At 46.0% G+C, this 72,089-nt stretch overlaps 1 long non-coding RNA gene across 1 annotated transcript; it reads right to left on the reverse strand.

Annotated features, from left to right (window-relative positions):
• Positions 1-20,463: 20,463 nt before the first annotated feature.
• On the reverse strand, positions 20,464-40,799 carry LOC129533819 (uncharacterized). Its single transcript, XR_008680191.2, has 3 exons — positions 40,661-40,799; positions 20,611-20,865; positions 20,464-20,514 (listed from the first exon to the last, which is right to left on the reverse strand). It is a non-coding gene; the product is annotated as an uncharacterized lncRNA (long non-coding RNA).
• Positions 40,800-72,089: the final 31,290 nt, after the last annotated feature.

The following is a 72,089-nucleotide window of genomic DNA, read 5'->3' on the forward strand; positions in this document are numbered from 1 at the left end:
TCTCAAAGTACTATCAGGTGAGATGACATACAATAAAGGACTGTGCAGACCTCAAAGGGCTGTGCGTAAGGATCATAAAGCTTGGAGGAGAGGCTTGGTCCAGACATTCACCTCATTTCTTCCTGGGCTTTAGCCTGAGCTTGCTTCCCCTAATCTCTCCATTTCTATAAAAACAGCTGCTCCTTTTGGCCTTCCCCATGGGACACTAACCAGAGCAGACCAACCACAGCATGGGAAGCCTCACTAACATGCTCCATGGTAGTTTATTTGGATTCAAGAGCTATGAAATGAGACATAATGATGGATCAGCTTGAAGAAGGACAGGGAGATAAGGGTCTCTTCCATATCCTGTTTTCCTGGGAATTTGGAGGCAAGGGGCCGGGGCTTCTGTCTGGCTGGAATGGTATGGATCCTGCCCTCTTGCTCCTTTGCGAAGTAGAGGAGCCCCTCAAGAGCATCCATCCCATCTGCTCAGGAAAAGCTGAGCACCCTAAGACAGGAGAATGTGGGAAGTCCCATAGGATCTCTTCCTTAGGGAAAGGCCAGGGAGGGGAATGGGAGTGGGAGAGAGAGACAGAGGTTGGCAGAGTAGGACAGGTCCCCTTGCCCTGGGCCTGGAGTGGGATAGCCATCTTCAGGAAACCCAGCCATCTGAGGCCCAAGTCAGGACAAGATTCTCAGGGCAGGAACACTCAAAGTGGGGAAGGGAGAGAAGCTGACCCTCTGGCTCTCTTGCTTCTCACACTTCCCAAATCACAGCCAATGTCCTTGGCACACCAGCCTCCCCTGGAGTGAAACCCCTTGGGTCCCAGGGGGAGCAGACACCATTTGGCCTGCACATCTTAGGATAATTTTTTTAAATTTAAAATTATTCCTTTCCTTTTTAATGTCCAGGACACCAAAGTAGCAGGTTGAGTTCTGCTTTAAGAGGAAATTTTCTGCATAATCTGGGCCCTAAGACTCTTCTTGGAAAGCCAGAAAGGCTCAGTAATGGGAGCCAAACAGGGGAAGGGGAGGGATGTGTGGTCCACATAGAATTTACACTTTTCTTTGATATTTTCCCCAATTTTTGGAAGCTCAGATGCACCAAATTTGAGTAATTATCATCTTTGTTATACTCTCCTCATTGGGCCATGTTTGGTCCTATTTTTCTTTCATTCATCCATTTGCACATGATAACAACGCAATAAGTGCCCCCAACTCACCTCCTAACATAAAAGGAGAGTCCTTGACAATGATTGACACTTAATTGTGTGGCTTCCTCCTGCCTGTCCCATCTCCCTGCCTTTCCCCACCCAAGGTAACCATCATTCTGAATCCTGCCTTTTCTTAGCTTTCTTTTTAATGCACATATTTTATTGTATCTAAATATTTTCCAGTTGCCTTGAATTTTTGCTAATCCCCAGCCGCTGCCCCTTTTGGGGTACTTGTCGTTACAGAATGCAGGAAATGAGATATGGGTTGCTTCATTATTTTTAGCTGCAATAAAACTTGTTACTGAAAGCACCTTGGGCTCCAGTGTTCTCTGAAGGGGAGGGCCTAGAATGGGAGGGAAATTCCTCATCTGAAGAGGCCAGCTAGCATCCAGAGAAGCCACTATTTAGGAAGCAGTGGGAAGGTTGTGCTTTGCTGGGCAGTGTTTAGAAGGTGGGCTCATTGAGTACGCCCCTCCTTCAAGCCCTCACTTAATCCAGCCTTGTCTGCAGCCTGGAGCCTCGCAAAACTAGCATATCCTCCCTAGATTGCTCAACCCTGGCAGAGCTGTTCCCCAGAAACCCTGGGTCTGGGAGGCCCAAATTTCTTCTCAGTATTCCCAGCCAATTTCTGCCCTCTTGAGGGTGCAGAGAAGGTGCTGATCAGGGGATTGGGGCTGCTGCCTAAGATGTGATTACTGGGATAGAAGGGTGGCCCTGATGGTGTGTCCTGGGCCAGCGTGGCACAGACTTCCACTCCCGCTGCCTCGCTGCCAGCGTGCCAGCCCCAGGACCTCCATGGTGCTCATCTTGGATCCCCCCTTTGTGGCTTCTCAGACCAAGAACCAATTTTATCCATGAGTGAGCCTGTATAATCCTTTTCCGGTCTTGTCCACTGCCTGGGGAGGCTCCAGTGGGGGTGGGGATGGAAGCTGCTTGGACTGCAGAGGGTGGAGGGACAGGTCTGGCCTCAGTGGCGGGACAGCTGCCACTTCCTGCTGGAGGTATCCAATCCTCTCCTGGCTGGCCGGCTCATGTCCCGCATGTTTTCTGCGAGGAAACGGAGGCATTCATCAGCCCGAGTGAGGTCACTTTCAAGCCACTATCAGAATCTCCTTCCCGATTACATTTTTGCCCTTAATGGATTTGGGGTGGAGACCTGGTGAGGAGCACCTTCCCTGTGCACCCCCTCTCTCCCAGGATGAGTGTTGGGGCAGGGGAGAGGCACTCTGCCCAGAGCTTGGGATGCTACAGTGGGCCCAGAAAGCTGAAGACCCTCTGAGCTCTCTAAAGCAGTCCCAACCAATCCAAATGCCATTATTTGTTACCAATTACAATCAGAGTCCCTGGAGACAGCCCCACCCTACACTTATTGATGGGGAAACTAAGACCCAGAAAGGGACAGTCACTCAGTTAAGCTTTCCCCAAACTGGTCTTCTGGCAGGACACACCTAGCTGTCACCCCTGCCTCCTGTCTTACCAGCTGCTGTCACTCGCTTTGGGCCCTGCAGCCTTGTACACATTTCCTCTGTGGGGGATAAGCCTTCCTAGACAAATCTGTTATCCTGGAGGGCCCCACATCGCACAGGATAAGCACAGGGGTTGGCATTGATGGGTTGGGGTTCAATGCCTACCTCTGCCTCTTATTTACTATGTGACCTGGAGTGCATGATCCAACCTCTCCAAGTCTGTCTCTTTATCTAGAGAAAAACAAAGGTGCTGATAATAAAGTCTATCTTTCAGGCATGTTGTGAAGCTTGAATGAGATGTGACAACAGACCAACACAGTGTGTGGCACATGCTAAACAGTCAAGAAATCCTAGTGGTCATGATTGTCACTGAGCCGGGGTGGGCTCCTATTCATCCTTCACAACCCTGCCAAGGCATTGCCTCCTCAGTGAAGCCTTCTGTGATGACCCCACACACAGACCTGAAGACTCTTGGGACCCTCACTGCTGCAGCTTCATTTTGGGCATGAATCACTTTCTATTACCGTTAATTTACATGTTTATTGTCTCTGCTGGAATGTGACCTTCCAAGTGAAGAGATATCTGTGTCATTCTCTGGTGGTGGGGCCAGAGCCGAGCAGAGGTGTCTCAGTGGTAGGCATCGAGTGGGGTCACTTTGGCTTGTTCATATCCCACCTCCCCAAGCCGGGGCTCCTCTCTTGTCCTTCTCTAAGTCCAATAAGCAGGCCCATTCTTCAGGGACTCTGTCTGCATTTGGTGGCCTTGGCTGCCCTCTCCTGACCACAGAGGGCAGAACGGCACCTGGGGTGAGGGTGAGGGTGAGGTTGGGGCTGGGGCAGAGAGGCAGGGAATTTGGGGGCATTAGCAGGAGGGCAATGGCCAAGCGAGGGTTCTACATTCTTCTGTGTCTTGGGTCTCAGACCCTCTGAGCCCACAGGGGTAACCAGCAGAAGACTGTGTCGTAGGGGTGGGGAGGAGGCTCTGGAAGGGCTTATCATCCTGTGAAAAGCCAGCCTTGCATGGCTCACAGGGGACCAACTCTAAAGATGATGCCAGCCCAGCTCACCCCGAAGCCGACCTCCCTAGCAGGCAGCCTCTGAGAATGACCCCTGGGCCACATGGTATCACACACAGGTACCAGGGCTGGCTCACCAGCTCACTGCCTCACGATTATCTCCTGCCTTCCTTAGGGAGTGTGACAGATTGAAAGAAGATGGTTCCGGCTAAGAGAGCCCTATAATTATCAACTGCGGATTATTTTAATTAAAATGCTTTGCATCCTCAGTTCTTAATTTCTAAAATGATTATAAATGTTATTATTAAAGAAAAATCCTTGAAGTGAGATCCATAAATCTCCGCCTGTGCTGAGATGACAGGGCGAGCTGGTGCAGCAGAGGAGACCCAGCCTGGAGCTGCGACTCCAGGGAAAGGGAGGGAGGAAGAGAGGAGAAGGGAGGGGAGTGAGGTTGGGAGAAAGAAAAGGGAGGAAGGGTGAACTTAGGGGGTTCCACGTGCACCCCTCCCACTCCACCTTCTAGCATTTGGGACTGAGAAATCAGAGCAGATCTGGGTTTGGAACTTGCCTCTGCTGTTTGCTGTGTGTTTGGGCGTGTCAAGAAACCTCTCTGAGCTCGGAGTGTCTCATCTTTAGAATGAAAATAATTGCTAATTGCTGTCTGGTAGAACTATTTTGAGGCATGTCAATAACATGCATAAAGCACTTGTCATAGAGTAGCTACACTGTAGCAATTGTGATTAGCTCCACCCCCACGCTCAGGAGGGTTCTTGCCAGTCCTCTGTTGCTTTATAGCTCCATCCTTTGGCTGTCACAGGCTCATGACAGGTGTCTATCCCTCCCACTCCAGAGTGCTGAGGAGGGGATCGCAGAGGCATGATTGCTGCCAGCCCCAGTCTGGCACCAAGGGTGGCACCCTTAGGTTCCAGCAGCCTCCCGTCACAGTAGGTAGGGCCGGAGGAGAAGAGGCCAGCACTGTCACTTGAAACACAAGGAATTGCAGGCCCAGACAGGAAACTGTCTAGCCCAAGGTCATCCAGCAAATTGCTGGCAGGTCGTTTTACCCATTTTAGCAGATGGCTAAAGCCTGCCTCTTGTATTTATTTTAAGCCTATCTTTTTAATGACTGAGAACCAGGAGATGACGCCAATGGTGACATTGATGAGGCAGAGAAGGAAAGGGGATGTCAGCATGGAGGTGGAGTAACCCAGCGCTGGCCTGGGGGTCAGGACACCTGGACTCTGCCCTGAGCTCTCTCCAGTCCCGGCTGCTCTGTGACCTTGGGCTGATCCCTTCTCTTCCCGGACCTTTGTTCCCTCCTCAATGAAATGGGGATGGTAATCACTGCCCCGCTGACCTCTCAGGCTGGTGTTGAGGATTGGCTGAGATGATGGATCTGAAAGTGCTTTGTAAGCAGGAAAGCGTGAAGCAAATGTAGGAGATTATTAACATTAATATTAATGAACTCGCTCATGGTTGGCTACTGGCCACAGAAAAGAGAATGTTGGGAGTCTGGGGAAGATGAACTTTTCCAAGCCTCAGTAGGGTTTGCAGAGGAGTCGGGGATGACAATTCTCTGCATGATCATTTCTTAAACTCCTGTAGATACAAGTACTTGAGGAAAAATCTCTTGAGATTTTCAGCCAGGGAAACTGATAATGGGTGCAGAGTGTACTAGGAGCAGGTATAGGAGGGGCCTCTCTCCCCCTGGCAGGGGCAGTGACAGAGAACACTCACTTTCTTATCTAAAGACTGATCTCTGGGCTCAGGAGGCATCTAGGATTGAGGGCTGGGCTGCCTTCTGTGGACCCCACTGAAGGTAGTGGGGTTTCCTTCTCTATTCACATCCCCTCTACTTTCCTTAGAAGACTAACTCATCCTTCTTTGGGAAAATTGCCAGGTGGAAGAGATGAGGACAAAGGCTGGCTCTCGTTCCCTCTCCCTCCTCCTCCTCTCCCCATACACCCCCAAGTGATTGAGCCTTGCTTCTATAGCTGTAGCTGTGCATAGAGTTCATTTGCATCCTGGGTCATCCATCCATCCATCTGTCCATCTGTCCATCCATCCATGCATCCATCCCTCCATCCATCTGTCCATCCATTCATCCATCCAACCATATGTTCAGTAAGGTTTTGTTAAAGTCTAAGATATGCCAGGACCTGGACCCATAGGTGAATGAGACCCCGTCCCTGTGGTTAGGGCTCAAAGGCTGCTGCAGGATCCAGATGACGGACCTGCAAACAAACCACTATACTACCTGCCAAGATTTGGTGCTATGGGAACATACTGGAGCCTGGGGATGAGGGGAGAGTTGTAGGAGAGATTTCCTGGGGGAAGTTGTGTCTAAGCTGAACCTCAAGGGAGGATGTGCATGCTCATGCCCCCATTACATAGCTCACATGGAAAATTCCAGTTTCTTGTCTCATAGAAGAAGGAGGCGTAGATCCGTGAGGCTTGGAGGGACTCTGCTTCTGGAGAGAGTCCCAAGGAGATGCAGTACCTGATGATATAGAGCCTTCCACAGCTTCTGCCCGTAGAGCTTGGGAGTCAGAATCCCAAGAGGGACTTTGAACACCAGCTCTGCCTCAAACAGACTGTGCCCTCAGGCCTCCTCCCTAAAGATGGGAGCAGATCACGAGGATGTAAGAGCTGCTTGTGAATAGCACTTCAGAAAGGGTAAAACACATTGTCATTCCTTATCATTGTGCTGTTCAGCTGCTGGAGGTGTTTTGGTATACCCAGCAGGACTGAGGCTTGGAGAGCTCTGCTGGAGTTTCTTCCAATATTTGTTTAATTTGTACCAATCACGAGGTTTAAGAATGTGAAGATCTACAAGATGTCTTTGCATTATATGTGCAGTGTGTGTGTGTGTGTTTGCGTGTGTGTGAGAGAGAGAGAAGAGAGAGAGAGAGAATGAGGCCTGAATGCTCACTTAGGACTACAAGGAGCTCTGTGTGTGTGAAGTTCCCAGTGCACATATGCAGACTGGTGTGCACATACCCACACACTTCCTTCTGTCCCGCAGCATCACCACACCCTTGATCATTCATGTTACCCCATCCCCTGACTGCCCTGGAGTAGCCCCAACTCACACTCACTTTGTTTCCAGGTATCTATCTCATTGGCACCTCAGAGCTAACATCCTGTTCCATGTAGTACAAACTTAAATGCAGACTTAGCAAATTACCCATCTATGCAAATGGCCCTATTCTAAGTAGACTCTGATGAGTGCTAGAATAAGGAGCCCAAATTCTGCACAGTGTGAGGGAGAGAATATTCTGGGGGGATTCTGGAGGGAGAGAGCATTTTAGCTGATTGCTGAAGGATGTTGGGTTTTTGCATGAGCAAAAATAAAGAGGCAGGATCGGGTATGGTGAGCGTTGGGAATGGCAGTACTGAGAGCGGGTGGAGGGGTTGTGCGGTGAGGGCTGTTGACTGTCGGTTGGGTGCCAGCTGGTGCCAGGTGCTGTGATGGTCATTCCATAAGGCCAGCAGCACCCAGAGAGTGGCTGGCTTTGGCTGCCAAGTGGAGCCATTGTGATGGGGAGTGTGCCTGAGCCTGGTGCCGAGGCCAGGGGAAAGCAGACCTGGGCCTCAGGGTGGTGGATCTGCAGCCGTGTGCTCAGCGGGCCTGGGGAGGCTGGGGGCAGTGAAGCCTATTAGGAGGGGGCTGGGTCAGCTCAGGAGAAAGGCAGTGGGGAGGGCCGTGGGGACAGAATAAAAAGAGAAAGGGAGCATGGCGCGGTGGCTCACGCCTGTAATCCCAGCACTTTTGGGAGGCCGAGGCGGGCGGATCACAAGCTCAGGAGATCGAGACCATCCTGGCTAACATGGTGAAACCCTGTCTCTACTACAAATACAAAAAATTAGCCGGGCGTGGTGGCGGGCGCCTGTAGTCCCAGCTACTCGGGACACTGAGGCAGGAGAATGGCGTGAACCCGGGAGGCAGAGCTTGCAGTGAGCCGAGATCGCGCCACTGCACTCCAGCTTGGGTGACAGAGTGAGACTCTGTCTCAAAAAAAAAAAAAAAAGAAAAAAGAAAGGAGGAGAATAATGGCGTAGGAGCCCAGACATGCGACTTCACACCCTAACACTAGGAAGATGCTTCTAAGGAACACATGAGGGAAGACAGCTCAATGGGGTGGGGAGATGGCAAGCCTGGCATTTGGACACTTGAGCCCACTCCAGTCCTCCCCTTTCCCTGCAGAGAGGGGTGAATGAATGAGAAGCAACACTCACGGAGCACCTCTTGTGTGCTGCACCTACTGTGTGCCACACCCAGGGTACAGGGCTCTGAATCTGGTATTCAATACCCTCCTCCCAACAAGCCTGCCAGGCAGCTGCTATCGATCCATTTCACAGATAAGACAACAGAGCCTTAAGGAAGAGGGTAACTGGCCAGAATCACAGGAGGAGGATCAGGTCTGACTGCACAGCCAGTGTTGGTTTCAACTCTCCTCCCTTTCTCCAGCTTGACCACCCTCCTCTCCCCTCCAACTCCAGTTACAGGCCCGCCCAGCCCATCTCCTCAAGGCACTCCTGTGAGCTGAGAAGGACAAGCGCATCCTTTCTGGCTTCTACCCTCAAAGAACTCAGCACTTTGCAGTTGATTACTCCACAGCCCTTTGATTTGTGAGAGAAACTGGCGGCAGGGCTGTCCCTGGCCACCAGCAGAATTAGAGGTCTGGCTTCAGGGGAGCAAAGCTCCTTCCACCTCTCTCCTTCTCTTATTTTCCTTTCCCACCTCCTCTTCTGGCTTGTTTTGAAGCTTATTTTTAACAAGGGATTTGAAACTTCAGATGCAGCAAGGCTCTGGGACAATAGGAGATGTAGGTTTGATGCTGAGTGGCTGAAAGAGGGGCAGCCTGGAAGCAGATGGAGGTTAATGCTAATGTCGCTCAGCACCTACTCAGTGCAGCCATCCGGCTCAGTGCCTGCAGCTGTTTTCTATTCCCCAACGCTCTTTGAGGGAGACTGTCCATTTTACAAGTGGGGAAACAAAGGCACACAGAGTTTGGAAAGGCCCCAGGTCACACAGCAAGGAATGGGGGGTACTCCAGAGCCCAGGTCTTTGCCACTACCTGGACTGGGATGTCGGAAGTTAAAAGGGACTTCCCAGCCCTGTCCCCCTGTGAGATCACAGCATGGGAGCTCTGCCGTCCCCACTCCCAGACACATTTCTGGATGCTTAGAGATGTGTCTCCCAAGCCCAAGCTCACCCTTCTGGTGGCCCAGAGAAGGTTCCTTTCCTCCTTTGCTGTCCTTATCCTGAGTAACACGGGATTTTAAAATGGGAAAGACAATGTCCTAGCTCTGTGTGGCTCCTGTGTGACCAGGAGAAGAAAACCCTAGTCTAGGAACTTCCAGGGTCCTCACTCTGGTCCAATCTGGGGCTATGAGAAGGCTTTCCAAGGAGGTGACCACTAGTTTCCTTTACTCCTGCAGGAGCAGCCCTGTGAGTGGACAGTGTGGCGCAGTGAAGGGAGCCTGTCTTTGGTGTCTAACTGATCAGGTGGCCATCCTCCTGCTACACACAGGAGAAAATCCAGAGCTTCCACTAGGGCTGGCCAGGCCCTGTCTGATCTGGGTCTAACCACCACCTCAACCTTTTTCTTGCTCTGGGCACCAGCACACTGACCCCAGACACCAAATCCTTTCCCTTCTCAGGGCCTCTGACATGCTGTTTCCTCTTCCTGGAATGCCCTTGCCCTCTTCTTGTCTGCTTGGTTCCTTTTCATCCTTTGGGCCTCAGAGAGGCTGCATAGCCCTGACCCACCTATCTGTGCCCACCACCCCCATTATTTAATTTAATCCAAAGCACTTGTAACTGACTTTGTCAGTGCTGTGAGGACAGGAATAAGGCCTTCCCTGTACATCTTTGCATCCAAGTGCCTACTGTTAGCCTGAGCCCAGCCTAGACCACAGTAAGTACCAATTAACAAATAATTGCAATTAACAGCTCTGGAATCTCAGTTTCTGCATTTGTAAAGTGGGCATAGTAACATCTACTTTCTAAGGATGGTGAGAAGGTGAAATAAATACTAGTCACGATTCATATTAATTCTGGTCAAGTCCAATTAAGCGTTGCTGATGCACTTACATATCTTAGAAACTTGCAGTGAGGAAACTGAGACTCTAGGAGGTGGCTTAAGACTGGCTCCTAGGAAAGCTGGCCATCATGGGGGGCCTGGGGCTCACTTCTGCCTTTGTCCATGCCTTCCGCTGTCCCTGGGATGATCATATAGCCTCTCTTGGCCTCAGCGTTTTTAATATGGAGAATGGGACCAGCGATGCAAGACCTCAGAGGGATGAGCAAGGCATGGAGACACTTCCCACGTGGAACAGAGAGCTAACCCGGAAGCCCCACCTTCACTGGCCACTCAGGGCTCATCCTCTCTGTCAGCTGACCCTGTCCCATTGCCCTTCAGCAGACTTCCCTCCCTACCTAAGGACATTTGCATGAGCAGAGCATCTTCAGCAACTGCATTCCCGCCACCTGCTCATGTGGCTCTCTCCCCACCTGAAGCCACAAATACATATGCAAAGGCCAGTTTATTTGTGTTTGAGCGCAGAGCGGGGGACACCGCCGAGAAAGGGGATTAGACAGCAGCGGTGGGAGGCAACAGATGGCTTGATTGCTTTTACCTGTTGCTAATTTGTTAGGCAACAATCCCTCGTTTTTGTTTAATCGTGCCCAGACCTTGAGGCGGCAGGGCACCAGGCACTTGATGGCACTTGGGTGCCTTCTCAGGGCGAAGGGTCAGGTGGCCTGCCTGGGAATTAAATACCAGAATCTAGAAATGAATGTCTCTTTCTTGTCCTGACTCTGATCCTCTCTTCAACTGGGCACTCAGAGTCCTCTGGAGCATATTAGCAGCAAGGAGGGTGCTGAGCCAGGAGGTAGCAGGGCAGGCTCTCTCATTCACCAGCTGTGTGACCTTCTGTAGGTCGCTTAGCATCTCTGGGCCCCATTTGCTTGGCTGGGAAATGTGCATCATCACACCTGCCCTATCTACTTTGCAGGGTTGCAGTGTGAACTGAGATAATGGATCTTAGAGCACTTTGACATGTGTAGTGCTCTATTATAGTGAGGCATTATTTGCTAGCAGAGCAGTTAAGTGCTTAGATTCTGGAGTCAGCCAGGCCTGGACTGAATTCCAGCTCAGCCACTTATACCTGTGGGGTCTTGGGTAAGAAACTTCAGCTTTCTGCACCTCAGTTTCCTTCCCTCTACAATGGGGTGCTAACAGTCCCTGCCTCAACAGGTTACTGGGAGGAGGGAATGTGCTAAAGCGTGGGGCAGGCTCAGCTCAGCTTTTTTAGAATGTGTGTGCCCTCCCAGTGAGCTGTCATTAGGATCCCATGGCTCCCCTTTGCAGCCTTGGTTTAAGACTTGCTGTTCTGTAAAGCCTGCTGTCATCTGTGTCTCCCTGCCCCAAGCTACTTGATGCTCTCTTCTCTGTGTCACCCTTCTGGTAGAAATCTGTTGGGGAGTTACTTCTTCCCCATCAGCTACAATCTGATAGGATGATAACCTGGAGCCTGTGATTCTATCACCAAAAGGACAGCAAGTGAACAAGCATAGCTGTCTTCTGGAGTTAGGAAGGAGGCATCAAGCTTCTGAAATACAGGGAGCTCATGTCCCCACAGCACAGGGCCCAGGACAAAGAGGTCTTGATTTCCTTGTTTTCATACCTGGCCTTCCAAGTGGCCCTGGTTCCCACCCATGTCCAGGCTTGACTCTACAGCCTTCCTGCTGATTCTTTTGAGCCTTAGATAGATTAACAAGAAGTTTCCTTTTGCTTAAGTGAACTAGAATGCTTCTGTTGCTCATATCCAAGGTCCTGGCTGGTTGCCTTGTAGGCAGCTCAATGATAGCGTGTAGAAACTTCTTTTTAATTAACTGCTTCTATGTTTGTCTCTATTACTTGCTTGTTTTGTGATGCTGGGCACATCACTTAACTTCTCTGCACCTCGTTTTTTCTCCTGTATAATGAGGGGAGGGAGGCCTCCTGGATTACTGGAAGGATTAAATGCCACTGTAGAGGTAAAGTGCCCTGCTCAGTGCCAAGCACATAATTGGCACTCAGTGATGACTAACGGATTAATTCTGTAACCATTGAGGACAAGTGGCATTACTTTCTTTTGAAATCACAAAGAACACAAGGCCTGCTAGTTTGTCAAGAAAGCATACTTTAGAGAAACTTGCTCGGGGGGTTATTGACTGAGAAGTCATTTTATCTCTCCTTGGCCTTCGAATTTGTCTCAAGGAAATGTGCAATTATTAGAAGAGATAAGATGACAGAAGGAATGGAAGGTGGCAGAATGCTCTCTGGGGCCAAGGGGTGAGCAGGAGGAGGAGGCCATGCAGAGGAGGGTGGAGGAAGAGCTGTGGAGGAGCGTGTGTGGGTTGCTTGTGGGAAGAGAGGGAGCAGGAAGGGCAAGGGGGGAAGAGGGAAAGGAGGTAGGAGATTGAAGGAGGAAGAAGGGGAGACACAGAAACAGGGAGAGGAAGTGGAGAGAGGGAGGAGAGAAAGTGGTGGCGATAAAGATTCTGACTTCCATTCTTCACCCTTCATCATTTCCATGACATCTCAACCTCCTCTTATGTCTGATTCTACACCTAAATAGCACTCTCCCCAAGGAACTCCTCCCCCACCCTGTCCCCACATTCAACTTTGGGACACATTGAACACTTCAGAGGTTTCTCTCCTTGGCCTGCAACCTTGGGGACAGGGCTCTCCCCACTAGGTCATTTCTCTCTCGTAGATTCTCCTTTCCTAGGTGGTGGTGACACAGGAAGTGCATGGGATAAGGACAACCCTGGTTTTGAATGTGGAGTCTCTCAGGTGTCAGCTGGTGACTTTGGGCCAATTCCAGACCTCTCTGCTCCTCTCCGTATGCAGTGTGGATGATGGTAACATCTGCCCTGCAGGAGCCCCTGTGTGTAAGCAGGAGGGCACCATCCTGACCCAAGTTCATGCAGTTAGTGCAGGGACCTCCCTGCATCACTGGAGAACCTCAGCATAGGAGGCAGGTATGTGCAACCAACTCAGTGCTACAGAGCCTGGTGACAAGCGAGCCAGACCCAGGGACAAGCCATTCATGATACTCTTAACTCTTCCCCATCTTTGTCTAGATGTTGGCCTTGAGCCATTAACAAGTCTCTCTTCTCCAAGGTTGCTCTGCCTGGGCAGCCTCCCCTGGAATCAAGGGAACAGGGAAGGAAAGAAAGGAGCCCATGCTGGGACCAGGCCAGTGTCAGTGAGCCTGTGTGCGACTCCATTGCATGCTCACATGGCCCAAGATGTGGGTGGTATTGTGTTTTGTTAGAGGTGCTAACACCAAGGTTACTCAAGTTAAGTGACTTGCTGGACTCCTGCAGCCAGTGGAGCAAGGGATGGAACACACAGAAGCCTGACCTCTTCTAGAGCACACCGGGTCCACTTTCTCAGTTCAGAAGCTTCTTTTTCATGGGCCCAGAAAGACCTAGAGAGTTTCACATCCCTTCTGATTCAGTAATCAGATCATTCTGTGACAGCTGGACTTTTGTAAACTCTAAAGCAACTTCCTTCCTCATACCGTTGGCTCCCACTGTGTGCTTTTCTCCAGGAAGGTATGCTGACCATGCTTATGAACAGCAACCTGGATCATGGTGAAAAATAGCACAGATCAATAAGAATCGTGGGAATGGAGAACTAGGTGTTTGCCTGTCTAAAGCTAAGACACAAATGCGGAACCCAACAGAAAGCAACTTAACCTTAATCCAAAACTTAACTAATGTTTGCCAAGAAGTAGTTATTCTTGGAAAGCTAGCAACCAGTGACTTAGAATGTTGGGTCTTATCAGAAACCTGCGAAAGAAAAGAAAATTGTCATGGAAAAATAGCTTGTTTGCAACTTGGGAAGACCAAGAATAATGACCCATGAAAAAATCCAAAGGGAATCAGTTCTTAAAGGAAAGAAGACCCCCAGGGCAAGGTAGGGCTCCCTTCCCTCTCCCTGTCATCAAGGGACCTTTCCAACATGCATGCAGATTCTAAAAGGCAACACAGCATCTGGATGAGGCTCGAAGACTTATGAGACTGCATATTTTGTAGGAATTAATATGGGTTTAACTTCGGCATTCCAGTGCTTCGTGCCAAAGTTTTCATCAGCTTGTGGAGAAATGAGAAAAACATGAGTGAGTCTTTCATAAAGTTAAATTTATTCATTATCAACAGGATTGTCCTTTCCCTGGAGTTATATCTTTCCTGCTTTCTTGGTTTGAAAATATCCTGTCACCCGTGAAAATATAGTGATTATAGACTTGAGATGATTTCTCAGGTATCTACACTTAGAACTGCATAAAGCTGGTAATGCTATGTGAATCCTCCAATTTTCTCTTTAAAGATTTTGCTGCACCCATCAATGTATAGTAACAAACCTGCACGTTCTGCACATGTATCCCAGAACTTAAAAGTATATACATAAACCACAACAAACTCCTTAGCTTGTTCCCTGTCATCTCATTCACACTCATGACTTTTATTTTCTTCCTTCTCCATTCATACCAATGATGTATCTGTCAACCTCCTTTTTTGCTATTACAAAAAAAAAATTGCTGAACTACAGAATCCTCTAGTCTGAGAACCACAGGGCTGTACTTTGTCAGTTATCATTTGTATCAACTCCTTTCCCAATCTTGGGACTTTTTTTTTTTGTTTGCTTTGTACAGATAGTCTTTGAAATTCAAATACCTCAATCTGTATTTAAATTTAATAATCTTTAAAAAATGTTCATAAGGTAACATATATTATATTCCACATACCTGGTAATTTGGGAGAAGGAGACATTTCTTTTACAAGATCGTATCTTTTTGCTTTTCTGTGTCTGTATGATGCCTTGGTTTGAAGCATGTTCAGTCCTATAAAGACTCCATACACAACCCCATAGGCTCAAATTAGGTGGTGAGTGTGAAGGGGAGGTGGGTGTGATGAGGAGGCGGGTGTCTTAGCTCAGGCTGCCATAACAAACTTCTGTATCCTGGGTGGCTTAAACACCAAACATTTGGCCGGGTGTGGTGGCTCCTGCCTATAATCCCAGCACTTTGGGATGCCAAGGCGGGCCAGATCACCTGAGGTCAGGAGTTCAAGACCAGTCTGACCAACATGGCAAAATCCCGTCTCTACTAAAAAAAATACAAAATTAGCTCGGCGTGGTGGTGGGCGCCTGTAATCCCAGCTACTCTACTTGGGAGGCTGAGGCAGCAGAATTGCTTGAACCCAGGAGGCAGAGGTTGCAGTGGGCCGAGACCATGCCACTGCACTCCAGCCTGGGCAAAAAAGAATGAGACTCTGTCTCAAAAACAAATAAACAAACAAATAAACAAAAAAAAAAACCCAAACATTTATTTTTCACAGTTTGGAGATTGGTAGTCCTAGCTAGAGTGCCGCAGGGCTGGGTTCTTGATGAGCGCCTTCTCCTTGTTTATAGACAGGCATCGTCTTGCTGTGTCCTCACATGGTGGAAGGAGAGTGAGCTCTTTGGCCTCTTCCTATCAAGGCACTAATCCCATTCATGAGGGCTCCACCCTTATGACCTAATTACCTCCCAAAGGCCCCACCTCCAAATACCATCACACAGGGATTAGGGCTTCAACATAAGTTGAAGGGGATGAGTTGGCGGATGGGCACACATATTCAGTGCATGGCTGGTGAAAGAGTGGAAGGGTAGAAGGATGGAACAGAAAGATGATGAATTCCCAAGGTATCCTGAGACAGCTCAGATATGGGAAAAGCAAAATCATGGGCAAGAGGCTGCCAAATATCTAGGGCTGGGAAGGTCAATGACGAGAGCCAAGTTCAAAAAGCAAGGTAAGGAGGATGTGTTAGAGAGATCAGTCATGGTGGATGCTAAAGGGATCCATGAAAGAGTGTAATGGAGAGTGAGGAGTGCAGGGGCTCCCATCCGCTATGGCCTTCTTGCATTACTGGTGGATGGTGCAAGGTCAGAAGCCTGGGTGCAGAGGCTGCATGTGCTCCTGGGCAGGGTAGGGGCTATGACCTAGTTAACACTAGTAACAATAGCAGTTAGGGATATGACCTAGTAACATTAGTAACACTGCTATGTTACATACGATGGGAGACAGGACAAAATTAGTCATTCTTACTTTGCCACAGCCACTATTGGTTATATAAAGAGCTTATTTCCTTCTTTTTTTTTTTTTTGAGACAGAGTCTTGCTCTGTCACCCAGGCTAGAGTGCAGTGGCGTGATCTCAGCTTACTGCCAGCTCCGCCTCCTGGGTTCACGCCATTTTCCTGCCTCAGCCTCCTGAGTAGCTGGGACTACAGGCGCCTGCCACCACGCCTGGCTAATTTTTTGTATTTTTAGTAGAGACAGGGTTTCACCGTGTTAGCCAGGATGGTCTCCATCTCCTGACCTTGTGATCTTCCCACCTTGGTCTCCCAAAGTGCTGAGATTACAGGCGTGAGACACCGCGCCCGGCCCCCTATTTCCTTCTTTCTGCTGAGAGTTTTGCTGGGGAAAGAACTGCAACCTTGCTTCTCACTCTCCACTTTTCCTTTCCCTCCTTCCACCACAAAGGAAGAGGAGTTGTAAAGTGACAGGTCAAATTCTGGACTCTCCTGGGAACATTAGAAAGTAGGCAGATATCCTGCCACCTAGGTGTAACATTCCCTGTGGGGCTGCGTGTGTCTTTGTCTTAAACTGCTCAGACTGTTGTCACTAAGTGCCAAAGACTGAGTGGTTTAAACCTTAGAAATTCATGTCTCACAGTTCCAGAGGCTGGGGAACCAAGGTCAAGTTCCTGGCTGATTTGGTTCCTGGCTTGCAGATGGCAGTCTTCTACCTGTGCACTCACATGGTGAGGGGTGGAGGGTGGGGGGCATGGGAAGGGTGGGAGAGAGAGAGAGAGTGCGAATGAGCTCTGGTGTCTATTCTTATAAGAACAAGGATCCTATATTATCAGGCCCCATCCTAATCCTCTCATTTAACCTTAATTGCCTCCCTATGGGCCCTATCTCCGAATACAGTTCCATCGGTGATTAGGGCTTCAGCATATGAATTTGGACTGAGGACACAGTTCAGCCCATAGCAATCCTCATGGACACATCCCAAGGCAGGCCCTATTTCTGAGTTCCATATAAAGTTGGCAAGAAGACAAGGCAGGTCCCCAAGAGGAAGGCCTGGCCTCATCCTCTAGACCCCATGTCAGGTGGATAATTCAGGCCTGCTTTCAGAATCAGGAGAGGAAATCAAAGTCTGGTTAGACCTCCAGGCTCAGCCATGCTCTCCAGCTCAGTTATCCGTGAAACACCTTCATGGGGGTTATTGAGCACTGCCTCAGATACTAATGAAATAATCCTTCGATTCCCAGCCTGCTGTGTTTCATGGCTTTAAATGCCAGCTATACGCTGATGATTCCAGGATGTGCGCCTGAGCTCGGGATCTGTATATCCATCGGTCTACTCAGCATCTCTTTAGGCCACCTCCTGGGCGTCTCGTGCCACGTGCCCTAAGCTTAGCTGCTGACGCTGCCTTTCCAGACCTGCCTTTCCTGCATTGTCCCTGTCTCAGTGAATGACAAGTCCATTTTTTGGGGGGCTCAGTCTGAACACTTTGGGGTCATTCATGACTTCTCTTTTTCTCCCAAGCTATAATCAGCCAGCTAATTTTGCCAGCTCGGCATCTAAAATATTTCCAGAATCCAAGCACCTCCCACCATTCCTGCTACCCCACTCTGGTCTGAGCCACCATCATCTCTGTGCTGTGGGTCACCGAAGAGCCTCCTAACTGATCTCCCCACCGTCCGAGTTTCTACTCTGTCCCTGCACCCAGCATCATGGTCCATTCTCCATCAGAGCAACTCTGTTAGCACACAGGCCAGATTGTATTGCTCACTCCAAACCTTTCAGTGACTTCCCTTCTTTCTCTGTTCTACACGTGCAAATGCATGCACACGTGCACACCTTACCATGACTTATAGACTCCACAAGGTCTGGCTCCCTCTTTCCTCTCCGACTTTATCGCCTGGTAATTTCTTCCTTTTTTTTTTTCTCACGCATGGTCTCCTGGCTAGTCCTTGAAGGTCCTGCTTCTACCTCGGGGCCTTTGGAATGTGTTCTGTTTCCCTGAATCACTCCTCTCCCAGATGCTCCCATAAAGACCTCCCTCACTTTCTTCAGGTCTTGATGCAGTGAGGTCTTTGTGACTCCTTTTCCTGAAATTTCAACCTTTGACATTTTATATACCCCTTGCCTGCTTAATCTTTTTTCTCCCTGGCCTGCCAGTTGTCCTTATCTGATACTGTGTGTATTTATTGTCTTGTGTATCGTCTGTCTCTCCAACAGGAATATGAGTGCCCTGCAAAATTTTATCTATTTGCTCACTGGTCCCTAGAACAGTTCTGGCACATATGAGGTGCCCCATAAATATTCGTTGAGACAATGAATGAATTAAGCACACCAAAAGCTGCTTGACACCGTTAGTCATTAAGAAATGCAAATCGAAACCACAGCAAGACACCACTTCATAGTACTCCAGTGGTCATTATCAAAAAGACATACAATGACAAGTGCTAGAAAGGATGGGATAAAATGGGATCCTCATGCATTGCTGGCTGGATTGTAAAATGGTGCAGCCAATTTCCAAAAACTGTTTGGCAGTTTCTTAAAAAATTAAACATAAATTTACTATACCACCCAGCAATTCCACTCCTAGGTATATACCTAAGAGAAATGAAGCCTTTTATCCACACAAAGACTTGTATGCAAATACTCCCACCAGCTTTATTCATAATTGCCCAAAATGGAAACTATTCAAACGTCCATCAACAGGAGAATGGTTAAACAAGATGTGGTATATCCATACCGTGGGATCTTGTTCAACAATCAAAAGGAATGAAATACTGATGCATGCTACAACACGGATGAATCTCAAACACATGCTAAATGAAAGTAGGCAGACACACACAAAAAAACATATATTGTACGATTCCACTCATATAAAATGTCCTGGAAAAGGCAAATCTAGAGAGACAGAAAGCAGATTAGGGGTCATCTAGGGATGGAGGTGAGAAGTTGAATTAACTGTAAATGAAGGTGATAAAAATGTTCTAAAGCTGGATGGTTGGTGATGGTTGCATAACTTGGTAGATTTCCTAAAAATTCATTGTATTTAATAATTAAATGCTTAAAAATGGGTGAATTGTGGCCGGGTGCAATGGCTCACACCTGTAATCCCAGCACTTTGGGAGGCCGAGGCAGGCAGATCACACAGGAGATCGACAACATCCTGGCTAACACAGTGAAACCCTGTCTCTACTAAAAATGCAAAAAATTAGCCAGGTGTGGTGGTGGGCACCTGTAGTCCCAGCTACTTGGCAGGCTGAGGCTGAGGCAGGAGAATGGCGTGAACCTGGGAGGTGGAGCTTGCAGTGAGCTGAGATCGCCCCCCTGCACTCCAGCCTGGGCAACAGAGCGAGACTCTGTCTCAACACAAACAAACAAAGAAAAATGGTGAATTGTATGTAAATTATATCTTAATGATGTTGTTTTAAGTAAATGAATGAATGGATGCCCCTTGTGTACAGAGCCCTTAGTCAGGAGTCCTGGGAGGTAAGGGGATGGGTGGGGTGGGCGGGAATAAAAGGGGGACATAGGCTTTTCTGGTCCTTTCCTCCTGATCACCTACATGGATAAAAGCTCCTCTCTGCTCACAGAGTGTGAGCAGAATAGGGATGGGGCAGGAGCTTGGCAAATCCTTGGTGCTCTCAGAGCCCTGTGGGCCTCAACACAGAGACAGGCTTAGAGACCAGGCCTTCGACCAAGTCTGAGGAGGGAGGGAGGGAGGAGAGGTGGAGGGCTGAGGAAGGTGGGCGGGGGGCACAAAAGGAAGATCTGGAGTCAGCAAAGGCTTCAGAGAAACAGAACGGCAGCCAAGGGAAGAAATAAAAGCTGCAGAGAGCCTTGGGGCCTCCAAAGGGAATAAGAAGGGCGTTTTACAAATATATCAGGGGAAAAGGGATACTTGAAAGCCGCCTGGCCCATTAATAAACGAGAAGGGAAATAAAATTAATGATGATGATAAAAATGGCTGAGCTGCTGAAGTGCTTTGTAATATTGGTCTTTAACAAGGAAAAGAAAAAAATCCTAGGGATGGGCAATTAGAAAGGGACAGAAGCCTTGTCAATATAGTTGATTAAAGGTAGGAAAGAGAATACTTAGAACATTTGGATGACGCCTACCTGGACCAAATCACCATGTCCGGATATAGGCCTTGGGGTCTGAAGGGAATTAGCTGAGGAAATTATTAAACTGTTGGCAGGAATTTTAATTTCATAGTTTTTGGGGGCAGGGGAGGCAAAATCAATGAAGATTCAGGAGCTGGGGATAGAAAAGGGAGAGGAAATGATATAGGTTGAGCTCCTTTGTTGGTCCAGGCACCAGGCTGAGTGTGTTACACACCTTCTATCATTTAATCTGCACCCCTTCTGCAGCTCCAAGTGGTTACTATGATCAGCCCATTTGACAGGCAGGGAAGCTGAGGCTCAAGAGTTTATGTGACTCTCCAAGATGACTCAATTAGCAGATGGTGGTGCCAGAACTTGAACCCGTATTTTTCTGATTCCCAAGAGGATTCTTTTCCATCTACCAGCTGCTTATTCTGACTCTAAATATTGGATTCCACATCTCAGAAGGAAAGACAACCACCCACCTGCCAATGACCTACTTCTGACGATCCTTTTTTGCCTTGAAGCCTTGGGAGTCTAATGACATAGACAGAGGGCGGTCTCATTTTCACTGTGAGGGGTTTAGAGAAGATTTCAGAATGTGCCTGTTGAGGAGAAAGAAACGAGGCGGAGGTTGAGGAATCATGACATCAGGGTCATCGGGGTTTTCAGTTTCTTAGAGTCCAAAGTCCTTATCATACCGGTGGGAAACAGCCATAGCCAGGCCTCCTGACTTGAGGGCTAAGGCTTTGTTCCCCGCACTGTGTGGCTAAAGGTCATCATTTGTCCTGGTCCCTGGCTTCTATCTTCCACCATCCAGTGTCTGTCTTCGGCTTGGATTCTCAGTATCGGCTCTGTCCCCTTCTCTCTGCTTTTGGTACCATAACCTGTGGCTCACATTAGTGTCTTCTATAAACTTATTTTGTCTCTGTTGCTGTTTTGTTAACCCAGATGCCCTGGGAAAAAAGGGTGGGGAGGAGGTGAGAAGGAGAAGCTCGTGAGACTACAAGTGTGAGCCCATTCATTCCTCTCTTTCCTGTCCCACTGGGGTCCTACCATTCTGGGATCCTGTGCATGGGGTGATGGGGACCCACCTGTGATCGGCTGAAATACTGGCCCATTTCTTTACACCCCCTCCCCTAACCCTTTTCATGATGTCTTCTCATGTCCTGTTTACTTCCTTGCTTCCTGACTTTGGGTTTGACCATGTGACTTGCTTTGGTCAAGGAGATGTTAGTAATATGACAGAAGCTTTTATGTGTTTGGGCATCTCCTCTTGTACCTCTCCCACTGCCATAAAATGAGCATATCCCAGCTAGCCCACCAGCCCAGGGTGGGTGACAGATGCTTGGAGGAAGCTTTTCCAGTCAACCCTCCATCTTGCAGTGAGAAGCAGGGCTGTGGCTTGAAGCAGAATTGCCTGGCTGAACTTAGATCACCCAAGCCATAGCTGACTTGAATACCTTTGAGAATGAAGGCTAATTTATATGCACCACTGAGACTTTTGTGGCTGTTACACAGCCATAGCTAACGGATACACAAGCCATCTACACAATGTGTTTGACAGTTCTCCAGTCCCTATCTGAAATCTCTTCTTACTTTAATTCATTAAAGTTAAAAGAAGATTACTGAGCACCCACTAGGTGCCCTTTCCAAGGTTAGGCAGGATGTATGTACAGGTTTTGATTTCTGTCTTTGAGGCGCTCATCCTGGGGGAGTCAGGAAAGCAAACAAATTGTTATGAGATAGGACATCAATGAAAGTATCCTGGAGGAAAAAGGCCTCTGAGTCAAACCTTAGAGTAGGAGGAAGGGGTAGGGTGCTCAAGGTGGAACACACAGGATGCACAAGGGCACAAGGTCATAAAGCAAGCTGGGTTGTTTGTGGAACCTAAGACCATCTTTGTGCTGGAATGTAAACTCCAGCATGGAGAGGCGGGCAGAGCCCAGGCCTGGCTAGGACATTTTACAAGTCCTGGGCCAAATGTTTTTTATATATAAAAAAAAGGACATCAACTGTGGCAATTTATGACCAGATGATGAAGTCCAGGGATACTCCATTAAATAAAAAAGTGGCACAAGATGTGATAAACCTCAAAGAAACAAGAAGAGAATAAAAAGACTTTTGTTCCCACTGCTGATGCAATAAACAGCATAATCCAGGCATGGCACAGGCACAGAAGTAATTACACCATGACACCTGCTCCTGCAAGTCAGGCTGGGGTCTGGCAGGCTCTGTGCGGGGCTGCTGATGTGGAGCCCACCCTCGGCTGAGCTGGTGGAGCTGCGGTGGAAAGGGATGCTGTGCCACCTCTTCCCGCCCAGCTGCTGACCTGGCCCCTCTGCCTGGCACTGCCCTCACCCTACCGTACCCCCAACCCTCTGGAGATGCAGACCTTCCCCTTGGCTTCTCAGGGTGTCACTGCCCCTCTGACTTTTGTGAGTGTTGCCCGCTCTTTGCAGGGGGAGGTGGTAGGGAGGGGAAGGTGAGCAGGCTAGGGGCCATATGGTGATGAAGAGAGCCTCTCCCTTGGGCCCATCCCTCTCTTTCTGACTCCCCCTCCAGGAGTTGGGGAGCCCAGCCCAAGTGTGTGTGATTTCAGAGTCAATCTGTCTGCACTAATTAAATATTGACGGCTGTTAAATATTCATGGGGCATTTTAGCTGCCAGGTCTGATGTCTCCAGGCCCTGCTGGCTGCAGCTCTGCGGATCGGCTCTTTCAGCTGGCGGTCACTTTGCGCTCCTGCCCTTCTCCTCCCCCACCTCTTTCTCTCACCAGGATGTTCCCAGCTGCTCCCTGGGGCCTCCCTGGGTCTCAGGTATCTCTCCTTGCATCTCAGGTCACTTCTTCCCCCACCTTGGGACACCCCCCCCCGCCCCCGCCTTTAGCTCACTTGTGTAGAAGTCGAGGGGTTGCAGCTTTGGGTTTGGGGGCTTGGTGGGACGAGCAGCAGAGGGAATGTGGCCTGCGGTGTAGGAAGGGTTTAGGCTCAGGTGCTACTGAGAAGCCAGGTGAGTGGCATCCGGCGAGGGCTTCCTTCTGGGAACTTCCATTAGTAGCTAGGAGCGCCAGGCTCTGGGAGGTGCTGGGAGCGCCAGGCTCTGGGAGGTGCTGGGATGAGGCCGGGAAACAGCACATCTCTTCTCCGCGGTCTAGAGTGAGGAGGTGCCCCGCAAAGAGGTGGTTCTGGTCCTCAGGAAACACTGTTATGGGGGCAGGGCAGGGGTTGTCTGGTGTACAGCTTGCTGGGGTCGCCCACTAGACTCAACCAGACAGGGGGAGGCAGCACTCAGGGAGGCTCCCCAGAGCGTGATGTCAGGCCAAATCCGAGAGACGAGCAGGAATTAGCCAAGTCAGTAAAAGAGGGTTTGCGAGGAAACGGGTTCCTGTTAAGGGAACAGCATAAGCGAACTGCCTGGACTAGAGGGAGAGGATGGCCCAGCAGCGAATGGCAGGCGTTCTCAGGAGCAGAGGAGAGAAGCGGGCAGGCTGCAGGGGCAGTGTTGCATGCTGGGCTGGGGCTGGGCGTGGGCTGCTTCCTCCTCCTCCCCTCCTCTCCCTCTCTCACTCTCTGATCCTCCATCCCTCCGTCTCCGCTCTGACTCCCTGTCTCAGACTCTTTTTGCTCCACCTGCCTGCCTGCCCTGCACTGTCTCACCCCAATAAGTGGTCACCTCTGCCCTTCCTGAAGGAGGGGCGGAGTCAGAGCACACCACCCTGGGGGTGGAGGCGGCAGGAGGTGGCCTCCATGCCCGTCAGGAAGTCAGTTCCTCTCTGTTTTCTTTCCGAGTGTCGCGCAGTCCCAAAGCGGGGGTCAGTACCTTCTGAGCCTCAGCACCTCTGATTTTTTTTATTATACTTTAAGTTTTAGGGTACGTGTGCACAACATGCAGGTTAGTTACATATGTATACATGTGCCATGTTGGTGTGCTGCACCCATCAACTTGTCATTTAACATTAGGTATATCTCCTAATGCTATCCCTCCCCCCTCCCCCCACCCCACGACAGACACATGCACACGTATGTTTATTGCGGCACTATTCACAATAGCAAAGACTTGGAACCAACCCAAATGTCCAACAATGATAGATTGGATTCAGAAAATGTGGCACATATACACCATGGAATACTATGCAGCCATAAAACATGATGAGTTCATGTCCTTTGTAGGGACATGGATGAAGCTGGAAACCATCATTCTCAGCAAACTACCGCAAGGACAAAAAACCAGTCACTGCATGTTCTCACTCATAGGTGGGAATTGAACAATGAGAACACATGGACACAGGAAGGGGAGCACCTCTGATTTTCTGAAGGGCTGTGTGACTCCAGGTAAAGAGGCTGCATTTGGAGCCAGTCAGCAGCATCTAGCCCCGGCTCCCTAAGGCAAAGAGGTGCTATTCGGGCCCTCCCAGGCACCTGGCCTTTGTGCCAGGCTCTGGGCCCAGTGCTGGCCTCACCCTACTGTGTAACTTCCCACCTCAGTGCAGGGGCTGGAGTGTCAGAGCTGGCCCCTCACCCTACTGCATGTGCAGTTCTGGTTATGTGGGGTCTGTGAGGTCCAGGGAGACATGACCAGAGTGACGGTGTGTGTCAGCTCCCCCCCTCCGCAAGGTGTGAAGGCACCTGCACTGAACTTTGGGTACAAGGGAATCTGAAAATCTAGGCTGCTTCACTTTGGATGATACTAAAAACAACAATATTGATCATAATAATGTTTGTTGAGTGCTGGCTATTGTGTTAAGCACTTTACATGCATGATTTCATTTAATCCTCTCTCAACTCTATAAGCTAGACAGTTTTATTACCCACATCTCACATAGAAGAAAATAGAAGTTCAGAGAGGTCGAGAAACCTGTCCATGGTCACACAGGAAAGGATGGAGCTAGAGTTTGAACTCTAGGCAGTTTCATTCCAGAGTCCATGCCCTTAAGGTCTATGCCAGTCTTTTTCAAACTTCGCCAAGACAAAAATTGCCTTGGGAGCCTGCTAAAATACTGATTCCAGCTCCCTCTTGGACCCACTGAATCTCCATTGGCCGGGGAGTGCCTGGGAAGGGGATGGGTACCAAGTGCAGCAGGGACAGGTGCTGTCTGCCTGTGGGCTGGTGGTCTCTTCTTCCTGGGGACAGAGGGATGAGGGGGGCATCAGCTTAGGATCAGAATCCCCCACCTGAGGAATCTGGCTGCTTTGATGTTTATCACAGTTCTCTTTAAGATGCAGCCTGCTTTGCTGGTGCTAGTAGAGTCGGAAAGAGTTTGTGTTCTCCCTTGGGCAGGAGTTAAAAAGCAGGGGCTGTTAAGCACAGGCCACCTTGATGGTGGTGGCAGCATCAGAAAACAGAGTGAGGGATGAGAGGAAGGAGAAGCTCAGGGGACACCCACAGCCATTTTGATGGGAATGAAGTCAGAAAGAGCTGCACTGCAGTCACCTCTCACTAGCTGTGAGGTCTCGGATAAGCAACTGTTTGCCTTTGAGTGCCAACATTCTCACCTGCAAAATGGGCTAGTAACATTATTTACCCAACAGTATTATTATAAGCATCAAATGGGCTATGTAAAGCACACAACAGTGGTAACTGATCCTTAGAGAGCTCTTACTATGTGTCAATCATTATTCTGGGTGCTTTGCATATATCAACTCACTTAATCCTCATAACAGCCCTACCAGGCTGGTATTATTACTATCCTCAATTTCCAGTTGTGAAACTGAGGCATGAAGATATTAACGGACTTAACTGCAGTCCCACAGGAAGTAACTGGTGAAACTGGGATTTAAGCCCAACGTGTTGGGCTCCAGAGTCCATCCTCTTAACCCTAATAGGTGTCCAATAACTGTCAGTCTCACTCCCTCCACTTTTCTCAAACTCCAGGGAAATTCTCTGTTCTGTTTTGGACAAAGTCAACTCTTTCTTGGAAGATCTTCTTAGGAAAGCCAACTGGGCTGAGAATGGATTTCTCCCTGGTGAACTCAGGATTTGTCGCCACTCACTCTCTTCATTCACTCATTCATCACTCCATAACTACTTATTGATCACTTACTGCGTGCCGTGCCCTGGAGAGACAGCAGTGGACAAATTAGACTAAAAAAAAAAATCCCTTTCCCTAGTGAGACCACAATTGGACATAGAAAGGCAACAGATAAGAAACTACAACATCTAGTAGATCAGTTTGCCATAACTACTATGGAAGAAAATAAGCCAAGAAACAGGGCTGGGAGGGGAAGCTGGAGAAGGTCCACGGAACATCAGGAATAAACATGAAGCGGGCTTGTGCTTGGTATGTCTGGAGGAAGAGGGAACCAGCATGCTGGGGTGTGGGCTGGTGGTTGTTGGAGATGTCAGAGAGGCGATGATGGAGGGAGTGGAGCATGGTGGGCCCTGTTGGCCTTGTAAGATTTTTGGTCATTGTCTGAGAGAGATGGAAGCCATTAGCAGACTCTTCACTAGAGAAGTGGTAGGACCAGAGTCGTCATGACTTAGGATTCCTTCAGCTGCCGTGAGAATAGACAAAGGGCAAGAGGTGAAATCAGGGGACCAGTTTGGAGGCTGCTGCCATAGATAGCCCAGGGGACAGATGATGGTGGCCTGCACCAAGGTGTTAGCGCAGATAAGATGCTCAAGTGGGTTAGAGGTAGAGCCTGGAGTATCTGCTGACAGACTGAATATAGGTTAGTGAGAGGAAAAGTGAGGCCAAGGTTTTAGGCCTGGACCATTGAAAGGATGGAGTCACCATTTGCTGAGATGGTAAGGACTGGGATAGAATGAGTTTGGGGAGGAGGGAAGGGAAGGATCCCAGGAGTTCAAGTTTGGCTGTGTTAAGCTTCAGAGGCCTATTAATTAGATCTTCACATGGAGATTCAGGTAGGTGATTGAAATACATGTATGGCATTTGAGGAGATGTGTGGGCTAGATATATAAATTTGGGAGTTATCAGCATGTAGATGATTTTTAAAATCATGATCCTAGATGAGAACACACAAGGAGGAGAATAGATAGGAAATAGAGAATAGGTCTGAGCACTGAGCCCTGGGAATAGCAATATTTATAGATCGGGGAGATGACAAGGAACTAGCAGGAGAGACTGTGGCCCTGTCACCGCAGCCCCAAGAGCCAGGCAAGGACCCCTGGCTCTGGCGTTGGGATCTCCTCTTTCCTGGACTCAGTTGTGTGCTTTTGGCAGGCCTTTTCTTCCCTCTAGTGGTCATGGCTGAGAATGCATCCAACCGAGCTGGCACCCTAGCCACCTTTCTGCGTTTCTTCTTGTTCAAGTCACTCATTCATTCAGCAGACAGTTTCTACTGAGCACCTACTATGTGCTGGGAACTGACAAGCACAGAAGATGATAAAATACTCTCTCAGAAATCACCACATAGTGTAAAAAAAGACGCACAAACACAACATTTAGACAGTGGTTCTCAGCTGGGGATGATTTGGTTAGTATCTGGAGACATTTTTTCAGTTGTTACAATCAGATGGGGGTAGGGTGGGTTGCTACTGGCATCTGGTGGGTAGAGGCCAGGAATGTTACAAAAGATTCTGTGATGCGCAGGACATCTTCCTGCAACAAGGAATTATCTGGCCCAAAATGTCATTAAGTGCCAGGGTTGAGAAGCTGTGATCCGAGAAAAGGTGTCAGGTGCTATAATAAAGGTATTAGCCAAGCCGTTTGGATGCAGAGGCGAAAGGAATTAAACTTGTTTTTGGGCGGTAAGGAAGGCTTTAATTCTTAGAAACTGTGAGGTTTCAACTTGTCTTGAAGGACGAGTAGAGATTAGCCAGGTAGAAAGAAGAGGGATGAAAAAAAAGATGATGGAAACATTACTCAAATCATGTCACAAAAGAAACTGGCTTGGCCAGGAAAAGCACAGGTCCAGGTGTATCTGGGGCAGCCTCAGTTTACACAAGGTGTTCCCGCATAACTATTCATTGAGTCCCCTCTGGGCTTCAATGTGTCCCAGTTTGGAAGACAGAATCTATGGCCACCTTGTGCTCGGCAGGCTCCGTGCAAACAGGATGAGGAAGAATAGTCTTGCCTCAGAGAGGCCAGAGGAGAGGCTGCCATAAAGACCCAGGGGCAGATGTCTAGAGCAACCCGCCCAGTGCTTTGCCTCCCATAATCCCAGTCTTCAGGAAGCACTGGAGACAATAGGGCCAAGGGCTATGGGTAGGGATAAGGAGACACGAGAACTCTCCCTTCCAAGGCATGGAGGCCTGGAGAGATGATCTGGCCTCTCTGGGCCTCTGCTGGGCCTTCCTCCTCCTACCCTCTCAGACAGAGGTAATGATTGGGTTGTGTGCACAAGCCAGGGGTAGGGGTCAGGCAGGAGGATGGGCTTCTGTCTGAACTCTGCTGCTGACAGCTATGTGACCTAGGGCACATCACAGCTCTTTCTGGCTTTGGTTTCTCCATCAGTCCCAGGAGCAGGTAGACCAGATTGTCTCCAAAGGCCTCTCAGGCTCTCACCTCCTATGTTCTTGCACATTCTAATCCTGAACCCCCTTGAGGAGTGGATTCTGCAGCCAGATAGTCATGACTCAGTGCCTCAGTGATCAGCTAGTAGGGGCCACTTTCTCTTCCCAGGACCTGGGTCTTTAATGAAATGAGAACAAGTCTATCCACTTGGAGAAGGCAGTGCTTCGGGGCATGGGTCATCAAGACCACTGCTGAAATCTATGGACTGTATTGGACCATACAGCTGTGGACTCCCAAGGAGCTGTTAGCCCTCTGCCTGGGACCCCCCCAAGGCTGGGTCAACCATGGCAGAGCCAAGCATGAGAGAGCCTGGTACATGTCTGAGGAGGCTGTTCAGGGCTCCTGTCTGCCCAGTCGTGTTTCTGGAGAGAGGGCAAACAGGCTTTGCCACAGAAAAAGCAGAAAGGGCGCAGCCCCAAGAGCCATCAGAGAGAACACTCTCTTGCTATTTGCAGATGGCTTAACTCGAGTGGGCAGAAATGACAGCAGATGGGCTGAGGCAGGCCTGAGAGGGAGAGGCATGGCTAACAAGACAAACTCCCAGCTATGTATAGCGATTTACAGCTTAAAGAGTGTGTCCCCACAGGCAGGGCAAAGTGGGGAGACGGTCCCCACGGATGGGACTGAAGTTCAGAGAGGTGAATTCCTTGGGCAAGTACAAGGCTGAGTATGTGGGGGCAGAACCTGGACATTATTATATTATTTGGGTCTGTTTCTGGGACATCTATTCTGAAGCCTTTTCATTGACAGAGGAGAGTGCTGAGGTCTGGAGAGACAAATGGATTTGCCACAGGTCATCCAGCTACAGTGAAACACCTGGAACCAGATTGGATGCCTGCTCAGGCTCTCCTGCCTTTAGCTTGGCAGAGGAGCAGTCATACACCCTCATTCCTCCTTTGCTTCAAAAACTATCCATCCACGTACATTACACTGTCTGTATACAACATCGCCAACAGCTAACATTAGGCAGAATTTTGTTCCATTGTAAAAATAACACTTACAAACGTTTAGAAAATAAAGCAAAGTAGAAAGAAAAAATTATCCCGCTTGCCAAGCATTAACTTTTGGGTACATTTACTTTTCTTTGTTTTGCCTGCTTGTAATTCTTTTTTCCCCCTTTTTCACATAGTTGAGTTCATACTGACTGTACAAATTCTCCATATCCTGATTTCACTCATGCTATCATAAGTATTTTCCATGTTATTACACGTACTTCATAAATGCTGTTCTGAAGGCAACAAGTTCACTGAACCGACCCCTGATTGTTGGACATTTAGACTGTTTTCAATTTTTCACTGTTACACACAATGCTTCAAAGAACAGCTTCATGTAAGATGGCTTTGAATGTTTAGGATAATTTTCCTGGGCTGGCATATTAGAGAGAATACTTTTAACATGTCTACAGGCTGGCATATTAGAGAGAATAGTGGTAACATGTGTACCAGGGTCTCTTATGGTTGGCTCTGCCATGGTTGACCCAGGCTTGTAGGGGTCCTAGGCAGAGAGCTAACAGATCCCCTTTCCTCTTTCTGCAACCTTTCCTGAAGTCTATGATGATTTCTTATTCTCACTTACTCCCTTAGAACCCATGAGTTCTTTCCCAAGACAATTCCATTAAAATTTGTCCCATTAGCCAGGACACTCTTTCCATTGAAAGTGAGTGAAAAAAAAATCACCTCCAAAATTATATTGATTAAAAATGAAATGTATTGGTTCAATAACCTGAAAAGTCTCTAGCTTCAGGTGTAACTGGATCCATGTGCTTAAGTAATGTGATCTGGGCCTGGATTTATACTGCCTCTCAGCCCAGTTCTGTTGGCTCCATCCTCAAGCCCTACATACTGGCAAAATGGTTGTAGATCAGTTTCAGCGTGCCTGTTTCCAGGCCTGCAGAAAAGAGCAAAGTTTTCTCTCTGGTACCTCCTACATAAGCCCCAGAATTCACTTTGATTGGACTAACTTAGATTGCTCACTCTCTCCTGAAATAATCAATCACCAGAGACATGGCCTCACCTTAAGCTCAGAGAGCTTGGATAAAATACTTTGTGCGTGGAGCTGGGGTTAGCTCATTTGTCCCAGAGCCCATAGGTTAGGAGAGGTGATTCCTGCAAAGCATGTGTGGGGCATTTGTTACAAGAAAAGGGAATGGATCCTGGAGGGAGAAGGAAACAAAAAACAACAGATGCCGCTCTATTTGGGGAAAGACTGTTGTCTCAGAAGCACAGCATTTTGGACCTGAAGAGTGCTGCAAACACATCCTCCTCCTATCCCAAAGAGAAGTCCCCATAAAGGCTATCCAGGTCTCCTCTCTAAAACGCTGCACAGCTCCAGGGGAATTTGGCTCCAGTTCAGGTACTGAGTTATCCTCTACTTTGTGACTCATGTGAATTGTTCTGTTAACCAATTTCAGGCCCTGAAAGCAAAAGTAAGAATTTCAACTATGTGTTACTTAAGAGGATATTTATTATATTTAACTGAAATGGTCCCTTTCTAAGAAGAGAACTCTATACGCCAGCCACAAGCAAAATGGCACCTGCTGTTGAGCTGGCTGGGTGGGCCTCCCAGCAAGCTGCCTTCCCTGTCTCTGCTGCCCAGTCACTCAGAGCTGGTCTTGACCTTTGGGACAGCATGCAGCTCATATGGGCCCAGCAGATCATAGCCCAGGTAGCACATGGATGGATCTTCTTGTCTTGTAGTCCCTACAGCATTTTGTGTGACACCATGTTTTCCTTTCTGTAGCCCGAGGAGGCTGCCATTCAAACAGCCACCAATTCTCCCTGGCTGGCGAGACCCAAGCGTATAATAGCATCATATTTCTAATGGTCACAGCAAAGAAGGATTCAGTTGCAGTCAATGCTGATGGCCACAGTTTAAACTGTTTGCCATCTGAGTGAGTTAGGGTAATTCTTGCTGCTGTAACACATAGAACCCAATGTAGAGGCTCAGATGCTACAGAAGCATGTTTCTTGCCTATGTGAGAGGATTTCTTCTGCTATAGATGCTTGTTTCTTGCCTCAGGTCAGCAGGGCACTGTCCTTCAAGTTGTCTCTGGGTCCCAGGCTGCTGGCTGCTTTGCCACCTTTAGCTAAGGGCTTCCAAGGTGACCCCAAGGTTGTCTTTATTTCAGGCAGCCCAGAGAGGAATACGAACAAAGAGGAGTCAAGTGGGGGTTGTGTATAGGGCAGTCCTGGAAGTGGCACTGATTTCTGCTCCTCTCCCATGGGTCAGGGCAGAACTTAGTCACAAGCCTACGTGTGACTTCAAGAGAGACTGGGAATACAGGCCAGGTACAGTGGCTCACGCCTGTAATCCCAGCACTTTGGGAAGCTGAGGCAGGAGGATCACTTAAGATCAGGAGTTCATGACCAGCCTGGCCAACATGGTGAAACCCCTTGTCTACTAAAAATACAAAAATTAGTTGGGCATGGTGGCGTGCACCTGTAATCCCAGCTACATGGGAGGCTGAGGCAGGAGAATCACTTGAACCCAGGAGGCAGAGGTTGCAGTGAGCCCAGATCATGCCACTGCACTCTAGCCTGGGCAACAGAGCAAAACTCCATCTCAAAAATAAAAAAAGAGAGAGAGAGGCTGGGAAAACAGTCTAGCTATGCAGCTGGGAAGAAGTAGGGAGCATAGATTTTGGTGAGCAGAGAGCAGTCTTTGTCGCACAATCTCAATCCAAATTCCAAGCCTGAATGAAAAGGGACCATTCCAAGGGAAGAAGGGAAAGTATGAGTCCATGTCCAGAGAAGAAAGGTGTGGGCTACCGGGTGGCCAGGCAGCCAACCAATCCATTGACCATCTGCCATTGCAACTGGGCTGGCATATTAGAGAGAATACTGATAACATGTGTACCAGGGTCTCTCATGGTTGGCTGGGTGGGCCTCCCATTGAGACTCCTCTCCAGCCGTCCCTCAAGTCCGGGTACAAGGCCCTCCCCTGGTTACCAAGAATCACTCCCAAGGCAAAGGCAAGGGGCCCTATGTGTGCATAAGCCCTGGAGAAGAATTTTTGGATCAAGGCATCCCACTTTTTGCTCCTCACACACAAACACTACACATAACCTGCAGACATCATGATAGAATCATTTGGATAAATTATGAAATTTCAACCCAACTGCTCAGGAGGTCTGAGGCTTGTAGGGTGAGAGAAAGTGTGATTTGTCACTCAGAGACAGACTGAAACTGGAGGATGGATTTCTGATAACACAGTGTGATCGATGTACAGCATTTTCTGACTTCGGTTAACAACACTTCAGCTGTTGTTACTCAATCTTGGCAGCTCACTTCACATTAACGTTCATTTCCAAAGGATCATCTCAGATTCAAGTATCTTTCACAGACTCTCAGCCCATTCAGCTGGCAATAATTATTGCCTTGTTGCTCAAGGTGAAGTTCTACTTGTTGCTGCATGACAAATTCCACAAGTGGGGGCTAGCTTCTTAGGTGGGCACCTCTCACCCCCACTTCTGTGCAACATGGCCCCCCAAAGCATTATTGCTCTCATAAAACATTATATCTCTCCAACCACGAAAGGCTTCTGACTCCGATTTCTCCCCTGAATCTATTCCTGGTCTTCTGAGAATGGCAGTGAGGGAGGGCTGCTTTCATTTGGATTGCTTTGCTTGCTTCCTGGTTATGTGCTAGGCAATGCTATCGGCAACTTAGGTCATCTCAGCAGAGAGAGGGATTTGTTTTCAAAGTCATGAATTCATGCTGACGTGCTGGTAATCACACCATTCCACTAAGCCTCTTCCTTTGTCATTCTTACCTGAGAACCTCTTGATTCGTGTCCTCGTTCCCTTTCCGAAGCTTCCAGTCTTCCTCTCTTGCATACACTATGTTCTAAATACTAAGCTACACATTGTCAAATCAAACTATATGTTAAGCTATAATAGCACCCACAGCTTTCAAAACATCAACATTCAAATGGCAACTTGTGGCTACCTGCTGCCATGATTTCTTACTCACGACACTCCGCACACCACCTATTGGTTAATATGAACTTGAGCTGGGGGCTTGCATTTCTGCATTGACTTTCCCCACTTTACTCAATTTATTAACAACAGTTTCCATATCCAGCACTTTCAGGAAACCAGTAACAGGCAAATTTCACCTAAGGCTCTATGTCTCCTTTCTGATATTGTTGGATCTTATCCAAGCATCCTTTCAAGAAAGAACACTCTGCAATGAATAAGATATGAACTATATAAAATAACAAGAATCCTTTCCAGTTTAAACCAGCCTTCAGAATAATTCTATTCACACAGCATACGGCACAACATGAGCATTTTTACCCAGGGCAAACGGCCTTGCATGATTTCAGGGAGGAAGTGAGGCTGCGCGTGGCAGAGGAACGGGGGAGGGGCGGTTTGTGGGAGGGTTGTAGTGAAGGGAAATGTCAGGGGTGAGTTGGTTCTGGGAAGGCAGCCACTGGGTTCTGGGTCCCATGAAAGAAGTATCCTAGGCTATAGACTGCAGATCTATTGGGATAGAGAACACACACACACACACACACACACACACACACATATGCACACACACAAACACACCCCAGATCTATACGGCCACAGCCTGTGCAATGCCATTCCCTCTCCCTAGAACAATGTTCTCCTCCATGTTTGCCCCACCTGTGACTTATCCTATTCCTGCATATGAAGATCTGTAGTGCCGTCTAGGCCCCCTCCCCTTTCTATATGACACCCTATCTATACCTCTTCCCACAATTGATCATTTTGCGTATGTGTGTGTGTGTGTGTGTGTCTGTCTGTCTGTCTATCTTCTCATTTGACAACACAGCCCTCCGCAGTAGGAAGCATTTCTTTCTCATCTTAATATCCTTAGCATCTGGTGTGTGGTCAATACTCAATGAATGTTGAATGAATGACTAAAATTAGCATCCAGCCTATCATGAAACCTTAATGAACATTAAACTCTAAGTGAATTAAGCCCCATCCAAAGTCTCTTCTTTATCAATATCCAGGAAGGCCTTGGATATGCACACTAATGATGACTATGCATATTTCATAAAAATGTTTCCAAAACCTACCATGCCCCCTGTATTAGCCATGTATAGTAGCACCGTGTTATTCTATTGTGTTAACACATTTGCCTTTGCCTGGTCAGCCCCTTCTTGTTTGGCCTTTGTGTTGTTGGCAATTTATAGTTATTATAGAAATAATGCTGCTATAGATGGGTTTTTCTTTCTTTGGGGCTAACACCGTAGGATTTTTTTTTAACCAAAGAAGGAATTACCGGGTCAGAGCCTCTCAACAGCAGTGTGGCTCTCATTTATGTTGCCTGATTGCTTACGGAAATTTGTCCAGTCTTTCTAAAAGGCAATGCTGAAGGTTGTGTTTCCACTGGCTGCCTATCCTGGGTTTTATCATACTTATTTTTGTGGCTTTAGTAGGCATGTAACAGGACCTGAAAGTTGCCTGGATCTAAATTGTATTTTATAGCTGGCAAGACCGCGCCTATTTCCACGTGGTGATTTACTATCTCCATTTCCTGGTTTAATTTTGTTCATCTCCTTTGACCACTTATCAGGAAGAATCACATAACGGCCTATCCGTTATCTGTTTTGGGCAGTAAGCAGGCCTGGGAGGGAGAATGAGACAGACATAACGGATGCCGTGGCTTTCCTTTTGGTATTTATTTTTATTACATTGCAATGCAAACATTTTTATTCTCACATATTTGAACCCATCTATCAGAGCCCTGATGGTATCTTTTTCTTCAATAGCCAGGAATTTATCTCCTTATCAGCAGCAGGGGTAACAATGCCAGTTCCTTGTCTCCAGGTTTGTCACAGATTAGCAGTACGATATGGCTGAACTTGACAGGTATGCTGTATGAATTTAAATTAACTCTCCCCTGGCCTGTTAGCCAACTGTCCCCGCGATGCTTATTAAATACCAATCTCTTTCTCCAATATGCTCCTTGGCTGGCCTAACATTGGTTTTGCCAGAATTCAAATCCATCTCAGGAATCTCTCTTCTGGTGACCTTTGCAGTTTTTAACTCAGTACAGGATGGTTTCAGTGATTGACAATTCACATCTTAATCACTCAGGAGGGATCAGCTATCACTGCCATTAAAAGACAAATCCTTTGATGGTTCTTTACCTGGAAGAATAAGCATCCTACACTCAGAGCTGTCAAACTCTATTAAAGGACTCAGAAGAATTTACATTGGTATTGCACTAACTCTGTATATTGACTTTGGAACATTGCATATGTACTTAGGGATTACAATTAGACCAGAGCTGGAAAGCTCCCCAAAGACCTCAGAGCTTTAGACAAGGGAAAAACTCAAGTTTTCTTCAAATGAGTCTGGCCTGGGGAATGTCCCAAGGCTGATCCTTCTCTGTAATGTCATTTTTCTCTAGCCTTCCCCCACCCCCATCCCAGGAAATTGGTTTTGATATCCAGAGAGAGAGAAAACCAAAAGGGAATCTTGACTGTACTCTAAAAGTCCCGTGGTAAATATGTCGGTGGGAGGGTGATGGGTTGGGCAGAGGATGACAATAGAGGATTCACAGCTCCTTCAGTCAGCCTGGAGATCACAGAACATGCTTTCCACCACTTCAGTGCCAGTATTTTCAATTCCCTTGGCTCACTGTCCTTTGGTTTTGCTCTCCTAGCAAAGCCCCAGATCAGAATCTATCCAAATGTCCAGCACCGCCTCAGTCACACCTGGGCTGCTCAGCACTCTCAAAGGAAGATCACACAGCCATGTGAACTGCTGCTGCAGAAAGTGCGCAGCGTCCAAGCTCAGTGACGCCGGGGATCCTCTGGTGCTTCCACCATCCCCATTCTCTTCCCAACCCTGTCTTTCGTTTCTCCTCCCGGTCACACTGGGATCCTTGCACATGTGTGGATCTATTCCTCCTGGAGCCTAGTCAGGAAGGAACCTCACTCTCCTGATTATACAGGCTCTGTACTGGAGCCTCAAACTCATCTCTACTGGCTCCTTCCCGTCAATACTTAATATAATCTACTGTCTTCATTATTATAAAACTCTCTTTTAACCCTGCAGCTACTTCTAGCTGCCGCCTTCTTTCATCTCCCCTTCACTAACTCTGGACTATCCTTGCTGTCCGGTTCCTTCAATCTCAACTGACTTCTCAACTCGTTGCCTTAAGGATTTCACCCCATCACTCCACAGAGATTGTTTTTAAATTTCTAATTAAGCTTTTTTCTATTTAATAGAAACCCTTTTCTCTGACTACATACTTACTTTCGTTTTTTTAAAAATAAACTTTTATTTTAGCTTTAGGGGTATATGTGCAGTTTGTTATATAGGTAAACTGTGTACATGTCACAGGGGTTTGTTACATAGATTTATTTCATCACCCAGGTACTAATCCTAGTACCCAATAGTTATTTTTTCTGGTCGTCTCCCTCCTCCCAATCTCCACCCTCTAGTAGGTCCTGGTGTCTGTTGTTCCGCTCTTTATGTCCATGTGTTCTCATCATTTAGCTCCCACTTATAAGTGAGAATGTGCAGAGGTTTTCCATTCCTGTGTTAGTTTGCCAAGGATAATGACCTCCAGCTCCATCCATGTTCCTGCAAAGGTCTGCCATTAATGGGCATTTAGGGTGATTCCATGTCTTTGCTATTGTGAATAGTGTTGCAATGAACATACACATGCAGGTATCTTTATGGTAGAACAATTCATATTCCTTTGAATATATACCCAGTAATGGGGTTGCTGAGTTGAATGGTAGTTCTGCTTTTAGCTCCTTGAGGAATCGCCACACATCTTTCCACAATGGTTGAACTTATTTACACTCACACCAACAGTATATAATCATCCCCTTTTCTCCACAACCTTGCCAGCATCTTATTTTATTGATGTTTAAAAAACAGCCATTCTGACTGGTTTGAGATGGTATTTCACTGTGGTTTTTATTCGCATTTCTCTAATGATCAGTGATGCTGAGATTTTTCTTTCATATGCTTGTTACCCACATGTATGTTTCCTTTCGAAAAGGGTCTGTTAATGTCCTTTGTCCACTTCTTAAAGGGGTTGTTTGGTTATTTTCTTGTAAATTTATTTAAGTACCTTACAGACGCTGGATATTAGACCTTTCTTAGATGCATAGTTTGCAAAAATTTTCTTTCATTCTGTAAGTTGTTTACTCTGTTGATCGTTTCTTTTGCTGTGCAGAAGCGCTTTAGTTTAATTAGATCCCACTTGTTAATTTTTGCTTTTGTTGCAATTGTTTTTGGCATTTTTGTCATGAAATCTTTGCCAGTTCCTATGTCCAGGATGGTATTGCCTAGGTTGTCTTCCAGAGTTTTTATAGTTTGGGGTTTAACATTTGAGTCTTTAATCCATCTTGAATTGATTTTTGTGTATGGTGTAAGGAAGGAGTCCAGTTTCAGTCTTCTGCATATGGCTAACCAGTTACCCCAGCACCGTTTATTGACTAGGGAATCCTTTCCCCATTGCTGTTTTTGTCAGCTTTGTCGAAGATCAGATGACTGTAGCTCTTTTTTTGGCTTCCTGTCCCAGCCCAGGCCTCTAGCATTGGTGTTCCTCAAGTTCTGCCTAGCCGCTTGGTTCCCCTCACTCATCATTCTTGTTCTTGTGGCTTCGGCGGTGAGTTAGCCATGTGTGGACCCGGCTGGCTCTCTCCTGAGTTTCAGAGCCCTAACATGAGCTCTGGAACCTGAATGTCTGTGTATGGAACTGCCTTTGCCACTATGTGCTGTGTGACCTTGAGCAAGTTACTCAACTTCTCTGTACCTTAGTTTCATTTCTCCTGAGGTTATTGTGAGGGCTTAGTTGAGTTTTTGTTATTACTGTTACACAGTCAACTGCCTGTTGAATGTTGTCTCCTTCACATGTCCCAAAGACATATGGAATGTGACTAGCCTGAATCTAGTTCGCCTCCATCTCCACCCATTCCTGCAACCATCATCAAAGGAATGTCTTCCTTTCCCTTTGGTGAAGGATGCCACTGAAGTCCTGGACCACCTGGACTGTCCTTCTCTCTTCACCCCTGACCAATCAATCACCAAGTCCATGTATCTACCTCCTCGACATCTCTCTTCACCCCTTCCTACCCACACCCCCAACCCCCACCCTTACTCTGGCCACCACCATTTCTCGTTTAGGTTTACTGCACGAACTCTTTGGCAGGACCCTCTTGTTCTTAAACTCCAAGCCCCTTGGCATGGTTCACAAGTTCCTATTTGCCTGGCATGGTGGCTCATATCTGTAGTCCCAACACTTTGGGAGGCTGAGGTGGGAGGATTGCTTGAGCTCAGGAGTTCGAGGCCAGGCTGGACAACATAGTGAGACTCTGTCTGTACAACAAAATACAAAAATTAGCCAGGTGTGGTGGCATGCACCTGCAGCCTTAGCCACTAGGGAGGCTGGAGGCAGAAGGATCACGTGAGCCCAGTTTGAGGCTTCAATAAGCCCTGATGCTGCCACTGCATCCAGCCTGGGCAACAGAGCAAGATCCTGTCTCAAAACAAAAAAACAAAACAAAACCAAGTTTCTGTCTGGTCTGGTGCTGCTTGTTTCTCTTTGTGCTCCTTCACTGCCTAACATCCAGCCACATCACTCCTTTTCTTGCACTCACATGTTCTCTGGTGTTCCACCTGCTGTTTTCTCTGCTTGGAACAGTCTTCTTCCTGTCCCTTTCCAGGCATTGCTAACTCCTTATCTTTGCAGTCTCATGCTAAAAGCCATATCCTGGACAGCTGGTCCACCCTTTCAATGGGAGAAGAGGTGCTTAGACCTAAGTGCTCTCCAGCACCCTGTATTTCACCCATGACTGGGCCTCCATCACCTTCTTGGGAAGTCCATATTTCCCACAGAGGAATCATGACCCTGTTGTTCACTCCTGTATGTCCACTGCTTGGCACACAGCAGATACACCATAAATATTTGCTGGAAAAGTATCACATATTTTTGACAATATGCATGCTATCTCCATGTTCTTCAATTAATTGCTCTACTCAACAGTTGGTGCGGGATATTGGGTATCCTTCTCTCTCTTGTTCTCTCTCCTCTAAATAACTCTCAGTACTTGCCATTAAGAAGCTAAGAGTACAGCTGTGGAGATGGATGAGGCAGCAGATAATGACGATGGAAATAACACAAGCTGATCTGTGTGTACAGGAGTCAATGCTGTGGAATAGGGGCTGGGGAGAGAATGGGCAGATACTTCCTGGAGGAATTGACTCTGAGCTGAGTTTTTAAAATAATAAAGAAGAACTGGATAGGGAAAGAAGGAGGGGAAAGATGCTCAGACTCTTCTATGCGCCAAATAGCAGCTAAGTAGGCACAACCCTTATGTCTGTTTCCACCAACAATTTTCATACCCATGATCAGCTCCATTTTATTGAAAGATTGTGATGCACACCTGGGACCTGGGATACTGAGGACTGTGCCTCCTTCTAAACCTCTCTGTGTCTTCACTCCTCTAAATAACCCAGCTGGTCCTGCAGGGCAAACACTGCCTAGAGGATGCTACTAAGATCAAGTGTCCAGTACATGCCTGTCTTCACTCATGATTTCCCTAGGCAAAAGAATGGACTCCGAGGAGGTGAATTGTTTGCCTAAGGCTGCACAGAGCAAGTTAGAAGCCCAGCCAGGTTCAACTCCAAAGACCTGCTCTTTATGGCCTTCTACATGTTAAGGGTGATTTGTTCGTCTGTCTGTTTGTTTGTTTTTGATGAGGGCTGGGGTAGAGCAGCAACACCCAACACCCAAATCTTGTACTTGACCAGTGAGTTTTTATGGATAGACTTTTTCAGGAAATCTTTATGGATAGATTTTTTACTTACTGTGATACAAAGACATTTATTCAATACGAAAAGACAGAAACATTCTGCTTTATGTATTCTACCACTACAGTTCAATGAAGTTAGAAATAAACAAGAATGGGTTATCCAGTCACTTAGAAGTTAAAAACACTCCTAAATAATGCCATGGAAAGGGAAGATATTCAGAACAGAGTATTTAAAGAACAAGGATGTAAACACAGCATATCATATAAATTTATAGGATGCTGTCATGCTGGTACTTAAAGAAAAACCTGTTGCTCATGATGGCATCTATTAGTAAGAAAGAAGAAAAACTGGGAATTAAGTCTCTACTTAAATAACCTAGAAGGGGTACAAATTATCTAGTGAAAGGAAAGTGGAAAGAATAATAAACCCCAAAGCAGAAAGGAATAAAACAGACATAAAATTAAATTTGGAGCACAAGCTAAACCAATGCCTCCCAAATCCGACAATATATTGTAATTACCTAGGATGCTTGCTTGAACCACAGATTCCTAGGCAGGAGCAAAAACCTACTGAGTGAGACTCACTGGGACTTGGGACCTGGAACCTGGGATCTGTATTTCTGACAAGTTCCCCTCATGGTTGCTGTGCAGCTAGCTCAGCCATCTTTCTATCCTCTGGTGTTGGGAACCAGGCCTACACTGATTCTCTCCTGTGAACCTTCAGGGGTTCTTGGCCACTGTCACTGTTGGTGACCTTTATTCTCTTCTGCATCCATATAGTGCGATCAGGTAGGTCACAATGGCACTCTGGCCTTTGGACCTAGTTGGTTAGTCCAAGAGTGGACACTTGACTCTAACTGGGCCCAAGTGCCTCTTTCCTGGGACTTTCAGATTTGGAACCAAGAGAGCTGTGCAGCCTCCCTTTCATAGCCCTGATTGTTATATGTGAAGCAGTGGGCTCCCTGACACCGTATTTCCCAGCCTGTGGAGTGGAAAAGAGGAGGAAGCTGATCGTCAGAGAGAGAAGGTTGAAGGCATCATATAGAGAGAAGTGGAGAGGCAGGGAGAAGAATCCCAGCGTCATGCAAGTCTCTGCTTCCTTTTGCTCTTATGACTCAGATGCTTTTATGTCCTTGGTTTCTTTTGTTTTAAGACAGATTCCCAGTCTGTCACCCAGGCTGGAGTGCAGTAGTGTGATCTCAGCTCACTGCAACCTCCACCTCCTGGGTTCAAGCGATTCTCCTGCCTCAGCCTCCTGAGTAGCTAGGATTACAGGCACGCACCATTTTTAGTAGAGATGGGGTTTCACCATGTTGGCCAGGCTGGTCTCGAACTCCTGACCTCCGTTGATCCACCCACTTCGGCCTCCCAAAATGCTGGGATTACACGTGTGAGCCACCGTGCCAGGCCTATGTCCTTGGTTTCTAAGAGATGTTCTCAGGTATCATTTTCCCTGCATGTGTAAGCTGGCTTGAACAGGGTTCCTGCTCCATGTACTAAAAGAGTCCTGGCTAATTCACAGCCTTACTTGGCTCCCTCCCCTCCAGGCACAGGCTCCCAGGATCACCACCCACACATTCATCCTTCCAGGAGCATAGGAAGGAGATAGTGACAATAGTCACACCATCCATGCCTTGATGACATTGATGCTTCCTGGTCTGGGTGTGATACAGGTCTGTCATAAGACACTCTACTTTCTTTTTGGCAACATACCTTCCTGGAATCTTTTTTTTTTTTTTTTTTTTTGAGAGGGAATCTCGCTCTGTCGTCCGGGCTGGAGTTCAGTGGCCTGATCTCAGCTCACTGCAAACTTTGCCTCCTGGGTTCAAGTGATCCTTCTGCCTCAGCCTCCTGAGTAGCTGCGATTACAGGCATGAGCCACCACACCCTGCTAATTTTTATATTTTTAGTAGAGAAGAGGTTTTGCCACATTGGCCAGGCCGGTTTCAAACTCCTGACCTCAGGTGATCTGCCTGCCTCGGCCTCCTAAAGTGCTGGGATTACAGGCGTGAGCTATGCCTGGCCACCCTCCTGAATCTTAAAGTCAAATTTGACTGTGTAGCCCAGTAGCCATGAGGATAGGCATAAGGTGCAGCAGCAAGATCAAGATGGCCCATCCTTTGGAAAGTTACGGAATAAATAATAAACTGTAAAACAGATATTAATAACATTTTTAAAAATTGATAAGCCACGCCTAAATAATAAGTGGGTCAAAGTAGTCAGCACTAAATATTTGAGAGGTGTAGGCTGAACATCTCACACTGGGGGTGGTGTGAGGTCTGAGCATTGTGAGACAAGTAGAACTTAGTCACTGTCTCTTGGGTCAGGCTGGTGGAAGATACATGCTCATGAATAAACAGAGAGGGTAAAATGCCAAGGACAGTGAACAAGGTACTAAGGATTGCAGAGACGGGGACTCAGCTCTAATTGGAGATGTTGGTGGAGGCTAGCTTGGAGGAGAAGCCATTTGCCCCGAGTCACCCTGAATGAGTTCCTGGGCAGATCGGAGAGCAGGAAGACCACGTGGAAGGGCCCATGCATGGCCTGCCAAGGGAACTTAATCAGCTGGGTTACTGGAGATGGAGGCCTAGAAATGAGGCTGGCAGGGTGGCAAAGGCTGCATTCTCATGACCTCATGGGCTCTGATATGGGACTCTTGGTGGTGAGAGAAAAGCAGGAGGGTTTTAAGATGGGAAGTTGTCTTGGAGGTTGTGCAGTTATTATTGCTATTCATTAATTACTTCTGTCTCTCTTTTTTTCTGGGCCCTTGGTGGGACTACAATTCCCGGCTCCCCGTGGTTGGACAGGATCCCATGGATGGAGCTGAACAGTGAAATATGAGTGGAAGTGATGTGTTATTTCTGGGCCAAGCATCTATTGCTGGTATAAGACCCTATAGAGCTCTCGTTCACTCTATCAAAACTACCAGCATTCAAGATAGGACAGTTGATACAGCAGACCTGACCTCTATTCTCCAAGTGGGGGTTGGGGTGGGATGATGGCAGAGAGGCCTATGTGCTGGGCCTGCCATCCGTGCCCATGGAGGCCATGGAGGCATGGAGGTGTGGGGGCCTCAGAGGGGCTACCCAGGAACTGGCCCCAATCTCACCCACATCTCATTGCCCATTGGACCAATACCCTTGACTGTCCCCACCCCCAACCACCCAGTTACTTCTTGGAGAAGTGGGAAATTCTGGATATGGTCATAAAACGTGAAAAGTGAAGGCCCAGAGAAATGACACACATAAAAACGACCTTGGCTCGAAAACAAACACATGAACTTTAAAAATGCAAATCTGCCTCCAGCTAAATAAATAGAACCAGTCCAAGAAATAGCACACATGAACTTGGAAAAGTGTGACTGAAGAAAAAGGCTCAGAGAAAACAAAATATAATAGTGAGACAGAAAAATATAGCAAAAGGTAAAAGGAATGCAGACTTCAGAGTCCCATACCTTCCTTCAGATCCCACTTTTGATATTTACAATATAGCCTCCCAGCACTCATCCATCCATTCACCCATCCTGTCCTTCAGTAAATGTGGAATGCTTACCATGTGCCAAGCACTGTGCTAGGTCCTGGGGCCCCATGCATCTGAACCATTTCTATGCCAACTCTATCTGCATGGAACTTACAGTCCCATGGGACACACAGACAAGAAAGTGGGACAAGCAACTTGCCTGGCCAGATTATTGTGCATGTCAGGGTTAAGGTATAAGCTACCTTGCAGTGAGCACAGCAGCCTGGAGATGCTAAACAGATGATGATTAAGATTATTAAAATACCAGAGGCAAGTAATAGACCACAGGGTAGGTAAGAAACAAATCTTCTCTTGAATAATTATTGGAGAGACATGCATTATTTATTTAAAGTCTACAATGAGGCAATTTGTAACCATTCAAAGTTACAATGGAAACTAAAAGGAAATTATTGCTCCAGACTCTTAAATCCAAACACCTTCTCCTAAGCCGACACATGCATGGGAGTCTAAAAGGTCTATTATAGATTACATGGTTCCTATAACATAGGGCAGGCAGAGAAAGGTTGGGAAGGAGAAAGAGTGAGCTCATCAGTTTGCTTACTTGGGAATCGGGTCTCTGATCTTTTGGCCTGGCACACCTGGGCTACCTGGCTGTGCCCAGAGCTTGTCTCCCCTACTCCTAGATATAGTAAGGCACATTTTGGAGATTCTTATAGTCATTGTACCCAGGATTTACAACACATATTCCAGAGAGCTAGAACTGCTATGTGCCTCTTTATGTTTTATTTTTAGGAGAGGAAGCAGTGTAGAAAAGACACTGGTTTCATAAGCATTTGGAGTCAAACTCAGCTTTGTGACATTGGGAAGTTACTTAATTTCTCTACACCTCAGTTTTCTTAACTCTAAAATAAGACTGATAATGAGGGCTATTGTGAAGATATATACCGTATATCCTATATACACACACATATACGCACGTAGACACCTGCATATGTATATGAATATATATATGAATATAAACATGCACATGAACATTCACATACATATTCATATATAGAAAATAAATATGTGCATATATATACACATAAACACGTATATGTGTGTACATGCTCGTGTGTGTGTGTGTGTGTGTATATATATATATATATATATATTTATGCATTCATTTATGTAAGTACACATACACATGGCCTAGCACAGGGCCTGATATCTGGTCAGAATTTGCAAAGTCTTAGTACCCTTTCCGCAACTGTGTGGCCTTCTTTAGTGTTGAGTTATGGTAGCCTCAAAGGTTCCATGTGATCTGAAGAATTATTGCCGTGGGGTCTCTAGATGATGCCCCCCCACCATCCTTTTACAGCTGCTAAGCACCAATATTAGACTTCAGGTGCCAAATTGTTTCTCTAAATGCCATTTAACCTGGTACCAAGACAGAAGAGTGGCATCAGACAGCTGACAAAAGATGTTATTCTAGGCCGGAGAGAAGATCACCTGCTGGTCGAAGTCAACCTAGAACCATCCCGGCCTCAGGCCAGGCCTGAGCAGGTTTGTCCTGGTCTCTAATCAGGTGCTGAGAGCCCAAAGGCCACAGTACAACGTTAGCATTCTTGGCCATCTTGTCCCTTGGTTTTTCAAAATGTCTAGACTTTGTTTTCTCCGATTAATGTAAATCCATCCATATGAAATCAAATTCCCTGTTGCTGCCACTTTTTATCTACCAAAAAGATGGCCAAGGAATAGCTTCAGTTTAAGGAGGCTTCTGGGCTGCTTATCAAAGGCAAATTCACTGAGCAGGGCTTCCCAAACCCAGCTAAGCAGTGGGGCCTCCTGGGATATATGTTATAATGCTGACTCCCAGGTCATGCCCAGGCCTACTGCATGGGGATTTAGAGAATAGAGTGTGATGGGGCTATGGAAGCTGTGATTTTTACCAGCACTGCCAGTGCTTCTGATGGATGGCTCACTGGACACCTCTGCTCAGCAAGGGACAGCTCTCTGGGGGTGTCCTGATGAAACAGGCTGGGCTGCCAGCCTGACTTTCACAGTACTCTTCCCCTTCACTTTCTCCACCCTTTGGGACCTCTCCCTCCAGGGTATGATCCCAACTTCCTCCTACACTCTCCTGACAAGAAAGAAGGGAGAGGAAAAAGAGCTAAGCTTTACTGAGTGCCCAGTGGGTGCCAGGTCCTGGGCTAAGGCTCTCTTTTGTGCTGTCAGATGTAACCCTCAGCATACAGCAATGCCTGGTGATGCTTTGAGATGCATAAATGGAGGGCATGAGAAAGCCAAATAACTGGGCTTCCTAGGCACACATAAATCTACACTTTATGACTCCAAAAGACAGGCTCCTTTCGCTAGACACCAGGAGTGAGAGACCAGACTTGAATTTCAGACTGGGCCCTCTGACTGCCTGGGGAGAAGGGGTCGGGACCTGAAACAGGGAGACTCAGTAATAGGATTTTGGGTTAAGTCAGGTGGAAGATGATCTACTTGTCACATTGTGCTCTCATAATTATCCTCTACTGAGGTAGGAACCATTATTTGCCCCATGTTATAGAAGAGAAACCTGAGGTTTCCAGAGGTTGAGTGCTTTACCAAAGGGCATAAAGCTGGCACATGCTTGTTCAGGCATGCCTACTCCTGAGCTTGTGATCTCAATCACTCCTGACCAAGAGGGTGACCTCCAGGGTGGGGGAAAGACAGGGGTTTAACGACATTTGAGACTTAACGTGTACAGACTTGCCAGGCTTTGGTGACAGGGAGGATGGGGCAGAGTGGGGGACAGGGAGGAGTCAAGGCTGGCAGCTATGTCCTGGTTGGATAACCAATGGACCATGAGAGAAAAGAGAATGTTGCAGAGATGATGAATTCAGATTGTGGCACATCGATTTTGAAATACCTGTGGTACTACCAAATTTGTGTGGATTCACAGGATAATCATAATCCATCCATCCATTTAACAAATGTTTATTCAATGCTTAATGTGACCATGTTATGTGTCAGGTCCTGGCACAGCCAAGAGCCTGCTCCTGCAGAAGAGGACCTGCTTTGCCATGTTTATTTCTCATATCTTCCCTGGCACAATCATGTTCCTTTATTCAAAATTTCCACTCACATCAGTCATCCGTTATCGATCTCAGACGACAGAGTTTGTGGCCACAATGACATCTCCCCCACAGATGTGTGATGGCCAGCGTGTGGAAGGGGACCTTTGTGCTAGCTCAGGCTCTCAGTGTTGCGGGGGAGCTGTCAGAGGAAACTTGGAAATTCTTGTCTCTTTGCCCATCTTTCCCTAGGTGTCTCCCCATGACAAGGCCGGTGCCAGCCCCTGGGATACAAAGATGAGAAAGTGCAGGGTTCCACTGGGGGAGGGCGGAGGAAGAAGCTGCTGTTCTGGTAAGAGTGGGCTGCTTTGCAAAGAGACAGTTAGGAGGTGTTGAGGCCAATTGAGAAAAGCTCCAAACTCACTGACTTTGTATCTGATTGTGCCTGACACTGGTGCCTATCAGAGTGTGGTGAGGTGGAAGCCACACCCACGAGCTGTGTGATGCCTGGCAAGTCACTTCACATCTCCGAGCCTCACTTCCTCATCTGCAAATGGGGATAATGCTAAGTACTTTGAAGGGTTAATATGGAAATTTCTATAGGAAACTTGTTGTAAAGTTCTAGGCACATCGTAGGTCCTCTCTCCCATCAATCCTTTCTGGGTCTTTGATTGGAAACAGCTTCCCATTCCAGTGATGCTTATGAATCGCTTGTCCTTCTGCAAGCTTCTATGGGTGTGGATTTGTGTGTAGGTGACTTTGTGTATTTTTATATAGTTAGAATACATCAATATAAGACCATATATGTTTCAGATTAACTTCCTGCAAAAGAAAAATAAATTAGATTTGCATTGGTGTGAGTTTTTTACAACATAAATGTACAACATAGTTCTATTCCTCAATATTTTGCGTTTCTTTTGAAAGGACTATAACTTCAAGGAAAGTCTCAAAAAAGTTACCCCCATTCCCTGCATGTTAGCACACTTCCCTTGTAATTTTCTCTCTGTGTCTACACAGATAGCGATATTTTTCCAGAATTGAATCATAGTCTACCCACTGTTTTGTGCTGTGTTTTTTGCATTTAACCATTTCACAAGTACGTGTGTGAGTGTGTTTAATGCCTTATGTGTACAGATAAGTTTTGAGAGTTTCAGAATATTCCATTGCATTGGTGTTTAATTAGTTAAGGAAGCATTCCCTAATGTTTAATATTTTAGCCTTTGCTTTTGATTCCTTCTGGATAAGTTTAGATCTTGGAACAGAATCCTTTCTCTGGTAATACCCATGTCCTTTCTGGGTGCTTACAGAAATCTCTTTTCCAAAGCAGGACATACTCTCTCATTTTGAGCTCTCTGTTAAAAATTAGGATTTGATCTCAGAACTCACCCTGTTTCTTCCTTTCTAGACCATGTAGGTGGACTTTATTTAAGAAGCAAATGTGTAACAATCCCAATTGGTTGCTACTTAAACAAGAAGAGAGGAGATTTATTACATTTTACCAGAAAGGCTGAATGTTAAAAGGTGCAGGTACACAGCTGGAAATAATTAAAATAACAACCAATGTTTACTGAGTACCACATAACTATCAGGAGCTATTCTAAATTCATTGCATCCTCACAACAATCCGATGAGTTAGGTACAATTTTTAGCCCTGTTTTGCAGAAGAGGAAGTTGAGGTCAGAGAAGTTAAATGATTTGGTCAAGTTCATGCAATTAGGAAGTGACTTAAATCTAGATGGTCTGACTCCAGAGCTTAGGTCTAGGTTAAAATCTGTCATGCTATTTGTAGATTGGGTGTCCTTTAAGAAGCCATTTGACTGCTCCGAGCCTCAGCTTCTGACTTGTGACGTGGTAGTGACAAGTCCTATCTCAAAGGACAGAGGTGAGATTAAGCAAGATGGTGTACAGAGAAGCCCACATGGTACTTGCCATGAGGTATTTGCTCAGGAACAGTTCCAGTCCCCTTTTCTCCCATTGTCACAGGGTTGGGATCCTGGTCCCCAACGCAGCCTGGCCTCTGGGCCCAGAAACATAACTACTTTCTATTGAAATGTTTGTGCTCCTCAATTGTCCTGTTGTTTTGACTTGTGAGCTCATTTTTCCCTGAGAGTATTGGTTACTCCTTTTGGCAGTGTTGGTGGTGAGATGCCAGAATCTACTTCAATTCTAGTGAACTCAGGAAGTAGGGCGAGGTGAGCCTTAAGGTGCGGAACCCCTGGCATGAGAAAACACTTACCAAGACACCTCTCAGCTCAATGTTAACCCTTTGCCACCCATAGAGAGGCTCCACTATTTAGACAGTAATTTTACAGCCCCAGAAGTTCAGATAGGACTGGAGAGGAAGTAATGGCCCAAGTCAGTCACTCTGCCTGCTTTGCTCAGCCTCCCTTTAGCACAGGACTTCTGTACTGCTCTGATTTTACTCCTGACAATAATGAGGGCATAAGATTTAGTCTCCACAGGTTTTTCCCAAGGCTGTGACTGGGGAGAAGAAAGAACAGAATTCCTAATATTTCCCCCTCTCTTTTACACTTCTGCTGCTGTGCTGGGATACGTCCTGCCCAGGCCACAGCATCACCTTCCGCCCTACCGTCCTATTCAAAATAGCACCACACCCCCACGGTTCCTCCTGGTTTTCAGTTTTTCCTTCCTTTGTGTTCCTCTGGAGTTGATCTTGGGGGGCAGGTTAAGCATCCATGCTTGTTATGAATCTTGACTGGAAATGGAACCTGAAAAGCAACCTCTATTTTCCATCTCTTTAGCATCTCATGTAACACATTCTATGGGGACTCAACCTGTCAAAGACACTCAGTCATATGCACAAAAGTGAACACCAGGCTACCTCTCCGGCATTGCCAGGGCTGGGGCAGAGGTGTGGCAGGAGGAACTGGTGATCCTGGTCTCTGTACTCATTGGTCACAAACTGCTGCTGAGATCACCAGAGCTGCCTATGATTTCTGATCTTTCTGAAGCTTTGATTTCCAGGTTTCTTTTAGATACCACATGACGCCCCAGGATTCTTCTGATACCTTTCCTACTTTCTTAAGATACTCATTCATTCATTCACCACTTATTTATGGTGCATCAACTATTTGCTAAACACTGTGCTAAGTGAAAACTTGAATCGGCTTCTGTTTCTGTTACTCATAACCCAAAGTATCTTAGCTAAGACACCAGGTATTTTTATGTTTAGTTTACAGATATGAATGTGGGTACCAAGGGGGTAAATGGAAGCCCAAACTAAGAGCCCTTAAGAAGTCAGGGTGGACCTAGGAAATACATCCTTGTCTGAGATCTTTCCACTGCATTATGCTATCTCGGGGAGGGAATAGTTTAACCTTCTCTGCATTCTACTGAGATCAGAAAGTAAATGCTCATAATGTGTTATCCCATGGGAGATAAATTAAAAATGTCTTGGGTAAGATTGAGTAATTTGGTGATGATCTTAACTTTTAAAGCTGCACTGCATAGTAATTACAAAAATGGACTCTGGGGGGCCAACAAATCTAAGCTCAAATTTTCACCTTGCCATTTCCTGAGTAGATGATCTTAATTAACTTACTTTCTGAGCCACAGCGCCCTTCTCTGTAAAATGGGGAGAATTATAATCATAACTACAACTTGTGTTTGTCATAGGATTTAATGAGACAATGCATGTAAGCACTGAACTTTACATGCCTGGAAAACAATTAGTGTTCAGTGATTATTGTGTTAAGGGGATGCTGATAATCATGCTAATGAAGATCACTTCAAGGTTGTTCATGTTGGCAGATGCACTTCAGCCTCCATATGGTTAATATCATTGGAGGTGGGAGTGCAGGGAAGGAGCCTGCACCTAAGGAATGGAGGAGAGCTAAAGCCCAGAGGGAAATCCATGGCAGGTCTCAAGGGAGGCAAATTGTTTAATCTCTGTAAACGGGTTGAGTTAGAACTGTCTCTCACCCTGGATCACAAAGCAACAAACCCTTCAAGGACAGCTACAAAGTGAATTTTTTAAATCTCAAGGTTATGTGTAATTTAAAAAGTTTAATATCTTGCAAAATAAGAAAACATATATTATTTAAATACTCTCTTTTTTTTTCCTATAAATTACCTGGGGGAGGGAAAGAGAGAGAGAGAAGAGAGAAAAGGACAAATACAGAGACAGACAGAGAGAGAGTGCTTTCAAATATCATTTAAGGCCTAAATGCCACAGGCTTTAAAAATTCAACACAATTCTCATGCATTCTTTCCCACAGGGGGCTACCCTTTCAACAATGACCTTTAAAAAAACTCAAGCCAACAAATAGCTCTGATACTGAAGACATGTGTACTTTATCAGCCTGGACATTCTACCGCTGACAATATAAATTTATTTGCCAAATTGTCAGTATTTTTAGTACTAGATCTTAGGATCTAACAGATTCTTGTGGACCACGTGTGTTTGGGGCGATTCAGTCCTGGGTTCTTCTGAGATAAGATGGTTTAAATAATTCCCATTTTTTACGGTTGTAAAAATTTCATTTTGACCTTCTATCTGCTATGATTTATCTGTAGACTCTGGAGGGGAGTCAGGGTTGGTACACAGAGAACTGTATAAAAAATATCAATTAAATTGCAGGTGCTATCTCCCCAAAGATCTCAAGTAAAGCATCAAAATCCAGTGTTGCACTGTGGAAAGGCCATGGTGCTTGAAGTCTGAAGACCTGGGTTCATGTCTTGGTGTCATTAATAAGCTCCCAGAGGAAGCCATAGGGCCAGAGAGTGAAGCCTTTCTAGATAACAGCAACCAGAGGCTGGTGTTTTGCAGGCATCCTGGAGAGAGCAACCCTCTTGAGAAACACAGGGAGTAAGACTCTGCTTAAAATTAAAACTGAACAATTGCACACTGAGAGTCTGATAGTTCTTTGTAATTAATATTAAACATATTGACATATGGAAGTGAATCTTCTCATCTCAGACTAGTATGGGATCAGAATAGCTTGAGTCAAGTTTCAGCAGGTCCTGAATGGGCTCAACACATAGAAATAATTTCCTTAGCTAAGAGATTCACCAGTTGCTGGGGAGGAGGAATTGGGAGTTACTTATCAGAATTTTACTCTAAAGTGTGTGATTGCAAATACTCTATTCTTAGTCCTTTGCCTATCTTCAAAGACTCAAATATAACAGTCCTTTCAGGTATTTAAAAAAAAGTAAGCTGTAAATGGTTGTCTATATTTGCTGCCTCCAATTTTTTTCTTCCACTTTCTCTTGAATCCACTCAGATAATTTTTACCCAGTCCCCCAGGGACCAGTGCTAAAACCAGTGGTCAATTCTCAATTTTCATTCTCCTTGAGTTATGCAAAACATTTGACTATGTTGATCACTCCTTCCTTTCTGAAATATTTTCTTCCCTTGACTTCCAGGACACCATATTCTCCTGGTTTTTCTAACATGCCACCACCACCTCCCCGCCATGGTTCCTTCTCAGTGTCTTTTCTTGGTTTCTCCTCATCTTCCTGACATTTTAACAATGGAGTATGCCAGGTCTCAGTCAATGGACCTTATGTCTTCTTCACCTATGTCCGAGCCCTGTTGATCAGGCCCAGTGGTATGGCTTTAATAACCATCTGTAGGTTAAACTATAAGAGATTACCATTCTGTAGGTCAAAATGGTTGGATGTTGATATTTTCATGTGGTTAAACCTAATGGCTCTCAAACATTATTGCTCACAAACTCCAGATACCCTCATCTACCTGTATATCAAGCTTAATATTTTCCCTTGGGTGTCTAAGAGGAATTATGAGCATAGCATGGCCAAAACCAAACTGATAACCCCTTGCCATTCTCCTCACCCTCCATCAAATCTGTTCTTCCTGTATTCTTGCTTATTTCAGTTCATGGTAAGTTCATTTTTTGAGTTGTTCAGCTAAAAACTAATCCTTGGAGTTACCCTTGAATCTTCTATTTCTCTATTGCCAACTCCAGGGCACCTGCAAGTCCTCTGGACTCTGACATCACAGTATATCCAACCCTCTCACATGTTGGCTCGCGGCATTATCATCTCTCATTTGGCTTATGCCATCTCCTCCTAACTGGTCTCCTTGTTTCTGTCCTTTACCCCCCAACAGCCAGACGACTCCTGTTAAGACACAACTTACATCATGTCAGTCCTTTGTTGAAAACTTCTCCAGGGGTTAACTGACTTAGAGTCAAAGCCAGAGTCCTTACAATGGCATCTTAGTCTCTGCAGATAACTGGCGGTTACTTCCTCCTTGATGTTAACCCTGGATTCTTCCTCTCCTTCCCTCCAGGCACACTGGCCTCCTTGTTGTTCTTTCAGGAGTGCATCTGCATAGGGGCTTTGCATTGGCTGTTTTTTCTCCTGGACCTCTTCTTCCCTGGATGGCTGCACGCTTAACTCCCTTATTGCCTTCAAAACTGCTTATGTGTTGGCTGGGTGTGGTGGCTCAAGCCTGTAATCCCGGTACTTTGGGAGGCTGAGGCGAGTAGATCACTTGAGGTCAGGAGTTTGAGACCAGCCTGGCCAACGTGGAGAAACCCCGTTTCTCCTGAAAATACAAAAATCAGCTGAGCATGGTGGTGCCTGCCTGTAATCCCAGCTACTTGGGAGGCTGAGGCAGGAGAATTGCTTGAACCCGGGAGGCAGAGGTTGCAGTGAACTGAGATGGCACCACTGCACTCCACCCACCTGGGCAACAGAGTGAGACTCTGTCTGAAAACAAAAAAAAATTGCTTACATGTCACTTTCTGGTGAGGCCTTCCCTGACTATCCACTTCCAAATTGCATCCCTCTCTCCAACCTTCCTGAATTCATTTGTCTCTTTTCAGTCTCCCCAAACCAGGAAGGAATTTCTCTCTATGTCCCTCATTGACATATCCCACCCCAGAAAAGCATAAGGCACATAGTGGTGTTCAGTCCATACCTGTTGAACAAATAACTAGGTACCAGGCCCAAGCCTGTTTGTGGGAGAATGGATATTGCCAGAAGAACTTCAGGGGGCTTGTTTTCTAAGGAGAAAATAAGGGCTGCCACAGTCAACAGGGAAATGGAGCCAGGCCTAAAGCAGCCACAGCGTATTTGTCATTATGTTTTTCAAACCCCCGATTTCCACTTTCTGCCACTGTGTGCCAGACCCATGCAAAGGACTATGTATTCAAGAAGGGCAAATCCAGACGGGTCCTTGCTCTCACGGAGCTTGTATTTAGGGGAGGAGACAGATACTAATCAGATAAATAATCACAGACACATGAATGAAACTGGAGCTCAGACAAGTGCAGTGAGGGAGAAAACAGTGCAATGAGGGTTTAATCGGGAGCATTTGGGAAGGCTTCTTGGAGGAAGTGACACTTCCTGTAAGCTGGGATGGATGGGGAGATGTGCGCTTGCTGGACCTGAAATAGAAGCCTGCTCCTCTAGTCACATTGATTGGTGCAGAAGTGGGTATCTGACTCCTGCCAGGCCAGTGACTGTCATTCCCTGGGGGTTTTCTAACTGGAGATGGGAGAAAGTGACTCTTTTTTTCTCAAGTGCCTGAGCTTTTGGTCATGAGCCCAGAGCGGCTGGTGTGAAGGCTGCCATTGGAGGAAAGAATCAAGGCCACATGAAGAGGACATTAGACCTATGGGGGCAGGGCAGCTCTGACAGGCTGTGAGGTCCCTGTTCCAGTGCCCCCCAGATTCAGTTTTACTCCTTTCTTGAGTTTTCTATTGCATTGAGGCAATAAATTGGGCTATATGGGCTGATCAACTAGGTCAGTGGTTTAGGCTAGTTCAACTTAGAAATTTTTTGTCCCTTGCAATACAAGCATCCTGCTCAATCCCCTTCACCCCATAAGAGGAACAGTGGGCTGGACAGGCAGGGGTTCCCTGAGAGAAGCTCAACATAGCAAGACCCCAAACCTCCTTGTCTGGTTCTTTTCTCTTTCTCAGCACTGAAATCTCTTCCTCCAAGGGCCATGTCAGAAGGAGAGGGGTCGTAGACTCCAGGGAAGGCAGTGGTGACAACGACCTTGGATAGAGCTGAACCAGATGGGGGTTCAGCTGGTTTACCCAGTGTCTTGCTTTTTCTAAAGGGACATGTAAGGTCTAGAAGAAAATTGTCTCTGGGTCAAAGATTAAATAATTATTACTCGATGTTTCCCTTTCCTTTCTTATATTTTATTTTAGATGTCTCCTGGTGTACAATTCAAAAATTTCATGTACTGAAAAGCAAGTCTCTCTTTGTCCCTCGACACCAGTCCCTCTTCTTAGAGACACTTTCTCACGTATCCTTCCAGAGGAAGTTTACACACACGCACACACACACACACACTCACACACAGATTTGAGTGAATATGATTTCACCTAAAGGTTGTATACCATGCATGCAGTTCCATCCTTTTCCATTAGTACTTTATGTATTTTGAATACTGTTCCATATAAGCACACATAAAGTGGCTTTATTTTTCTAAATAGTTGCAAAATATTCTATTATATAGAGCTAACATATAAGTAACTAGTTTTCAGTTCATGGCTATTTAGCTTGTTTCCAATATTTTGTCATTATAAAAGTTTTCTTGAGTATTCAAAGATGCTACAGTATATCTTACTTACCGACCTATCTGTAGGGTACATTTTGGGATGTTTTCCCTTTCATTTCATTTTGTCTTTCTGTGGATATGAAATGTGCACACACTCTCTCTCTCTCCTGGCTCAGAGAGAAGGTGTAATTAGGTGAAGGGCACAGAGTGAGTGATGAGCTATGTCAATTAGAGCTCAGGCTCCTTGTCCCCAAGCCCAGCAGCGGCCCTGCCCATTCCAAGTGGCCTCTGTGGCCGACGAGAGAATGCAACTGTTGCTGGGCTGAATAAGGTGCAGGAGTAGGGGAGGGAGGTGACCACACCTCAAACTGTTGATAAGGCAATGAATACCAAGGAAGGGGCTACCCAGGGTATCTAGACCTGGGGAAGGAGAGGTTGGAAGAGGCAGGATACAGAAAGCAACTTAGAAGTGAAAACCGAAGGCAAATAGCCATTCTTCCTTTCTTCAGTTGTAACAGAAATTTTGACTGGGCTCATGGCCACCCAGAATAAAAACCACATTTTCTAGCCTCCCATCCAACAAGGCTCTAACTTCTAGGCTGAAAAGGGATGTGTCCTGTGATGGCCTTCAGCAACCCTAGTAGAAAGGCAGGGTATGCCCCCATCGCCCCTCTTCCTCATCTTGCCCCTGCTGCCTGGAGTGCAGGTGCCCTCAGCTTGGGTTGTGGGATGGGGGCCATACACTGGGGCAGAGAGAAGCTGCTAGAAGGAGCCTGGTCCTTAACAACTTTGCAGAACCAGCCTGGACCTCAGGGCTGTGGACTTTTATCTGAGAGATTAAAAACTCCTCTCATGCTTAAGCTAGGATTGTTTTGGGTTTCTTTGTGCAGCTGAATCCAATTTTAGTTGATACAGAAGGCTGGCATGTTGAGCATGCTGAGTTCTTACGGTTATGGCAGTGGATTTGCACCGGGCTCCACTTGCTAGGTTACCTGTCAGCCTTGCTTGGGGGCATATGAGGAACAAAGGTAGTGCTGAGTCAGGGAACCTGGTCCTCACCTGGCTTTGATGCTGACCATATGTCATGTGGCTTTATGCAAATGACCCTCCCCTCTGGGCCTCCGTTTTCTCATGTAGAAAATGAAAAGTTTGGGTCAGAAAACCTTTGAGATCCCTTCCAACTCTGAACACTAAGCTCTCAATCAGATGCTTGGCTTGACCTGTACCTCTTTGGCTACTCCCTTCCCACCAGAGAGGTGGCGATCTATCTGTCCCCTCAATTGCTCAAGGCATTTCACTTGTACCCCACTGGCACTATGGTCCCATTTTCCTTAGATCTTTCTTCTCTGCTAAATTCTCTGAAGACAGATTCTCAGTCTTCATGTTATAACCTTGCCCAGCTTCTAGAACAGGGCCTTGGGCGTAATGAGTGAGTGCTCAGGAAACATGTCAGATAGGTGATCCGTGGATACAGTCATGTTGGGGCTCAAGATGAAAAGGAGACTGAAGTCTGCAGGAAGGTCTACAATGAAGAACATCACCAAGCAAGGTCCACCTACCTTGGCATGGCTGGTCTGAAGCACTGGTCTCCCATGGTAAGCAGGCGGATCCACTGGGGCCCTGGTGGAAAGGAAAGAGCGTGGACATGAAGTCAGACAGGCCTTGATGACCCTTACCAGCTAGGTGGCTTTTGGCACTTTGACAAACTTCCTTGAGCCTGAGTGCTTTCTTTTAAGAATATACCATGCCTGTCCTTCAGGACTGCTGAGGCACCTCAATGAAGAGACTCATGTCAAGTTCCTATTGTAACCCCTGGCAGACAGCAGGGGCTTGGTGAAAGCCCATCACCCTTCGTCCCTCCATCCCAAAGCATTCTTGTAATATCCTGTCAGGGAAAGCAGAGAGACTTCAAGGGTAAAGACCAGAGGCTGCTTGTTTTCTTCAGGGGAGGATTAGGTCACGAGTGATCTTTGCAATGAACTCTCCTGATGCACCATTGGGTTCCACACCTTCAACTGTCTCCTTTTTGGGTTCATGATCTCCCACCTCTGTACAGCAGCAGACAAAAGAAGCTACATGAAGGCAGCCTGGGCTCAAGATCACAGATATGAATGCATCCTGTATCACTAGACCTCCTCCTGCTAGATCACCTCCCTAAGTATTTGTCATCAGCTTGTGGGGTCAAATTGAGGAGCCACTTCCAGGGAGAGGTGATATCAGGAGTAAGTGGATCACAGGCCTAGACTTCTTCACTGGCAGCCTGCACAGAAACCACAGTCCTGGACCAAGGCCAAGGAGTGAGCCCAGCCACAGGCAGCCACTGGGAATGGAGTAGGAACCAGGGAAGGGATTTTGGAGGGGTGAATGAATCATTATTTATCAGTTACCTTATGTCAGGCTCTAACATGTGGATGAAGTCTGACAAACCTTGGGCCTGACATTAATCCTGCTGTTTATCAGCTGTTTGTCATGGGAAAATCACTTAACTTCTCTGAGTCTGTCTCCTTCTCTGTAAATGGATATGAAAACATTCATTGGATAGAGTTGTCATGAAAGTTTAATGAAATTGCATGCACCCCAGCATGTAACAGTAGTTACTATTCTTACAGCTGTATTTTCTCCTCCCAACTACTCAGTAAGGTAGATATCACCTTTCCATCTCAGAGATGAGAAAATGAAAGCTCAAGAAGGTGAGGTCTTGCTTATAGCCATACAGCTAGGAAAGACACAAATGGTCTATTATCCCAAATCTTTCATGCCCTCCAATTCCATTCTGGTTTCACGCAGACCAGATGGAAGCTGGGAGAGAGCAGGGGGCTGAGGAACCGCCACCCACACCCACTTTGCCCTACAGCAGCTCTGCCTCCCCATGTATGCTGCTGAGGTGGAGGCAAAGTTTTACCCACAAGGGTTTCCCTTCCCAGCCTTGTTGCTAATTTTTGTCTCTGTGGTTTGGTCCTCCTCTGTCACACCTTCCTGTGATGTGCCCTTACCCCCACCCCTCAGCCAGGGAGATACTGTTGAATGCCCCACTGGGTGGTTCTTTATGCGATCTTCCATCTCTTTCCTTCTGAGTGGTTTATTCCTCCTCATTCTCATCCTGCCCACACAGGAGCTTGGCGAGAATCACTGTCTCCTAGTGTGGACAACAAAAAGAGAAGGAACAAAGTGGGTGAGCAGCTTTCCCCAGGATTACATGGCAAGAAAGTCCCTGTGGCCAGTCAGCTCCCTAGTGGCTGCCTTGAGCAGAGGGTGGCAAAGAAAAGGACAGAGACCCCAGCCTGATAGCCTCCCCATTCACCTTTGCTCCATGCATATCAGGCTCACTCCCTGGGACTGGGGACATGTCTACCTTGACTTTGCGGTAGAGGTTTGGATCTTTCTGGGCATCTGCATCTTCTCCCATGCTCCTTCCCCTCTCCCTGTCACTGGCCACCAGTGGATCAGTCCCTGCCACCATGGGGAAAGGCCAGTCCGTGCCTCCTGGTCTCTGCTCCCCCCGATCCCTGCTAGGTGCTGTCATCTCCACGATGTCCCTCCACCATGATCCTGTGCAGTCAGGAGAGTCATTATCCTTATTTTGTTTATTTTATTTATGTATTTATTTGTGAGATGGAGTCTCCCTCTTGCCCAGGCTGGAGTGTAGTGGTGCAATCTTGGCTCACTGCAACCTCTGCCTCTTGGGTTCAAGTGATTCTCGTACCGCAGGCTCCCGAGTAGCTGAGATTACAGGTGTGCACCACGCCTGGCTAATTTTTGTATTTTTTGTAGAGACAGGGTTTCTCCATGTTGGCCAGGCTGGTCTCAAACTCCTGGCCTCAACTGATGCCTCTGCTTTGGTCTCCCAAAGTGCCAGGATTACAGGCATGAGCCCAGCCCGTCCTTATTTTATTTTATTTTATTTTGAGACAGGATCTTGCTGTGATACCAGGCTTCAGTGCAATGGTGTGATTCTAGCTCACTCCGGCCTTGAATTCTCGGGCTCAAGTGATTCTCCTGCCTCAGTCTCCTGAGTAGCCAGGACTACAGGCATGTGCCACTACACTCAGCTAATTTTTAAATTTTTTTGTAGAGATAGAGTCTTGCTTGTTGCCCAGGCTGATCTCAAACTCTTGGCCTCAAGCAATCCTGCTGCCTCAGACTTCCAAAGCTTTAGGAATACAGGTATTATTCCCAGCCATTATCCTCACTGCAGAGATGAGGACACTGAGGTTTGGAGGAGTCTAGTGACTCATCCAAGATCACAGCCCTAGGAAGGTGTTAAGCTGGGCTCCCATTCAGGTGTCTGAACTCCAAGCCCAGTGCCCTCTCCACTACCACCAATGTGGGCTGGGAACGGCATGTTTTCTTCTGTTCTCCTGAGGCATGGCTTTTCTTGAGATGAATACAAGCTCCACAGGTGGCACAAACTGAGTGCCAACTCTGAGCCAGGCTCAGCTCTAGCTCCTTCAATCCTCTCAACACCATATGCTGTAGGTGATGGTTTATAGCCATGGAAACTGAGGCCCAAAGAGACTAGTTAGTTGCCCAAGGTCACACATAATTGATGGAAGTGGCTACTGGCAACCCCAGTGCCGCAGCATGATGCTTTACCTGCCTGAAAGGAAAAGCGTGGAGCTAAGCATGCCATTAGTCTGTGTTTAAATCCCCACTCTGGCCTGTATCTAGCGACAGGCTTCTCAGCTGTGCCTGGGGGGTGCTACCCCCTGCACTGTTGGGTTCTTGGAGGCAAGAGAGATAGCAGGAGGTAAAGCTTATTGCAGCCTGGTCCTGGGCACAGAGTAGGGGCTCAGTCCAGCTAAATGTCCCTCTTCTCTTTCCAGGCCTCAGACCATGGGAAAAAGATCTTGGATTAAAGGAAAGGGGACATTTTGCTGGAGTGAAGCAGGCACCTTCCTGGGTCCCTAGGGGCTTCATCTTTTTAGCTTCCTTGACCTTGCTTTCTGGAGCTGTGGGGCCTGGAGAAGCTGTTACCAATGACTTCCTCTCTGTTCTGCAGCCAGCCTGACTTTTAATCTCCTCTCTCCTTCCTGCCTGCCTGGCACTCTTTTTCTGCTTTGCTAGCACATTGTCCATGTGTTTCTACCACCAAAAGGCCTTTCTGCCTAAACTCTGCTGCTTCCTGTGGCTAATAATATTTGGGTAGATTTTCCTTTTTTGTCTGCAGGTGGTGTTGGTGGGGCAGATTATTTGAGTAAGTCACTGTGGTGAGTCACTGTCCCCTCCCCTGCTCCCACTGACTGGGCATTGGGCTTCTCATGAATTGGGCAGTCTTCCTGCTCCTGTCTCCCACCAAGTTTAGCTGCTCCCTGTTCCACTCTGACCACCTGGCTCTTTCTTGCTTGCTGCTCTGAGCCTCTGAGGCAGGGCAGGATTTCTTTCCAAGCTCTCTCTGAGCATTTACTGTGAGCCAGACACTGTTCGAAGCACTTTCCATGCATTGTCTTATTTGACTCTCACGTCACTATGTGGTCATAATGAGTTAGTAACTGTTTTCTCTTAGAGGTTCAGAGAGGTTAAAGAATTTGCTCCAAATCACATCATCAGCAAGTTTGTATTTATGTCCAGCTGACTCCAGTGCCCAGGCTCTTAAGCAAACCCTCCTATGTGATATTAAGTTCTAAAGCAGAGGGAGGGACAGATAGGGGAGTCCTTACAGTTAAGAGAGTTTGAATGTCCCTTCCCCCATGCAGTTTTGGCGGGGGAAGAAATTTGTCCACTGAACACCCACTTTGCACCCAATAGGTGCTGCCCTGGGATTTCCCAGAGATGGAAAAGGGCTACCATATGTGGGAGGGAGGAAGAATGAGTCTTCAGAGGCCTGAGGGGTTCTCAGAACTGAGGGCCCTTTGCAAATGCCTGGAGCCCAGCAGTACTAGGGAGGGTTGTTCAGCTCCTTGCGGGTCTAGGTTGGGGTGTTCATTCCACAGGCAAAGCTGCACAGAGGCTCATCAGTGCCCCAGCGCTCTGTTTCCAAGGGCTCCTCGTTAGTGGGGGAGGTAGCCCTGAGACAGGCATTAGCAGGGCTGGGTAACTAGGGCCATGATGGAAAAAGGACAGCAGCCACGGTGCTGTCAAAATACTATCAGGGTCTTCCTCCTGGGGAATACACGAGGATAAAGTGAGAGAAAGGATCTAAAAAGTGAAGCATGGAACCCGGGATGTAGAAAACGCTGAATAAATGTTAGTTGGCCTTGTTGCTATTGCTTGGAGACCATGACTTAGAATGCTTTCCTTCAAATGGCTGGCAATGCTGAAAGAGACTCAGGGGCCATCTAGTTGCATGGCTTTCAGCTAGGGGGCTTTCAGAGTGTGACATTGCCCTAGAAGCCCCTGTCAGAGGACAGGGAGGGGGTGAGTAGGCAGCCCACCCATCCTCAGTCCCTGCCCCTTGTCTGTGTCATAGTTTGGGGTTCCCTGAAAAAGTTGTTTGGATAAAGGTGTAAGGAGGAGAGCAGTTCTGTCGGATTTTTAAAAGCTTGAAGTGTACAGATTTGTCCCAGTGATTTTTAACTCCCTCCCACTTCCCATGTGGACTTTTTGACTAGCTCCCCAAGGTCCCCATGGCATAGAGAGTTTGGTCTACCCTCACACTGCATGTACTCAGCAATGGTGTGTGAGGCTTTAGTGCTGGTCAAGGCGGAATTTTGCAAAGACTTTTGGCAACCCTTAAGATTATGAGCCTTCATTGTCTCTTTCAGGGACTTAAGAAAGGCTCCCTTTCCTATAGGAGGCCGTGGCTTCTGAGCACCTTCTGTGGACCGGGAGCTGTGGGCATGGGCACTATCTTATTTAGCTTTCATGAGCATCCTTCCTTCTGACCACTAGTTTAGACTCAGAGAACACAGGGTCAGGACTGGGGTTTGGGGAAATGTAAAGTGGCTTGCCCAGTGTCATTAACCTGACAAGTGGTTTTTGGATACCAAGTCCACTGAGGACATATCTATTCTCTGCATGAAAAGAAGAGCCAGGACTGGGTGTAGTGGCTCGTGACCATAATCTCAACATTCAGAGAGACCGAAGCAGGAGGATCGCTTAAGCCCAGGAATTTGAGACAAGTCTGGCAATATAGTGAGACCACAAAATTTTTTAAATTACTTGGTCATGGTGGCATACCTGTAGTCTCAGCTACTCGACAGGCTGAGGTGGGAGGATTGCTTGAGTCCAGGAGGTCAAGGCTGCAGTGAGCTGTGATTGTGCCAATGCACTCCAGCCTGGGCAGAGAGAGACCCTGTCTCACAAAAGAAAGAAATAAGGAAAAAAGGGGAAAAAAAGGAAGGAAGGAAGGTAGGAAGGAAGAAAAGAAGGAAGCCAGTTTCCTCCTTGTAGTGATCTGTCTGCTTTTTCTGATCAAATGACCTCAATTCCGCTGGATGCTTCGCTGTTACTTGGAATTCATTAGTTTTTACCCTATGTTAGTGGAGCTATGCAAGAAGGTGACAGTCAACAAGAAAGTGCAGTTGGAAGAACCGTGTTAAGCCACAAGTAGTCTGTGTTTGATTTCATTAGTTGTATTGTATCCACAGTCTCACTTAGATGTAGATATTTGCACATACACATAAACATATTCCAACCAATGCATGCTCAGAAACAGCATCTGCAGTGGAACCTCAGGCAAATACAGTCTACAACATATGTGTTCTTCCATACGCATGGATATAGGTACACATGCAGAGAGATGGTCATATACCCAGACACACACATGTATCCAGAAACACATGCATGTGAAGATAGGTACAAACTAATTGAAATAAATTTTCTTTGAAACCCAATTTGACCAGCTGTGTCTTTAGGAAAAAAGAAGAGCTGGGATTTACAAAAGGAAAAATTAAACCAATAACTTAGGATACAATTGCATTCTCATTTTATTGTCAAAAAGGGGGAGAAATAATACCACTCGGGGATAATGACTACATTTTGTAAATCAGGTGTATTAATACTGCTACCAACAGAGTTAACTAATGTTTTTTTCTGTATGTTCCTGTAGTCAGAGTTGTGTCATGCCCTCTCTTCCTGTAATTCCACTTCTAGGAAGCTAATCTAAAGAAAACTATTGTAAGTAGAAAATGGGACTTGCAGAAAAGTAGTCACAGAAGTGTTATTTATAAATAACAAGCTAAATATCTATAATAAATATCTACATATCAAAAACCTAAATAACCAGCTAAATATCTATATATTGAGACGTGTAACTTCAGCTTGATGAAATATTTTTCTGTCATCACAATGGCAGTTATGAAAACTAAGGGGCATCACAGAAAATGTTTATGATATTCAGTGAAAAAAGAAGACACAAAATTTGGCATTCATGATGATTGAGATGATAGGAAGATTTATGTAGAAAAAGCTAAATAATGGAAAGTGAGAAACAAGTAGTTCTTTGAAATTGATAGGACTATTAATCTTTTTGCATGTACTCTAATGTTTTATCACGATGATTTTCAATTCCAAAGGCTATCTTTCAAATAAAAGTTAAATCAAACCTGAACCAACCTGTTAACTTCAGTAGAGATCTAACCTACTTGTGGATAATGGAGACTTAACAAACCCTATGTATGAATGAGAAGCTGTATGTATAGGTGTGTGCATATATAATAATGTCACATGCACATTTGACTTGGTGAGAGTCCCAGACTCAACCTCCAAGGGTCTTAAATAAGATTACACAGGAACCACAGTGTTTCACATGACTGAACCTCAGCCCTGTTATTATTCTTTCATGCCCTAAAGTGGAATATCTCCAGGTAATCTCTACCAATACACCGATGACTGACCTTGGGACAAATCTTCCCAGAAAGAAGTCTTACTCCTAGGAATTAAGATGACACTTGATGGAAACAGTTGTCTGGAGTCAGCAGAGCCAGAGGCTGAGACTTTGGCTTTTCATGAATGAGCTCTTTGAGCTCTGGCCCAAATAGTTACCATTGATTGAGAATTCGCTCTGTCAGGTGCTGTGGAAGATCCCCTCTATCAGTGGCTCTCAAATGTGAGAAGCATCAGAATCACTCGGGGTGGAGGACTTGTTAAAGAGATTACTGGGCCTCATCCCAAAACTTTAAGGCTCAGTAGGGCCCAAGAATTGGCCTTTCTAACAAGTTCCCAGCTAATGCGGAAGCTGCTGGCACAGTACTGAGAGCCACTGCTCTAACTACAAGCTCTCATTGCTCATGACAACTTTGCAAATGAGCTGCCTTAATATGACACCCTCTACTAAGGGGATAGAGAAATGGAATCACTTGGCCAGTCAGTTATTTAACCATCTTTGTTTCATTGCATGTAAGGGGAGTAATAAGATGATATTCTTCTCTTTCAAGAACTGTAGGTACTCACATGTACTCATCTCCCCAATCCTAAGGTACAGGGGGTGAGGAGGAAAGAGAGAGACAGAGATAGAGAGAGAGAGAGAGAGAGAGAGAGAGAGAGAGAGAGAGAGAGAAAGAGAAAGAGAGAGAGACTCCTCTACTGTGGAGACCAACTAACTGCCCTTTTCTTAGACTATGAACCACCTCCAGATGTCAGGCTTCTGTTTGCTGTTGTTTTCCTTAATTAGCGAAAGTGAGCTGACTCAAACGCAGCCTGCATGGTTTCTGCTGTCGCTAGGAATCCTCAGCAAAATGACAGACATACACCGCTAGTGACTCTGCAGACCTACCAGGTTCTGTGGGCTCAGGCGTCCCACTCCCACCCCTGGCGCTGCATGGCTGAACTGGGGACAGGGAGGCATGCAGAACAATGACAGGAAACACCAGCTGTTCCATGAGACCTTTGACAACCTCCCCTTTCTGTGGGTCGCAGAGGGCAGGATTGACTCAGCATCTCCTAGCTAGGCACATGCCAACCCAAACTGTGTGATGTGGGCATGACAGGGGCTCTCAAGTCAGACATGCCTGGGTTTGAATCTTGGAGCTTCTACTTTGAAGCTGTGGAGCCAGCCTATTCTGTGCACCTCATCTATAGTATGGGGAGAATAATATTGACCTTCACTGGGTAACTGTTGGGGTTCAATAAGCCAGTATATAGTAACAGCATAGCTTGGTGCCCAACAGAGTGTTTCCTGGAACTTGATGAAATGGCTAAAAAAAATTTAAAGAAGAATAAAAGGGGCCAGGTGTGGTGGCTTATGCCTGTAATCCCAGCACTTTGGGAGGTCGAGGCGGGCAGATCACAAGGTCATGAGTTCGAGACCAGCCTGGCCAACACGGTGAAACCTCTACTAAAAATACAAAAATGAGACAGTCAAGGTTGCAGGCGCCTGTAACCCTGGCTACTTGGGAGGCCGAGGCAGGAGAATCGCTTGAAACTGGAAGGCAGAGGTTGCAGTGAGCCAAGATCGCACCACTGCACTCCAGCTTGGGGAATAAGAGCAAAACTCCGTCTCAGAAAAAAAGAACAAAAGGGTAAAAATAGACAGACACTTCCAGTTAAAACAAAAAAAAAATCCCAGAGGGGATTTACGTTACCAGATACAACTTGTTATGAGTTGTATGTCAATGCAGCGATACACAAGCTGACCAATAAAATGATATACAAAAGTCCAGGAACAAAAGCACGTATGTATAAAGCTACGTTATAGGATATGGTTTGTGTGTCAGATTAATGGGGAAAGGAGAGACTATTCAAAAATTAGGCCTGGAAAAATGGTAATCCCTATCAAATAAGTTGGATCCTTACATTACATGATATATAAAAATCAACTCCACATGGTTAAATGTTTAAAAAGTCTTTAAAATTTTTAATAGAAAATATTAATAGAAATATTTTTTAAATCTTGGAGAATAGGGTTTTTTTTAGTTTTAAAACTTTTAAAAATATGTATGTGTTTATTTATTTATTTATTTATACTTTAAGTTCTGGGATACTTGTGCTGAATGTGCAGGTTTGTTACATAGGTATACATGTGCCATGGTGGTTTGCTGCCCCTATCAATCCATCATCTAGGTTTTAAGCCCCGCATGCATTAGATATTTGTCCTAATGCTCTCTTCCTCCCCTTTCCCCCGACCCCTGTGTGTGATGTTCCCCTCCCCGTGTCCATGTGTTCTCATTGTTCAACTCCCACTTATGAGTGAGAACATGCGGTGTTTGGTTTTCTGTTCCTGTGTTAGTTTGCTAAGGATGACAATTTAACCTTGTGTCTTAAGACAGAGGAGTTTTGACTATAAAATAAGAGACTGATACATGTGTATTAAAATTGATTTTTCTTTCATAAAATGACAACTTGACTGAGGAGTAGGCTTGCTACATTATTTTGTTTGTTTTTATCTAGATGATATTAAAACTCAGAATAATAAATTTTGACATTCTTTTGTATTTACAGTTTATCAGTTGTTAATTTTCTTTGTTCAAGTGTAGTACAATAGATGCAGTGATTTAACATTTATAATTTTCACATATAGTATATTTCAGAAATTTGAAATTAAGCAACAATCTCAAAGAGTGGAGAAAGTAAGGACTCCTCGAGAAATCTTAATAGGGGACTAGGTCCCTTTGGAATTGTCAGTGGGTTCACCGTCTTACATCCTGATATCCGTGTCCAAGGTGAGGTTCTGAGGGGTAAAGGTAAATACAAATTGAAGAACACTTTCTAAGCTGAAAGAAAGTCATGTTTGTTATGATTCATTCCCAGTTTGGTTTTGGATGGCATTGGAGAATGCTGTGAGCACTGCCGCATTGCTGTGCTGATTTAGGCAGTTTTGCCACCAGCCTGGAAAAGGAGACATGGGCTCTGCACTCTACCCTTGCTCCCTGGTAAGTCGCTAAGCTCTGAACTTTGCTCCCTAAACTTGAAGTGGTCCTTTATTCACAAAGGGGGAATTACTTGAAAATGTCAGATGAGACATCTATAATTTGTTGCTTTAAATAAAATAGAAGCAAAATGCTAGAAAGGTTACCTTGAATTTTAATACCTGTGAAAGGTCCATGTTTCAGCTTTCTTCCAATAGCCAAACCATATTCTACCTTATGCCTTATAGCCAAGCAAGGCTAAAAGCTCCCTGTTTTAAGTGTTTGCTGTTTATTTTATTTTGGGACAAGAGGGAAAAGGGGCAAAGTGTGAAGGTGAGGAAAAGTTTACCACCTCACAAATATTTTCATTTATCTTGAATGTTAATATCTAGTGCACTGCCATTGACAACAGTAACTTTACGTAAGAGGAAACATCAAACTCTCCCTTGGGTGGGCCCCAAAAAAGTGATGTATCCTGGACCACATTTGTGCTTTTTATGTATTCCCAGACGTATGGTAGGGCACCTACATTGATAATTGGTCTTTGTTCCAAATTGCATAAACATTTGGAAAAAAAAAAAACTTACATTTGTTGCCTTTCAGTGTATGCCAAAGAAAAGTGAGAATGTTCACGAAATTCTCTTTGGCATAATCTTAGTTAAACTGACAACATGCATAACTTGCCTGCAGAACATGAAGCAAGTACAGTCATTCTTTCATTCACAGGAATTTTGTGGTTTTCTGACATGTGTCTCCACTGTAGATATTACTACTACTCTGCAGTTGGAAACTTATCTTTTTCTAACCAATTAACTAAGTAAGGCCTGGAGAAAAATGAATTTACATGTTTCATTCATTACATAAGGGTCCATTTTACAGCCTTAATAGCCAGGCGGAGTAAGTGGACCAAATTATGGAGAATGGGTACATTTTGTAAAAATACTTAAAAGTACCATTGCGGAGAGAGTGACAGTTTGAAAAAGCTTGTTTTTAATGTTGACAAAAATCATGATCAGAATTTGCTTCCATTTACTATAATTCAGGGGTCAAAAACTGAAAAGCTGAAATACCTTCAGAGTCCCAGGAGGAGCTGACTATGACTAGAAAACGCATGGCATCTAAAGGGGACAGGCAGGGTGTTAATTTGCTCCAGGTGATAGGCAGCAAGCAGGAATTACATTGTGTCATCTACTTTTCTAATTGATCAAGAAAGGCCGGAGATTTTATGAGATTTGATGTTTGAATTTTGAAGATTAAACGCTTTAAATAAAATATGTGCTCCAACAATATATGGTGGGCTGAGGCTTAGACTACTGGTTTGCATCTTCTAATGTAATTGAATTACTTTCACCCCTTCCTAACTTATTTGAAGTTTGGTTTTAAGCAAATGCATTTGTGGTTTTGATGAACATCATATGGCCAATAACTTTTTAAAAGCATCTGTGAAACAATTCTAATTGGTTTGAATTTGGAAAAAAAAAAAACTCAAAAAAGGTGGCTTAATTTCACAGGTTTCTTTAAAGGGCATCTGCCAAGCAGAAGACTGGCAAGAAAAAATTGGTTCCTAACGAAGAAGTACAGGTAGTAGGTTGCGTAGTTTGAGGACAGGGATTTTATCCACAAGGAGGTAATTATATGACCTGCTGCTACCTTTCTTAGGGCCTTCTGATTATATAGTAACCTGTTTCCTTGCTACTTTGCTTTGGTTCAAGCAGTTTCTTCTGCAGGTTTTCTTATAAATGAAAACACTGCAAGAATACCAAAGACAGCAATGTTTGTGTTAGTGATTTAAAACATCTGCATGGGGCCAACATCGATTACTGAAAGTCAATTAATGAGAATTAAGACTTCTGAAGTATACCTGTTTGCTTACGGGTCTCACTCTGAGGTGGCTGGAAGGTTTCGAAAGAATAGTTTTTCTTGTTTTTTTTTTTTCTCTGTTTCGTTTTTGCTTAAGTTCCTCTTTCTGAGATCTGGAGACTGTCTGCGGTTCCCTGCTCACTGTTGTCCCTGGAGTCTGCCTGAAAGAAAGCATTTTTTAAAACTGTTGAAATATTTTCCAGTTTTCTACACTGTATTTGTAAATATTTATCTTTTGCTAAGTTTCTGTTTCTTTGTCTTCTGGACTTAAAATTTGCGGCAGTTCTTAGGGTAGCATTGCATGTTGTAGAAATTGATAATTGCATTGAGTTACTCATTATGGTATGTAACTCTGGGGTGGAGTTTGTTTAATGTGTACAGGGACTAGAAGGTCAATAAAAATGAAAATGGTTGTCAGGATAGTGGAGCTACTACAATTTGTTAAACCTATACATCTTTTCAATAAAAATATTAACATACTTTTTAAGGAGACAACTTAAAAACAAGTTACAAATGGGAGATTATGTTGCAATACACATACCAAAAGGATTAATATAAGAACATATCAAGAGCTCCTTCAAATCTGCAGGAGGCTCTATTCTCATTTAAAAGGGTTTAGAATGTATTTCTTCACACCGTTGACTTTGAGGTTGGCCGTGTACCTCCCTTGAGCCAATAGACTGTTAGCAGATATGGGCCAGGCACGGTGGCTCAGGCCTGTAATCCCAGCACTTCGGGAGGCCGAGGCGGGTGGATCATGAGGTCAGGAGATTGAGACCATCCTGGCTAACACGGTGAAAACCTGTCTCTACTAAAAATACAAAAAATTAGCCGGGCGTTGTGGCGGGTGCCTGTAGTCCCAGTTACTCAGGAGGCTGAGGCAAGAGAATGGCGTGAACCCGGGAGGTGGAGCTTGCAGTGAGCTGAGATCGCGCCACTGCACTCCAGCCTGGGTGACACAGCGAGACTGTCTCAGAAAAAAGAAAAAGAATGTTAGCAGATATGACATGCCAGATCCCAGCAGAAGCTTTGAAAGCATTGCAAGTTTCTGATAATCCTCTTTCTCTTGGATCCTCTGCCAGTAGAATGTCCTGTCCTGGGCAAGAGCTGCTCCTTTAGCTGGACCCTGGAATTGGGAAGGCTTGTGACAAAGACTGACATGACCCACAGCTTAATGAAGGGCTGCAGTTGGCCCGCAGACTTAAGAGCAAAAAAGAGAAATGTTTCTTGTTATCAGCCACAGATATTTTGGGGTTGCTTGTTGCTGCAGCAAAAGCTCGCCGATACAGAAATTAATACCTAGAAGAGAGAAATTGCTCTAACCAAAGGTTAAGATGTACAGATTTGGCTTTGCAGCTGGGTGGCAGACAGCAGAGAAATTATTATAGGAGCTAGAGAAATGGCAACCTATGGAATGCTGTAGTGAAACATTTGGTAAAACTGTCACATATGATAACTCGGAAGGCAGAAAATAAACCTACTGAATTTATAGCTTTGGGAGAAGAGGTTTTGAGACAGAATTGGTTAGTGTTAGTTAGCTTTTACTAGCTACATTTCATGAGGTACTACAAGAAAGAAATGATGTCAGCAAAGGGCAGGCTCATTTGCAAGTGGAATTGAAAGGGAATATAGAAAGTCTAGAAATTCTAGGGCTAAGAGTGTTGAAAGATGCAATAATCTCTCACTTCCAACGTCTGTGGTTAAAAAAATTCTCAAAATAATACATAGCTTTAAGGCACAAAACAAAATAAAGGCATGGCTATGAACACTTAGCCTGGAGACCAAGACCAAATCTAGGGCACAACTGTCACTGCCTTTGTTAAGACTTCTGATAAGAATACGGCACTCCCAGGGAATCCTGTCCATTAGACAAAATGTCTCATGGAAAGGTCTCCTAAAGCCTGATGATGTCAGAGTACTTGAAACTACATATAGAGGGAGAGCAAGACATGTCTCAAAATGAATTGTGGATTTGGCTACTGACATTTCAAAAAGAGTTTTCGAGAGAGTTACATTGCTGAAAGTGCTGCCAGCCTAGGTTAAATAAGACTGATTTTTAAGGACATGAAATGATCTTGAGTGATAGTATTCTACAGGCAGGAAGCAGGCTAAAGAGATTGATGAGAAAAATACAAACACCCAAAAGAAAAATGGCAAAAACTAGGAATAGACATTTCACAGAGGAGGGGACACTTAGAGCTGATAGATATAACTTTCTCATGACAGTGAATATGCTGACCCAGAAATTCTGCTTTTCATGTATACCTAATGGAAGTCTTGCATGTATAAGAATGTTCGTGTGTCAGAATGTTCAGAACTGTTTACAATGACAAAATTCTGGAAAAGACTCAAATGCCCATCAAAAGAGAGTGACTATATAAACAATAGAATGTTTATCCAATGGAATATAATATGGCATTTAAAACAAATGAACTGCAGCGATAATGACACATGATAATGATAATGTCCTAGATATTAACAAAATACTATTCAACAAATAAGTCCCTATAAACAGTGTGATAAATAAACAGTATGATACCCTTTTTATAAAGTAAAAATAACTAAGGAAAAAAATATATATATACATTTTAGAAACACACATCACACATTGGTCAAATTTATGGAAAAGAGAAAGTAAGGGAGACTGAGGTCTTGGTTTCCTTAGGTTGGGGGAGTCAGGGAAAGCAGTATAGAGGGAAAATATGGTGGATGTATCTTATTGTCAAGATCCTTGCTTTTATTTTGAGTGGTGGTTTACATGGGTTTATGGATTTATTAAAAATAACTAAAACTTCAAATGCTGATTTTTTTTTTAGAAGTATAGCATATTAACGTTGAAAGGGTCCTAAGAAGTTGATTAGTTCTTCTCTTTTATTTTCCAAATGAGAACACTGAAGCCCAGTTTAGGAGAGTGGCTGGCCCGATTACACAATCAATGAGAGTGGCAGAGCCCATCCTGGAGACTGGCGAGATGAAACTTGTTTCTCTTGTCTTCCTCTTACTCTGTACTGGCACACCCGAGCCAAGGCTGTATCCTTCTTTCCCCTGGTCCCTCACATCTAACTCACCAGTCAGTCCCGCTCTACCTTTATGACATACCTGGATCCATCCACTTTGCGCTGTCCCCGGGCCAGCCGGAGCCATTGCCCTCCCTCGTCTGGCTTCTTGCTATTGCCTCTTGACTGGTTCTTATTGTCCTAAAAATCTGTTCTCCATACAGCTGAGAGAGAAGTCTTACTAAAAAAGAGAATTCAGTTCCTATCCCTGGCTGCATTTCATAATTGGCTTTCTAATACACAAAAACTGACTTTCGTTTTTCTTTCTTTTTTTTTTTATTTTT

Source organism: Gorilla gorilla, chromosome 4 (genome assembly GCF_029281585.2).
Source record: "Gorilla gorilla gorilla isolate KB3781 chromosome 4, NHGRI_mGorGor1-v2.1_pri, whole genome shotgun sequence".
NCBI lineage: Eukaryota > Metazoa > Chordata > Mammalia > Primates > Hominidae > Gorilla > Gorilla gorilla.